Raw genomic sequence first — 71,903 nt, forward strand, 5'->3', positions numbered from 1 at the left:
AGCCACCAGCTTCCACAATTAGCAACAGCTCCCGGGACAGTCCAAAAGAAAACAAGTCACCACGTGTCAGCCAGGGAGCCTTGTAAAGGCTTCCAGGAAACTAACTTGGGCTTCCCGTCTATTCAGCCTTCCTGCTCCTTAGACACGTGGCTGGCGTGCCTTCCTCCTGCGGGTAAAGGAACATTCCACGCAGGCCGGACTGGGCCCCTTCCTCATTGCCAGCACCTGACTTCGGACTTCCAGCCTACAAAACTAGAAATGGTTAGTCTCTGCTCTTCCTCTGGGACCCAGGCGCAGGTATTGCCCCTACGGCACACAGGACAGAGATAATTCTTAATTCCCATCAGGAGGGTCGACACAGGCTGTGTGAACAGGGACTTAAGGACTCAGGTAGAGGGGTGTGGCATCTTGCTGGCGGTGTTGCTATGGGAACAAGAGGGTCTACTGAAGAGCTGTCTGTGTAAGAACCCTGTGACCCAAATGCTTCACAGGAGGCAACAGGAAACAGTCGGCCTCTAGCTGTACCATGCCAAGTCCAGCCATAGGCACCCCAAAGAGAGAAGAACCTTGGTGCTAGATTAAAGGGTCAAGGGCAAACCATCGGTAAGAGACGGAGAAGGCGCTGGGTTGTTTCCCACCAATCAACATCCCTGACCCATCTCATTCCCTAGTTTAGAAAACATGGGAACATGTAAATATCTCTCTACCTTGAGAGAAAGGAAAGACGTTATTTTGGTTTTCCATACTGGTCAAGTGGGAGAGTTTTCTGCAGTGGCTGAAGACAGGCTAGGCAGGCTTTGTACGTGCTAGGTAAGCTCCCTACCCCTGTTCTAATTCCCACTAAACGATGCGGGAGTTTAGTCAGACACACACGCAGCTGAATCTTGGCCACAGAGAGCCGGCCAAGCCTAGGCTCACTTGGCTTCTCAGTGTCCTCTGGACCATGACCTGGCTGGCAGGAGAATGGAGACCACAAAGGTGCCGGAGCTGGGAAGGGTGACCATTCTCTAGATTGTTCTCAACCTGTAGGTCATGACCTCTCTTGGTGGTCGGTCGGCCTTTTCACAAGGGCTTGGGAAACACAGATGTTTAATTAGGGAAATAGCAAAATTGCGGTGATGAAGTAGCAAGGAAAAGAATTTCCTGGTTGGGGGTGACCACAACATGAGAAACCGTATTAAAAGGTCATAGCAAGAGAACCACTGGTCTATGCAGAAAGGCAGGGGCTACTGCTCATGGCATCCCCAGGGCCTTCGCATGGAGACAAGGTCCTGGTCAGAAAGGAGATGTATGTGCAGTTGCGGAATCACACTCAGCTGACACACGGGAAAACCAGATATAACGCAAGGTCACCCTCCTAGTAGAGGCCAGAGAAAGTCAGACGAACTCGCCAACCGCATTCTGGTCCCATGAGCACCTGCCAGTGTTCTCGAACATTCAGTGAGCTTTAGCTCACGTTACCAGACGGGAAGTGTGTTTGGGTTTTGGAAAGAGTGGTCGCTTTATTAAACTTCTGCCCAGTTAAAAACTGCCAGGCTGGTGCCTCGACAAAGCAGACATGGGAGCTATATGGCTTCCAGTCGATAGTCTCAGGAACACAGAGTAAGGGGGCTTCCTTAGACTGAGATAAACAGACATCACACATCCTGATAAAGTTAAATGGCTAGCGCTCAAATCGTGCTGAGGCCGACGATCTACGGCAAGTGTAAGTCACGTGATTTTAAAATTCAGGTAGTTTTGACCAAAAACAAACCAAAAGCAAAACATGATTCCTGTACTTTAACTGTACTCTGGGAAAGTTTTTGTGTCTGCCAACTGCATTGCAGGCCACCATCTGGAGGTCTAACCTGCCAACAGTGCAGCGAGAACATAGCATCTCTGAGTGCAGGACCCCCTCACAGCTTAGAGGGGAAAGGCAGAGCGGAACCGGGGGTTAGGGGAGCCACTCTGGTCAATTAGAAATAGCTCAAAGATCCAGACACCTTATTCTGTCAATTACGAAATATATCACTAAAAATTCTCATTTAGAAAAGAGGTTATTAGTTTCCTTGGGGTTTTTGTTGTTGTTTTTGAAGTACAAGATTTCACACCGCCACCATGCCAGGAGGGGTGGACAGACTCCATAGTAAGCCACCAACAAGAAGCCCTTACCATAACTGTGTCATTGCGCCTCTTGCCACCAGAGGGCACTGCATTACCATGGGCTTAAAACTCCCCATGCTTATATCTAATAAATATCAACAAATCACATTTTCTTAGGGTCAATTCGTTGCAATGAAAAAGAACATGACTTCCAAATAAGGCACATCCACACCCACACGGGGTCCTTCCTGATGAATCCTCTCAGACTGGCCTCTTGGGCTGCCTGTACACTTGGCCGCCACAGCTCCTTCCCCAACACTGCCTTGGCAGACGTGCTGTAGTTGGGGCCGTGCAGGAAGACTCAGAGGAAGGTCACGATGGCAAAGACCTCTAATAGGTACGTCAAGGGCCCAGCAATACTTCACGGGTACTTTAGAATTCATACTGAAGAACAAGGTAGTAATGACCTAGATCTAAACTCATGTCCTCATCTGGACGTAAAAAGTCACTGCATGACTCTGACTCGCCAATTGGCATCAAAGCCCACCAGGTCCCTGGGCCTGTGCTACAGCCTCTTTTTCCGAGGCACCTGGCCATTGGTCCTTTCTTGCCCGCTGCCCTTGGCTTCCGGCTGCGCAAAGTTCCAATCCACAGGATTGAGAAGCTGCTGGGTCTTCTTGTGTGTCCAGTAAGGGTTAAGGATGGTTGTGAGCAGGGCCAGCCCAGAAAGGAACAGTGCCAAGTGGGGCAGGTGCAGGCTGCTGGTGAGGGCATCCCAGTGGCAGAAGCACACCCACCACATGTGGTAACTGAGGATCATCCGGCAGTGAAACATGTGGATCATTAGCCACTGGTTGACCTTCCAGAACAGGGAGTCTGACCAACCAGCCTGTGGACAAAACAAACCCAAGTGTCAGTATGGAAAGGCCTTCACACACCGTGAACTCAGCTCAGAGCAACAGGCTTCTTATCAGCTGTTTGCTCTCCTGGGCTTAATTCTGCAGGCAGATGAAATCCGCAGCCAGCACCTTACCAGGCAAAACTCCAATTTTTCTATCTTGAATGAACACATATCCTAAAGTGAACAGGACCTGCTTATCTAACAGTAGCTTGAGCGCACACACCCTGGAGCAATTCTGGACGAACTGTGTGGCCTGGTTCTGTTAGCACCTTCACCTCAGGGGGCCTTGGATGAGGGTGAAAATGGTCTTGGTGTAACACCATGCTGCTAGCGCACAGAAGTGAGTTTCAGCAGCTGTCACTGAAGCTGAGCAGCACTTGATGCCCCGCCATGGGCATAAAGCCAAACCTGGCCACCCCACCTAGACCGGGTGCTTCCTGACACCAGCCTTAGAGCCTCCTCAGACAGCCAACCGTAGCACAGACGGGGCAGCTGCTCCCTCCCTGGCTGAGACTCTACCCTGTGTGAGCAGAATTTGGGAACTCGGTTTCCTGGGATGTCAGGAAGCCAAGGAATGACTATTGTTCTGGAGACAAGGCCACTGGGTCTGAGAACAGGCTCACCTCTTTGTGGACCAGGAACCAACTTCTGAATTCAGTAAATGAAAGAAAACAAAGTTGCTCTCACACCACTTAAAGACACATGATAAATTCTAACAATCCCCCTACCCCAAGTCACTGACTTAAGGGGTGGCCCTTGTGAGTCTATAGAATATTACAAATAGATCTCTTCAGAATGTTTTAAGTATTGAAGTAAAACATAATAATGCTTTTATGACCTATAACACCAGTGACTTAGTCCCGAGAGCCACTAATTTTTTAACTCTAAGACTTAAATTTAAGAAGTTGAGTGTTAGGTGGTGGTAGTGTCTGCCTTTAATCCCAGCACTTGGGAGGCAGAGACAGTCGATCTCTGTGAGTTTGAGGCCAGCCCTGTCTGCAGAGCTAGTTCTTGGGTGGCCTACCAAGGATACACAAAGAAGCCCTGTCTTGAAAAACCAAATTTAACCAAGCAATCAAGCAAGTAAAGAATTGATAAGAAGCTCAGTTGGGCCAGGTGATGTCTTACTGCACAGGTCCCAAGCCAGGTCCCAGTCACATTCCAGCCAATGTAGTACTGTGGAAGGCACCCTGCTTTGCAGGCAGCCATCGGACCCCACAACCCCTCGGGACACACCCACCTTCAGGAGCATCCAGGAAATGCAGGTGAAGGGCGTGCTCATCTCTAGGAGCAAAGTGGTCATGGCTAGATAGTGGCCGGCCCTGAGATTGATCGCTGACCCAAGGAACCCAAGAAAGGCAAAGAGGTGGTGGACGACCAGAAACAAGTCGAATGTGCGGAAGAACAGGTTGGACAGGTGAACGGCCACGTTCTCAAAGAAGAAGAACCCAGTGGCTGTGGTGATGTGAAACCAGCACCAGTTCTGCTGCCCGAGAGCTTTGTCGGCGTAGAGCACGGGGTCCCCCAGCAGAGCCCACAGGCCTGCGGCTGTGCTCTGTACACCGAAGACAGCGCGCGTTGCAGCCAGGTTCCAGAAGACCTTCTCTTTGGCCGCCAGGGAGCGGTAGGTGGCATTCAGGGAGGATGAAAGCTGGTGACAGACCACAAAGACGCCCAGGTAGAAGACAAAGCCAGCTACCGCGAGAGTCGAGCGAATCTTCCAGGAAGCATAGTCCAGGTCAAAAATGCTCTCCGTCACGCCATGGTTGCTCACGGGAGTCATGATCTTAATCTGGATGCCAGGAACGTCCCGGGGCCAACACGGGGCAGCTGGGCTTGACCCCACTCCTCACTTTCAGCGAAGCTGTCTCTAGGATCTTCCGGTACCCATCCTCAATCTGAAGAAGGAAGAAAATTTACCCTGTGCTGACTCAGAAGCAGCATGAAAGCGAGGAACACCACTGCCTCCCCCCAGCCCCCACTCCCGCCCACCCCTGCCCCCACCTCCACCAGGGGACAAAGGTGTGAGGAGTGTTTCTTAAATGCTCTACCTTACTCTTACGCTTACAAAGATTCATAAACTCTGCAAGGTGCCTAACAGAGAACACGAAACAATGAAGTAAGCTGTACCCGACATGCTCAGCCAAAAAGGGAGGCGGGCACTAACCTGGGCAAGGGGGCAAGGTTCTTCCAACAGAACTCTAATCTCAGCTCTAGTCTCTGCAGCAGCCTGGTTCTAAACTACACCATCCAGAGGCTGAACGACTTTAGTTCCTCTGTTAAGACTCTAACAGAGCTTCCAGAATAAGTCTGTGGGACCTATCGGTATTTAGGTGTGACTCACTCACTTCCCTGGGCCTCGATCTCAAACTCTTCTGCACCTTGCTCCATGTTCCAGCTCTCGGGTTCTGAGTTCAAATCTCTTTGCAGATGGCCTTGTGCCCCTGGCCCCGACCAGTAGCTTAAATCCATTTGCTTCATATGCCCTCTAGTCTGTGGAGAAGCACCAGGCACTAGGACAAATGCACTCACGGTAGGCTTCATAGAAACCTGCATGCCCTCTGGAACCAACCCTGAGCTGCACTCACAGGGCTGGTGTGAGGCAGAGGGCTAGCCTATCCATCTTTATACCTCCACTGCTGGTATAATGGCTGGCACACAGTAGGCCCTCATGAAAGACTTGTGGGATGCATGCACAGATGCTAAATTGTGCATAAACAGCAAAAAGGTTACCTCAACCTTCTGTGTCTGCGAAGCCGTAAAAGGGGGAGTCTCAAGACTGAGGGACATTTTGAAACCTAATGGGCCTTTCACTTCCAGAATCAGTGTCAGCCACAGAAAGCCAGTCCCACATGTGGGGCCAAGCCTGACCCTGCTTCCTCAGGGGCAGGGTGTCTCTGCACAGCTGCTTTGTGGTACAGAAGCAGAAGGTCGCAGGGCTGTGCAGCCACCGACTGAACCATGAGGCAGCAGCAGAAACCAGAAGCATGGCATCAGCTTTCTATCTACACTGAATCCACCCTCTCTGAAGCCATAGACGATACCAGAGCCGGTGGCTTGTGCTAAGTAAGCTTGAGTGACAGGGCCCATGCCAAAGGACAAAGAACCAGTTACACTCCTAATCTGGCAGTGGACCTATAACCAAGTGCTGGTTTTCCCCTTACTGGAACACAGGCTTCAGCTGTGTGGGCACACCTCTGATTGATAGCCTCGTGTCCCCTGCAATCCTGGGAGCCCTGTGTCACTGTCCCCGGTGTGTGTTTCCAGGCACACAGAAATGCTCTCTGGAGACTGCTCTCTGTGCACTAGTTCAAGTTCACATTTCCAATGACTCCAAAGTAACTCTTACACAAAATCTGACACGTTCCCACGGGGTTGGGGTACCTGGCTCTGCTTTATTTTTTCTTTTTCCGAGAATGAAGCTCTGAATGTGTAAGCCTCTCCCCACCTAGCTGAGATCTTTACACTTTGCAACCCAGACATATTAATGTCTAGTCTAGGGCTCTGAGGGAAGGCGGATCTTCCTTTCTAGATCTGGAGAAAAGGGGTCCTCATCCTGCATTTGTCTACAAGTCATGAGACTGGGAAGCAAGTTCCCATTTCGCTGTGATTGCGCCACTGTACCAGTGGCCAAGATGTCTGCTTCTGTGCAGTCTGAGCCTTGACCCGGGCGGACCCCCAACTCTGGAAATCTATACTAACTCCACCTCCGAAATCAAGGGACTCGAGTACCGTCTCAACAAGGTTCTGGTTTAGTCGGAGCAGGAGGAAGCCCAGAGCATCAGGATCAGTGGATCAAAGATGGCCCAGCTGAATGGGTTCTCATGGCTTCACTGAGCAGTGCTGACCCCAGAAAAACAGAATACCAGAGTGTGAAGCACCCACTGCCTGAGGGGCACCCAAGCAGTCCATTTCGTCTTCAGTAGGAGAGAGAACGGCTCCAAATCTTCCAAGTACCCTCTGGAGCAAGGGCATCAGTCAGTCAGTCACTGACGCAGACACAGCCGAGCAGACCCAGGACAGGTGTGGAATAGCTACGGAACAGCTGGATTGCACACCAGAACACACCTCACACTCACTCCACCCCCTACCATCACTTCCCCATGCTGGTTCTGTGCTCAGACCTCTTCCTATGTGTGTTTTTACACGTCCACATTCACAAAGCTCTTGGGCAGCCCTTGTCTTCACAGCTAACACCACCCATCAGCATCCTTCATCTGGGGACTCAGCAGCCAAGTCAGCAGCTGTGAGAGTAACAGGCCTCACTCTGGCCTCCAGCGGCCTGTCTGGTGTTGGCATCTGGCAGGCCATCCCTCCCGGGAGCCCTGCGGAGCCTGGGTCCCTCTGCAGAGTCACAGCTGTGCCCAAGAGGCAGAAGTATCCAGGACCTGCTCAGTTCTCCTTTTGTATTTCTTTCTGCCCCTCAAACTAACCACATCCCTCTCACATGAGAAAGGCAAAAACGGGGACACCGAGGTCGCCTTCTGTATGCCTGCTTCACCACCATATCCAACATGAGGACTCCTCCAGGCCGCTTACTGTGTAGTGCATACAGTGGCCTGATGCTGCTCCCTATGACACCTCAGACCAACACTGGCCACTAGGTTCTCCCAGCATCCCTCAGTCCCTACCAGGGTCCTCCTGGCTGACACATCCTACCCTCTACTCTAAATTTCTCTAGCTCAGGGACTGGGCTTCCCTTCCCTATAGAATCCCGCTACCTTGGCGACACTGATCCTTTTGTGGCTTCCGCTCTCCCTTCTTCTCACCCACTATCCTCACAGGGCCCGACTCAGAGTCATGTTCACTCTGGACTCTCACAGACACCTCTGCCTCTGGTTGTGTTCTCCCTCATCTCTACAATAGATAAATCTCTCCTCAGCCATACCTAGGAACAAAAATACTCTCTTTTACTCCCCCCCCCCCCAATCAATCATGAGAGCACCCGGTAGCTTCATAATCTCCTGTCTGGTGTGACCTCTGGAGCACTGTAAGCGTCCTTGATTCCTCTTCCCACAGTGGAAACCACGGTCCAAAAGGTGGTGCGTTCACGACACTAACTGGTTTTGTGTCTAAGTGTAGAGAGCACGTTAATAAGAAATAAGAACAGGACTGAACTGGACGTCACAGCGAGGAACAGTTAGCTCACGTCAGCTCTGTGTACAGCCGATAAGAATGAAGTCCTGTGTAATGATGTAATCCAAGAGAGTGACCGTCCCTTGTAGCTAATAAAAGCAGAGGCTCACAGTGGGCAGGCAGACACCTTGATGCTCCGACAGTGAAGACCATTGTGCTGTCCGGCCCTCTGACCAGAGACAACTGACTGCTGCCCTGGCCGCATCAAGTTAAGACGATCCAGGAGAAGGAGCTGTCGCCGGAGACACACTGAGCGAGGGACAGATGACAAGCCTTGCCTGCGAGGTCTCTCTGCCACTGACTTCCGAATCAGGCGCCCCATGCATGTGTTGTAGACTGTCGCTTGTCACTGTAGTGCTGGCCTTGTCTGTGAGCCTCTCTGCCTGCCACCTGCTTCTGAGCCAGCTACCCCGTGCCTGTGTTGTCTGTGAATAAACCTGGAGATCAAATGGGATCGGGACTCTGTCTCTCCTTCCCAGCCACAAGTGACTCCCACACTAATGCACATCTGAGCCCAGCATGGCCGAGTCCCACACTGGTGGTCTCTCTCCCTTGACATAATCAATAGAGCATCCCGTGGGCAACAGGCATAAGGACTCTCCTAACACGCTCAGAATCACACACAGGCAGCTGGCCCAAATACGTTCCCATCGCCGAAAGAAATATGTGCTTAACAAAACTGAAAACAAAAAGGACCGCAAGCCTGGAAACAGAACTGAAACCCGTTATCCTCCAAGAGAGCTCTAAGCAATACCATCGGCTTTTCCGGCTGAGTCAGTCTTTCTCTAGAGAAAATGTTTCCTTTTTATTAACAGAAAGGAATAAACTCAGGGCAGCTGTTTACTATTCCTTCTCCTTTACCAACACATCAGCAATGCCTCTCAATAATCCTCTGCCACGTGGTTCTCAGTGGCCTGAGAGAAACATTACTGGGATGTATTTATCCAGTATCCTAGCAGGGCTCTCCAGATTCTCACTATGCTAAGATACTCTGCACCGAATATCTCAGGGAAACTGGTCATAGAGAACTTTCACGGGACCTCAAAGGGACGTCAAGGTCTGTGAGTATTGTCTCCATAACACCTAGTACCCTGAGGCCAGGGCAGGTCTAACAAGAGCCTTGAAAGGCCCGGTGGGTGTACAGGAATCTCATATTTTCACAATATCTGATGTTTCCTTAATCATGACCTTTTCCAAATGCTCACACTCTTCCTGAAAAGTTTAAACGAAAAATACAAAACATGGGAGCAAGTTCAGTGTATAGCTACAGATTTCATACATGAACACCGACAAATACTGACATGATTTCAAACAGTACTTAGGAACTGCCACCTAATCTGTCATTCGTTCGGAAAGACTCTTAGAGCCTTCTAAAAGGCCTTGGCATCTTTTTGAGGCAGTGCCCCAGCCCCAGGACCTGTTACGTCCCATGGTGTGCTGAAAGCAAGGTGTCCTTCTTATTCTCCTCTCCCCTCCCCTCCACTAAGTGCTGACACCACCCAGTCCTACCTCTATGTGATCTGGCCAACATCGCCTTTCACCCTCTGGTCCCATGATGATCCACACTCAAGTTCCCCATCCCCTAGCACTGTACTGACCTAGCCCAGCGTCTGGTCCCTCTTCCTTCTTCGCCCCAAGACTGGCCCACCCCTTTGCTGCCCCACGTTCTTTTGCGCTCCAGGTCGACCTATCCAATCGGAACTGGTCTGGCTCGTCCACCCGCGCCCCCGCTGGCCCATGACCTAGACACCAAACCCAATGGAATGCTTCCTCCTTCGGTGACCAGGCAATGGCAGCCTTGCTGCAGGCGGGTGTAGAACAGGGTACCCTCCAAGTCTCACCTGCATTCAGGTGAGCAGAAATGGGGCGCCGCCTCTTGGCCCATCAGCTGATCAGACTCGCTGTCCCAGGAGCTCCTGAGCCGAGACACACCCCGTGACAGGAGCTAGACAGGATACCGGCGGGTGGGTGGCACTGGAGACTAGGACCCCACGCATATCAGTGTCCCCGCCTCAGCTAGCGCCCGGGTTTCGGGCCATCCCGCCCCTAGCACTGGAGAAACCACGACACTGTCGCGCGCTAAGCAAACACTACCCACTGCGCATGCGCACTGCTGAAGACAACAGACATAAGCCTCGCCTCCCTAGGACACTACCAAGGCAGCCTCGGGGGGGTGAGGACCATCCCAATCCAGTGCCACGGGGGCGCCTGGAGCTGGCTACACAGTTTGCGCGCGCTACGCTAGATTTCACTATCGTGGCTCAAGCTGGTGCTGGAACCTTGAAGAATGGTACGGAGGGGTCCGTGGGAGTAATTCCTTAACACTCCAACTGACCCTCCATGATCCTCTGTGTGGACCTGCCCCCAGACCTTCCCAAGTACACCCCCTCACTCCCAGTCCCTCTCTTCTTTCCTAAGTCCCTAAGGCTTCTGACGTCAGAACGCAGAAGTGAAACGCAAGCTCACGCGTCTCCTGGTTGGTGCTGCCCAATGTGGGGCCAAGGCTTAGAGCTCTCAGCTACTGGTTGGAGCCGATATACGTGCTCAGGCGGACAAAATGGACCGGACTGTGTCCCTTGCTACGGTAGCATTGTCTTCCAGGCGGTGGCACCCAGCTCCTGTCTGCACATGGACGGTGCGGGCAAACGGTCCCTTAGGAAAAGGTGACTGAGAGGCGCGTGCAGAACTGCCCGGTGTTCCTGCTAAGAGCCGAAGCTAGTTCAGGAAGGGCAAAGACCTTCCGACCCAGTTCACCCATTCCATATACCTACCAATCACCCGGGGCAGGGAGGGTAGTGGAGAGTGGGCAGAAGCCGTCCCCTCTCTCTGAGCAGATAGTCTGCACAGCTGCACAGCGCGCAGAGAACCTGCATCCACCTAGCGTAGCCGGAAAAGCAACCTGGCTCTGGAGTCACATCGGGCCTCAGCACTCCTTGTGCGATGTCAGCTAGTCAGGTGCTTTCCGTTGCCTGGCTCTTATCTGGACAGGACAGTTGTCCACCCTACCCTGGACTGCAGACAGGCAGCCACAGAGCAGAGCCCTCCCCCTTTATCATGCCATCCTGATAACTAGCGGGATAGCTAGTTAAAAAGACTCTAGAAGGAAAAGAGTCCTGTATATACCCCCATCCTGGTTCTGATTTTGTGTCTGAACACCCAGGAATTGCAACATAGTTAGTTAACCAGGCCACCTGCAGAAGTACCTTTGAGACACATCACACAAGATAGATAAAATGGCTAATGAGCTGTGACTTCAGCCCTATGCCCCTGTTGTTAGGATTCTGTAAACTCCACCACACAGTTAACAGCAACAGCCAGGTATGTTCTGCCCCACAGTTACCTGGCACTATAAAAGAGGCTGCTTGCCCCCTTCCTCCCTCTCTCTCATTGTGATATTTCATTCTTTCTTCAAGAAGAGATCTTCTACCATGCAAGTCCTGGGTATTGATGTTCAGTGTGGCATGCCCAGAAATACACCCTAATAAAACAATGAAAAGATTTTCCTTACAAGGTATTAATTAGCAGAAGGGTGATAAGAATTCTCTTGCCAGGAATTTGAAAGAGAGCAGTGGTGGGGGTGGGGTGGTATATGTGTGAGGAAAGGGAGGGGAGAAATGATGTATTATCTCAAGAATCAAAGAAGTTGTTTCTCTTGCCTAACTCTTGCTTCTGGACTCAAACGGGACAGGGTTCTTAAAGGGGTGTATCCCTGGGTGAGAGAGGAGAGAGATTCCTAAACTTGGGCCCATGGAGTCATTTCCCAGAGATCAGTAGTGTCCATGGGAACAGGAGACATGGGCTATTATATCATTCTAACCCATATGGCATGTTAACAGCAAGCTCCTCCCCTCCTCGTCCACCCTGTATGCAATGTGCACACATTGTCTTGTAGTGCAGGATAATGCATGCTGTCTCTAGAGAGAAGCTGCCTGTCAGCCTAAACCTTACAGAAAAAATGCCCTTAAAAACGGATGGGTGAAGCAGGGCATGGTGGTGCAAGTGTTTCATCCCAGCACTTGGGAGGCAGAGGCAGGCAGATCTGAGTTCAAAGCCAGCTGGGTCTACAAAGAGAGTTCCAGGACAGCCAGAGCTACACAAAGAAACAAAACAAAAGAAAAGGGTGCATGAGGCAGAACAGGAAGGGAGGGCAGATTGTGGGGGAAATAAACGAGAGTCTGGATAAATTCACTGTAAAGATTGCCTATGCTATTCTTATGCAGCATTCCTCTTTGATAAGGATTTGGTAGGGATTTGATAAGGATTTGATAGGGATTTGATAGGGATTTGATTGGGATATGGCAAACCAGAAGGATAACACTGAAACATGCCACAGTTGGGGCCTAAGCAGGTTCATCTTCACTCTTCTCCCAGCCACAGACCTAGAGTTTTCTGAGCATTTCAGACAGGATTATGAACTTTGTTCACAGCCAAGCACACGTCTTAACTTTCTGTGACTTAGTGCAGACAAGGTTTCTTTCCCCCCCTTGCGACCTGTGTTCTTACTTGGTGGGGCTGTAATCCTGTTCACTGTTTCTCAGAAACCACAGTATGAGTTAAGTTCTTAGTCATGACTGTGTGCTGTCCTTTTTGTAAGTGCCTAACTATGAACACTGGAGCCCACACCAGCCATTTTTCTCTCAGGAAGCCTGCAACTCTGCTTTCTGCTGGCTTCTTCCTAAAGGGTTTTCTTTCTGTTGACATGCAGCACCCTCTCCTTTTTGATGAGACCAGTGTTGAGCTTTTTTCTTTAGTCTCCCTTGGTTCCGGTTCAAACGTTTGCCCGAGAGTCTGTCTTCAGTCCGTTCTTTTTGTTTTTGCCTGCATGTGTGCCTGTGCACAGCACCAATACAGTGCCTAGGGAGGCCAGAAGAAAGTGTTAGAACTGGAGTCACAAACTGTCTCGAGTTACCATGTGGGTGCTGAGAACGGGACCCAGGTCATCTGGAGTAGCAATCGATGCTCTTAACCACAGAGGCTCTATTATCTGTGTAATCGCTGGGACGAGCCTCCCGGCATCTGGTATCAGATGAACCCTTGCACTGTTAAGACTGGGATTTGCAATGCGTCAAAGGAACAGCCACAAGCTCCTCGCTGCACTGGGCGCTCGAGTGGCACCTAATCCCCAGCAAGATCAGTTATGCTCTCAGTGTCCTGACCTCAGGCCAGTTTTAGCAAGAATCCTATCAAGTAGGTTAAAAAAAAAATCCAGCCTTGCTTGCAGATGAAAGTCTGGCAAAGGGGCAGCTTTATTATCATTGGGCTTGTCTCCAGGGAGAAGCCTCTTGTGACAAGATCAATGTCCTAACCCGGCTGTTTATTTCTCCTTTGAAATGTCCTACTGTGCCCTTTCCCCTCCCTCCACATACACACCCTGTGCCCAGTGCCCTCAAATTCAAGCTGAGTCCGTCCTTGTCTTTGCTATAGACCCTCACTACAGGGTGTAACTCCTCCCACAACAGGCCGCTGGAGAAAGCATGATTGATTGACTATTGTGAAATTAACGTTTTTGTTTTGTTTTGTTTTGTTTTAAATAACGAAAGGCCATAGGAAAGCTTTCCTGTGGGTATGAACACACACCATGTCCCAAAACCACATCTTTACCTAGATGGCATATCTTCTGGAAACCTGATGAGTTGTGAGGCCCAGTGCCTGTAGCCAGGATTGGATCTCTGGGCAGGGAATTACCCTTAAGGTGACCTTGCAGTACCAGAGCCAAACCTGTGATTGTAGTGTTTGTTGTTGGTCTCATGACCCCAAACGCTTTGCACTTCTTCATGTCTGGCACGTGGCAGGGCTCACTGGGAAGTGGGAAGTTAGTGGCTATAATCATCTTAAATCTTGGTGGGCCAAAGATATTACCCTAGCCGTCAGCTGACAGTACTCCTACAGTGACATGGACACCCATCCAGCTCTCATCTGGGTGACTTAGTCTTGTGGGGACATGTGTCCACATCTAGGGGCTTTTCTTGGGAGGCAGGGTGGTGAGGAGGTTCTGGTCCCTGAAGGTAAAAGGGTACCAGAGGTTCTATAGTGACAATTATTAATTTCCACAGCAGAAATTATCAGCATGGAATGTCACCAGCAGGGGGTGGCAGGGGGGGGGGGTAAAAAGAGAAAAATGATACCCAGGAAGAAGAAACACGCCTGGATTAACACTACAAACGACAACGCCACTACATCATTTAGTTGGCACTGCTGCTCGAGTAGGAATCATGGGGGCAGGAGGTGTTGTTTCCATAGGGAAGCATTAGTGGAGGACACTGCTCTAGTAGGAACTGTTGGGAGAACACCATGCTCCAGTGTGATCCATTAGTAGGTGTATGCTATAATCTAGGCAGAAACTAGGAGGAAGGATGCTCTTCTCCAGCAGGCTTTCCACGGCTCTACAAAGGTCTGTGCTATAATTCCTGGGAAGATGCTAAACGGGCCTGGGTAACATAGAGGGGTTTTGGTTTCATTAACTGTGTGTGTGTGTGTGTGTGTGTGTGTGTGTGTGTGTGTTTTACACTCTTGTAAAGATTTATTTATTTCATGTATGTGACTATACTTGTCCTCAGACACACCAGAAGAGGGCACCAGATCCCATCACAGATGGTTATGAGCCACCATGTGTTTGCTGGGAATTGAACTCAGAACCTCTGGAAGAGCAGTCAGAGCTCTAACCACTGAGCAATCTCTCCAGCCCAGTGTCTTACACTCTTATACATAGTGTATGTGAAGGTCAGAAGACATTGAGAGTGTCACTGTTCTCCACCTTGTATTTGAAGCTGGTTCTTCTTGGCCTGGAAGGCTGCTATGTCAGTCAGGCTAGCTGGCCAGTGAGTGGATATCATCCTCCTGTCTGCTTCCAATGTCATTAGTGATGAGATTACAGGCTATGCATCATCATACCTGGCTTTTGATAAATCAAGCACTTTACTGACTGTGCCAGTTCTTCAACCAAACCGAGAAGGGTTTTCAGGCCAAGGTTTTCCTTCCTTTCCTATCTTTGGTTTTCTTCCTCTTTTCTTTACCAACCTTTTCCTTGCCCTCCCTTTCCCCCTTCTTCCATGACGCTGGGGATCTACTTAAGCCTTCCTGATGTTAGGCAAGCACTCTCAGCCACAAAACAAAAACAAAAACACATTATTTTATTTTTCCAGAGACAGGGTTTCACTATGTTGCCCAGGCTGGCTTCAAACTCCTGATCTTCATAAATCTTTCTAAATCCTTCTGCCTCTACCTCCAGAGTGGCTGTAACCTCGGGAACATTGTAAATCATATAAGACTTGGGAGAACTTCATTTTAATACCTGCACATAAACACCTTGATTTACTTTTTGTTCCAGTTACTATTTTAGAAGCAACCTAACAGACTCAAAGTTCTCCTCCTCTGCTGGCCAACACAAAATGTACTATGCCATGAATCAAATTTAAGGCCATATAAAACACTAGTAAGTTATGATTTTATAATTATACTGTTTTAAAAGTTAGATACACTGTGACCAAGTAGGCAAGTACTAGAAACTGTAACAGGGGGTTATATAGGTTCGATACAGGTAATGCTGTAACAACTTAGATGGAAATACTGTAGCTAGAATATGTACCCACTGATTAAAGGCCACCTGAGAATTCAGAACTCAAATGAACAGTGCTAGGGCGTAGGGTTGGCTTGGCTTCTCATTCTGACTGCAGTGTAGACAGAAGAGGGACCTCCTACCTAGGCCTGTTTCCCCCTCATCCTTCATCTTTTAACAGCCCATCCATATACTCATGGTATTCTAAATTCTAAAGAAAGTGGCGTCTACAACATACAACAGCCTGCCCACCCATAAAGATGGGTTTCCAAAAAGATAATACATCTAAATGGAAAAATAGAGACACCAGCCCAGGAGGCATGGATCAACTTGGCTTTCAAGGAAAAAGACAAGAGAATTCCAAACAAGAGGAAAGAAGAATTTGAAGATCAAGGCTGCATAGAACAAGCTCACTTTCCCACATAGTCTCAATAAAAACACCCAATACCAGGCTAGCCTCCTCTACTTCCCACCTAGACAGGGATTGAGATGGAGAAAAACATACTTCCTTGTCAAGATTGGACTTGAATAAACTCCCTTCCTTCCACCAAAGCATTTCCAGGTTTTCCATAAAGCAGCAAGCAGGGGGACGCCCCAGGCTTTCCTAACAGGAGCTCACCTCTTTCTTCTAGTGATAATTACCCAGACGAAAACTCACCTAAATATTTTCTTTCCAGTTTTTCATCGCAGGAACTTAGCCTTGCCTCCAGGTTTGTAACTGGGGGATCAACCTTCGAAGAGCTGAGGCAAAGCCACGGACAGGCCCTGCTGGGGAACACAATTCCCAAAGTGGTGAGTGGACAAGGCCCCAAATATCCTCTCAGCCACCAGGAATCAGAGCGCTTCCTGTCTCTTCTGGAGGCCGACAGAAACAGGCAGGCCAGGCAATTTTAATAAATGACTTCGTAGGCAGGGCTTCATCAGGAATGATGCCTAAGTCACCCTACATGAACAGGCATTCAGGATGTCTAATAGGGAGCAGTCCTGTCACCAAGGGATGTCATCACTGTACCCCCACCTGCTGTTTGCTCTCATGGCTGTGACCAACCCCAGCTGGAGCCCAGTTGTCAGACCTGTTGTGTAAGCTATTTACAGTCAAGCACATCAGGTGATGCAGCATCCGGCCAGACCTGTGTGGGCAAGCAGCCTCCCCAGGTGGGTGACCCAGTTGGTGAACACTAAGGAAGGAGGAGAGCCACAGGGCCCAGCAAGAGTGTACACAGGAACAAAACTCTTGTCCATGCATAATTTTGCTTCCCCACCTTCTGAAATGAGCAACAGGGTTTGCGTTAATAACCACCAAGGGACAGGTAGTTGTAGAAAACCAGTGTTTTCTACACTCAAGAGAGTGTTCTTCAGTGAGGAAGCCGTTCTCAGCTTTAGCCTTTACTTACTTAAAGTTTATGTGTGTAAGTATCTGTGTGTTCATTTGTTTGTTTGTCTATGGTAGTTGTTTTGTTTTGAGTCAGGCTTTCTCTGGGTAGCTTTGGCTGTTCTGGAACTCATTCTGTAGACCAGACTGATCTCAAACTCACAGAGATCACCTGTGCCTCCCTAGTACTAGGATTAAAGGTGTGAACCACCATCACCAGGCTTTTGTGTGTGTGTATGTCTTTGCAACAATTGCATCCCTGGTACCCTCAGAAGGAGGTATAGGGTCTCCTGAAACTAGAGTTACAGGCAGATGTGAGCTGTCATGTGGCTGCTAGGAATCAAACCTGGGTCCTCTGGAAGGGCAGCAACTGTCCTTAGCCACTGAGCCATCTCTCCAGCACCTGCTTTACTCTTTAATGTAAAGGACCTATTTTCCAAAGCCAGGCATGTGGAGGCTTTATGTTCCTGGGGTATTCGTACATTCGTTGAAGTCTATACTTGCTGCATTGTAGGTGACGTCAGACATCCTTGAGGCCTGGCTATACGCCCAGGTTCACAGATGCGGGAAGATAACCCAAGGCTTTCTACAGACACAGGACTAGCCCAGAGTGCACCTGCCCTGCCTATTAGGCTCTTACTACCCAGGAAATACTAGTTCCCCTACTGCCCCTGTTCTTTAGTGCCTACTGCATCCTTGGGCATTACCCCTGTTCCTTGCCCACTTCTTCCTTCCTGAGATCTCACTGCCAGGCTGAGTGGGTGCTTGGTGTGGTACATCTCCAGTTTCTAGGGATTTGGTGAGAATAGACTGTTTTTTTCCCCACAAGAGTGGTAGTAGACACTAGGCTCTGTAGACAAAAAGACCCCATGGTGGTCTACACAGGAGAGCAAGACTCGTGATCTGATGGTGGGAGATGGGGACTCTGGAGTTCTGGACTGAGCTCTGGGGGTGGGAGGAGAGGATGTTCGGGTTTCCTCTGTCATCCTTGTGTAGTTAGATGTGGGAAAGAGGAGCGTGGGGCAGCCGCCAGAGTCAGCTGCACTCCATGCAGCCAATACCCCACCTCCCATCAGCCCTGGCTTGCTCTGGGTTTGGCCTGTATGACTGGGTTCTTCTGGAAGGGTACTTTGACACTCTTCAGGGCCCCGTGAGACTGCCATCTTCCAGGAGCAATTTACCCACAAGTAAACAGAGGTAACTGAGCAGCTAGTGCATGCGCCAAGGCAACTGGGGTAGTGAGGATGTCTGTTCTGCCTTCTAGCACCAAACTTTGTAGGATGCCTGGTCTTTCCCTGCTATGTGGCTGCTGCATTCTCTGGGAAAGTAGCTTTATGGAGCACAATACATATACCTCCTGAGACGATTTCGTACCATTCAGTTTGAATGTGTTTTATCTTATGCATTTTATATATGTGTGTGTGTGGGAAACATTTGCATACTGGGTGCCCTCAGAGGTCAGAAGTGTAGGATTTCCTGGAACTGGAGTTACAGTTGTGAGCTGTCATGTGGGTGCTGGTTAATCAAACCTGCATCCAGTGGAGAAGCAGTAAGTTCTTCGAACCACTGAGTCATCTCTCCAGCCCCTGAGCTATTCTTCTAAAAAAAAAAAACCCATTCGTCAAAGCCAGGCTTGTGGCTAAGGCTTCAGTGGAGGGAAAGTCAGCAATGGATGCTGGTCCAGTCATCTTAGAATTAGACTTCAGGTTCTGCTTAGTCAGTAGTGTGATGAGCCCAGGCTACAATTACAGTGTGTTTCCCCACCAAACTCACTAAAATCCCTATTCACAAGGTGAGGTACTGACCTCACCACCACCATTATCACCACCACTATCACCACCACCACCACCACCACCACCACCACCATCACCACCACCACCATTACCATCACTACCACCATCACCACCATCACCACCACCACCACCACCACCATCACCACCACCACCATCACCACCACCACCATTACCATCACTACCACCATCACCACCATCACCACCACCACCACCATCACCACCACCACCATCACCACCATCACCACCACCACCATCACCACCACCATCACCACCACCATCACCACCACCACCACCACCACCACCACCACCACCATCACCACCATCACCACCACCACCACCACCATCACCACCACCATCACCACCACCACCATCACCATCACCACCACCATCACCACCACCACCACCATCTTGTTTTTTAAAGGCCTGGTTTCTCAGTGTAGCCCTGGCTGTTCTGGAACTTGCTTTGTAATCCAGGCTAGCCCTTGAACTCACAGAGATTCGCCTACCTCTGCCTCCTGAGTGCTGGAATTAAAGGCATTCGCCCCATGCTCAGCTGTACCGAAGGATCTATGGGAAGTTATAAGGTCAGAAATGTACAGTTCTATGTAGTAACTAGAGTCCTTATGAAGAAAACCCAGAATGATCTTTGTCTCTTCACTGTGTGAGGACACAGAGAGAGGACATGTGACTATAAACCAGGAAATAGCCGTCTACAAGGTCAGAGTCTGCCCTGCTCAGCTCTAGGCGGCCGAGTTCCAGAACTGGGAAGCAAATGCTTGCTGCATAATCTACCAGCTAATCTGGTTGACACCTGAGCCTTCACAGAGGGCCCCCTTCCCTGACTGGCCATTTTCCACCACTCAGCAGGAATGTAACAGGTCCATAGCTCCAGAAGGGCCCAGAGAGGAGGCCATGAGATCTTCCCTCTGACCTGACTCTACCCTCTCCGAGTCTTGTGTGGAGTTCTGAGGCTCACTAGCTGAACCAGTTCTTGGGACATGGTTAACCTCAGAAAGGAGCCTCCCTTTGGTTCTCAGCTATTTTACCTCATACATTGGTCTGGAAACCCTGGGAGCCTCATAGCTCATGCTTCCCCAGGATGCCGCTGCTTCTTCTTCTTCTTTCCTCTTCTTCTTCCTCCTCCTTCTAAAGATTTGTTTATTATATATAAGTACACTGTAGCTGTCTTCAGACACACCAGAAGAGGGCATCAGATCTTATTACAGATGGTTGTGAGCCACCATGTGGTTGCTGGAATTCGAACTCAGGACCTCTGGAAGACCAGACAGTGCTCTAACTCTGAGCCATCTCTCCAGCCTCCACCCTACCCAGAATTCTTCTTAAAGGTCCTCCAACGAAAGCTCTGCTGTTTTCACAGAAAACCCTACCAGGTCGCTCATATCCTGGTTTTTAGGCTATTTCTGAGGGTCAAGCTGATGTTACTAGACCATGTCAAAGTCCTCACATGGGTGCCATGGCAACCCCCCCCCAAAACACTGGGCTCAGCTAATCTCTGATGGCCTCTCTCCCAGCTCCTCCACCTCCAGGATGCAGAGAAGTTTCCAGAAAGGACACCGCATGGTCCACAGCCAAGTGCAGCCTCTCTCCCTGTCTTCCCCTAGTATTTGGGTGATTGTGGAAAAGCAGGTCTGGCTGGTACGGGAAGAGCCACCTTTTGGGAAGGTGTCTGGTTTCTGGCTTGTTATGAAGCTTGTTATGCAGTAGAATACAAGGAAATGCATGTATCCAGCTATAAGGCTTGATGCAATTTTTATTCTTCTTGTCTGTCCTGGATGGTTTTTGTGCCAACTTGACACAAGCTGGAGCTATCACAAAGGAGCCTCTCTTGAGGAAATGCCTCCATGAGATCCAGCTGTAAGGCATTTTCTCAATTAGTATTCCAGTGGGGAGGGCCCAGTCCATAGTGGGTGGTGCTGTCCCTGGGCTGGTGGTCCTGGGTTCTGTAAGAAACCAAGCTAAGCAAGCCATGGGAAGCAGTCTAGTAAGCAGCGCCCCTCCATGGCCTCTGCATCAGCTCCTACCTGAAGGTTCCTGCCCTGTGTGAGTTCCTGTCGTGACTTCCTTTGGTGATGAACAGCAATGCAGAAGTGTAAGCTGAATAAACCCTTTCCTCTCTAACTTGCTTCTTGGTTGTGGTGATTTGTGTGGGATACAAACCCTGACTGAGACACTGTCTCATTAAATAACGTGGTAGCAGCACCTTGAAAATGCACTGGTTTTCTGTTTGTGGTAGTGCTTTGACTTTGCCTAGGGGAAAATGTTTTTGCATGGGCATGTGTGTATGGTATGCACTTAGGCGTGCATGTCTGTTCTCATGTGTGTGGGGACACACGTGCACATGTGTGGGGACCATAGGTTTACGTTGGCTGACATCTGTGCTCGCTCTTTGCTTTGGCTAGTTTTGCCAGTCACCTTGCCCCAGGGATCCGGTCCCTGCCTCCCAGTGCAGGGATTACAGATAACCCCCATCTCGCCAGATACTTGCATGGGTTCTGGGAACCTGGACTCTGACCCTCTCTTATCATCATTCACACTGCAGTTCCTTTATTGCTAAGCCACCTCCCCAGCCATAGAAATTCTTTCTTCACCTTTCCCCCATTCATTTCTAAGCACTAAGGAATGTGGTTGTTATGCAGGTGAGGGCAGGCACAAGATAAGGCAAGACCTGTGATTGGACAGTGAAAAAGTAAGGCGGGACCAGTTTTTTTTTTTTTTTTTTTTTTTTTTTTTTTTTTTTCTTTCTTGTTTTGAGAAGCTGGAGAGATATGGGAGGAGGGAGAAGAAGCCAAGATGGTGGAGGAAGAAGATGATTCATCTCCATGTGGCTTTATGTAGCCACAGGTAGCCATGAATATCCTATAAGGGATGGATTATTACAGGAAAATTTTATCTAGGTGTGCAGTTTATACCAATATCAATTGGCTCTGAGTTTAGCATGTGGGCATTTTGTGGAGTGGGAATTTATTGATATACTCTGATTGATAAATAAATTACAAGTCTCTAGAGTTTTGATTTTACTGGCTTGCTGGGAATGTGAGTAGAGTCCACAGCAGGGAACCGCAGCTGCTGCTGGGACCAGAGAGTAGCAGGCAGCTGGCTGGGATGAGCACTGAGGACTCAGCAAGTCAGGTGGAGACATTTGGTTGATTGAGATGAAAATTTCCCGCAAGTGCCATGTGGCTATATGATGCTAGTGACAGCGAGGGTCGGTGCTTTTTCAAATATTTACCACTACACAGGAAGCTAGTCTTTCTCCTGAAGACATCAATAAAAGTACTAGCTCACTGGTTCTCAACGTTCCTAATGCATAAAGTTCCTCATGTTGTGGTGACCCCCCCAATCATAAAAGTATTTTCTTGCTACTTCATAACTGTAATTTTGCTACTGTTATAAATTGTAATAAAAATATCTGTTTTTTCAATGGTTTTAGGCAACCTGATCTTGAGAGACAGACTCTGGAGAGATGCTCTTGAGTCAGGCTTGGCAGGTTGGGGATTGCTATGGGACCTCGGGGAAGGCCATGGAAGTGACTGGCTGTGGAGCAAGGGACCATCCCTTAAGTGATAGTTTCATTGACCCGCGGGGTCCTACGATGATGTCTAACCCCGAAATGCAGGCGGAAAGTAAATGGGCTCTCCAGTTGCCCCCAGGACCCCTCTGCTGAGGGTGCTGCCTGCAGGATGGCACAGGCTGCCACCATGCCCACAAGCTCCTACATCACTTTGGAGAAGTCCTCTCTTGAGGCCAGTGTCCGAGAGTGGAAAATATGTGTTCAGTGGTAGGGAAATGGCAAAAGCTTTGGCTTAGAAGCCCAAGAGCTTTCCATAGAAGGATCTGGGTTCTGGGAATTCCAGCCTGAGAGTTCTCTAAAAAGATGGGCAAGTGGATGTCAGAGAAAAGCTGGAGCCCAGGGAAAACATTCCAGACACCAAGACGATCCCCTTTAAAAGGAGGGGCAAAGTTTGAAAATCACGTCCCAGTAACTCCCAATGAAATGCCAAGCTCATGTGATAAATCAGCAGGGCAAAGACCTTAAGATCTTTGGGGCCCTATAGTAAGTAAAAGTTGCCCCCTCCTGCTTTATGAAACACAAAGCTCTTTGCACCATGAACAAATGGGGCCGTGTGAATCTTCTGAGCATGCCCAGTAGGGAACCTTCAGCAGGACTTTTGAACGAATCCAACTTTTCCTATGACTTTCCATTATTGGAAATTCAGAGGTTAGGAAGCTTGGGAGGGGGCACAGTGGTTGAGAACTCAGCATGCACCTAACTCTGTGTCTGGAACCCGGCACTGTAAGAATAAACTCATAAGGTGGTGCCATGCATAGATACTAATTCAGACCTTTGAGCTTACATCTGTTTGACAATCCTATATTCTGACATGAAAGACAAGATCATACTACAGACAGGTGAGAAGACAGACAGACAGACAGACAGAGAGAGAGAGAGAGAGAGAGAGCATGTGTATGCATATGAGGGTATGTGAGGATATGTGTGTGTGTGTGTGTGTGTGTGAGAGAGAGAGAGAGAGAGAGAGAGAGAGAGAGAGAGAGAGAGAGAGAGAGAGAGAGAGAGAGAGAGAACAGAAAGAGAGCATGTGTATGCATGTGAGAATATGTGTGTGTGCATGTGTGAGTGAGTCTGGGAGGCTGAGGGGCATGTGGGCAGGTGAGGGCGTGTGAGAGAGGGTGAGTGTAGAAGTGTATGTATGAGGGAGTGTAAATGCGTGTGAGGCAACAGGTTCCACACTGTAGCATCCACTCCAGAGAGACCTCTGTGAATGCTGCTTGTTTCTGGTTCTCACTTCCTTTTGCTGTGGTTTGCATGTGGTCTAGGTGTCCCCCAGGGACCGCCGGGCTTTATTTCACTCTGCATCAGGAGGTTCTGAGAGCGTCGGTATCTAAATGTAAGCACTGCGTGTTAGAACACAGAGACAGGGCTTTCAGCAAGTAATTAGGATCAGATGAGGCCATCAAAGTGGGCTCCTGATTGACTCACGCTTGCTATGGAAAGTACAGAAGAGGGGCCACAAGAGACACTCCTATGAGGGCTTCCTGTTTCTCTTACCAAGTGGTACCCTGAGCAGCCTGGGCACGTTGCCACCTGGAAGCCATTATCTGATGCAGCTCCAGATCTGACCATAACTGTGTCATCAAATAAACTTTTCTTGGGGCTGGGCTACACACTACAGAAGAACACACTGTTCCTTTAAATTGTAGCTGACGACTGTTGAGGAACCCGGGCTCAGCACATAGTGGGTATCTAAACATCTGAAGACAGAGGATGTGATCCACGGACATGGCAGTCCTGCTGGTACCTGACACAGAACCCTGGGCACAAGTGAGGCTCAGCTGGTTCTTGCTCTGAGCATCCAAAGGGCAGCAAGACCCAGCTCACAATCTGGTCCCAGAATTCTGGCCTCTCGCACTGGAAGGGAATATTATGATGGTCCCAAGCCACGCAGTGTATGCCACTTTGCCACCAACTCAGTCAGTCCCCAAAGAAGAGGGGATTATGGAGAATACTCAGAGCTTTTGCATGGGTGGCCCACATCCCAGGTCCGTGTTCTACTTCTGACTTGAATGCAATGCAGCTGCCTGGCTTGTCTGTGCTTGCTTCCTCATTTTAGAGATGTGAAGCTAAAGGTGGTGGTGCGGGTCCGTAACCCCAGAGCCTGGAAGTTTGAGTCAAGAGGATCAGGAGTTTCAAGCCACCCTTGCCAAGTAGCAAGTTCAAGACAAGCCTGTGTCACATGAGACCCTGACTCAGCAAACAAATATGGGGGAGGGGTGTGCTGGGCAGTGGCTCAGTGGTAGAACACTTACCTGTTGTATAGAAGTCTGTGGTTAAATCTCCACCACCATCAAACCAATAAGTAAAAACTGAATATACATACACGTACAGCCTGCATGGTGGTACATGTTTGTGGTCCCAACAGAAGGAAGGCTGTTTACAAAAGGCTGAGTAAGAAAGTATTGGTTAAGAGAAGAATTTGAATCTAGCACAAACAGCATAATTTAGACCTTTCTCCCCCTGTCAGACAGACAAACAGGCAGACTGACAGACAGACACACACCTGTGATTGTAGACGTATAGGCGATATGGTCACAAATATACACACATACTGGTATGTCCATCTGTGGTCACACCGACAAGGACACCTCCTATGTCTCCTAGTCTGGCCCCAGATCCTTTGTTGCTTCCAAGCCTGTCCTAAGCCCTGACTTCATGCAGTGAGTGCTGGTCCCATGCACTCAGGAGTTCCAGGTCTTCACAAATTAAGGGACCCCCAACCTCAGGTCACCTCATTAGTACTGTGGGGGCAAACACCTGATGCCGGTGCTTTTCTGGATGCCCCCTTCCCATCTGGAAGTCCCCTGGCTTTGTACTCCCATCCACTGAATTTATATAATAGGGTTGAGTCAGCACTTTCTCATACCGCTGCAGTCACACTGTTGGACCCCCTCCCTGACCCCAATGTCCGCCTCACTGTCCTTTGCCTTCCCTGCCTCAATCCCAGTAGCTTCTTCTGTTCGCATGGCAACCATTGCTCATGCCACCGGCTAACCTCCTAGCCCTGCCTGGGTTTCCAGTCCAAAAAAAAAAAAAAAAAAAAAAAATCTCTGCTTCAGATGATGCCCACTGTGGGTTTATATATCTTTCCAAAACAACCACTAAGGAGCCTGGGCTGAGAGTTAGTTGACAGTGACTGCTTCTAGGCAGTAGCCTGCCCCAGCTATTCTACTCTAAGTACATTGCACACAGGATTTAACTTATAAGGACTTTCAAGACAGGCTGTCTAGGATCTCTGAGGAACGTTTCAGAGACAGACTCAGGACCCCGGAGACCTTGTCTATTCTTCAATTGTGTTAACTGTGAACTTCACTCAAGAATTTAATTACTTCCACATTATCCTTCTTTCTACCCTTTTAAAGAAAACCATACAGAGACTGAATGTCCAGTCTTCAGTGACTGGAAGGATGGATGTCAAACATTCAGGAAGAGCAGGTCGGGATGGTCTCATCCCCTCTGTGAGATACATTAACTCGCATTCTGAGGTTCAAGACTCAAAGTATTTCCCAGCGTAGCTTGGTTGCTGAGTCCCAGAGACTCTAGAAGTTCTTGGGAAATCAATACCTTACCAACTCATGGTCCGTGTCCAGAAGCCCCTGGTAAGAACATCTTATCTAATTAGGAATCCCCCACTACTACTAACCTTATCCCAACTGGACTCTTTCCTAACAAGGTCTCCAACATAGCTCCTCTAGGATGGACATAATTGAACCATAATAAGGTCTTCATTCATACCCAGTGTTTCTCTGAATCCACACATACCTCTTGGTCCCTAGTTCCACAGATGCAGTAGATGAGGCTAAGGGCCCACATCTTGTCTGGGATAACTGCTTGCAGCAGGGTTAACTCCACAAATCTCTGAAGTACAACCCTGCATTCCCATTTGCCACTAGGCTGTCCGGGTTTTTAATTGCTGCCTACTTCCTTGGCATACTGATGTTCTAAATGCACACTGGTCTGTATACATGCTCTGGAGCCTATGTTAATGTGGTCTCTAGTGCTAACGGTGTATGTCAGAGTTCTCCACTGACTTCCATGGTGGGTTCATCTTCCTCTCCAAATCCAGAGATCCATAGGAAAGTCTAGCCAGCATCTGTGACTTATAGGCTCACAAACTGGGTGCAGTGATGAAGTATCCGGTGTTGTTCTGCCTGGCTTCTGACTCCTCCTAATTGCTGCCCTACTGAGTCACTAAAGTTAATGGGCAAGAGTGGATTCCTGTAGGTGGGGGCAGAAGGCATGTTTTCATTTGATTTCTATTGATAAAACACTGACCAAAATTAACTTGGGGGTTATTTGGCTTAATCCCCATCATAGTCCATCACCGAGGGAAGTTAGGGTATGGACTCAAGAAGGAGCGTGGAGGCAGGAACTCAAGCAGAGACCAGGAAGAACACTGCCTCCTGGCTTGTTCCCCATGGCTGGCGCAGTCTGCTTTTTGGTTTGCTTACGGACCAATTTAATGGAGGAATTTTCTCAACTGAGGTTTGTTTCCTCCTCCCAGACAATTCTATCTTGTGTCAGCCTTTTAAAAACAAACAAACCAACCAACCAACTAAAAACTTATTTGACCCTTTGCCAACCCGACATATAAACACATCACCACTAAACCTTAACCCCTTTGCTCTTGTTTGTATCCAAGGTGCCATGTTAGTATTAGCATCACAATATAAAACATAGTATAACTTAAAAAAAATCACAACCTATAAAAAAATTCAAATACTTTAAATGGCATAAAAAATATCCATTGTTACTGGGTGTGATGGTGCACAACCTTAGTCCCAGCACTTGGGAGGCAGAGGCAGGTGGATTTCTGGGAGGTAGAGACCAGCCTGGACTACAAATCAAATTTCAGGACAACCAGGACTGTTGTTACACAGAGAAACCCTGTCTTGCAAAAATAATTCAACACAAAACAAAACAAAACAACAACAACAAATCCATGATCTCCTTAAAAGTCCAAGGTCTCTCAACCATAGGCTCCTATAAAAGAAAAATAAGTTAAGTACTTTGTATTCCAAAAAAGAACCAAGGCACCATTACAATAAAATCAAAGCAAAACTGACATCCAGCAACTGTAAATCAGATCCTGTAGCTCAACGCCCCACCTACGACTCACTCCAGACCTTCTGGGTTCCAAAGTACTTGGGTAACTGCCTCTCAGGCCTTGTTATTCACAGCACACACAACTCCTTTCATAGGTGCAAGATGGGTCCACTCCATTGCTGCCACTGACCCCAGTGGTCGTCCCAGCATCTGTGAATCCTTCAGTAGACTTGGGTCTCCATGGCAGCTCAAGTTGCACCTTCAGCAGTGACCTCCTGGCCTCTCACCATGACCCTGGAAACTGTTTAGCTTTCATGCCTTCAAACCCGGCGCCAGTACTACAAAGGAGGCTCTCACACCTTACCAAGGTTGGCTGCCAGTCTGAGGCAGAGCAATAACTGGCTATTACTGCATCACAGCTTCTGTATGTTGGCCCTGAGAATATACTTCCCAGATTTCAACTCGGTGATGTTGGTCCCTTATCCGTCATGGCAGAATCTCCAACCCCACATAACTAGTCCCCTTAATGCAAAGGATCACTTCTATTGATTTTTAAATCCAAACTACCACATGAACAGCCACAGCGGAGTCTTTGCTTCCTTCTGAAACAAATGCGCCAGGCCTTTATAAGTAGCATTTCCATTAGAACCATCTTCCAAATTCCCACAACAGCTTATTAAGCCCTTGGTGTCCAATGGCTTTTCCAGCTCAAAGTTCCAAACACTTCTTCACTCCCCAACCCCAAAATATCACGGTCAGGTCTGTTACTGCAATATCCATAATGTCACCAACTCTGGTCCTAGTTTGCTTTCTGTTGCTGAGATAAAACACTCACCAAAGAACAACATGGGAAAGTAAGGGTTTATTTCAACTTACGACTCTCAGGTTACAAAACTCCATCACCGATGGAAGGCAGGGCAGTAATTCAAGCAGGAATCTTATGTGGGAACTGAAGAAGCCGCCATGAAAAACAAAGTTGCTTTCTTACATAACTCAGACCAGCTCCTAGGGGTGGGTTGGACTTTCTCACATCAATCATTAATCAAGAGAATGACCCACAGATATGCCCACAGGTCAATCTAATGAAGGCAGTTCCTCCTTTAAGGTTTCTTCTTCTAAGGTAATCCAAGTTTGTGTCACATTGATATAAACCAACCATTGCCGTGGGCACCAATTTTAAACTTCAAACAAATTGATGAAGAACAAGATTCCATACCTGCTATGTAGTGCATTGGGGTCCAGTTAGGGTTCAGGATGCTACCTCTGTTGGACAGAGAGAGGTTTTAAGGGGGCAGAGGGGCTACAAGAGGATTGGTCATTTTGGTTTTCCTTCGGGTTTTATTAGCCCATGAGGTGGTTTGTATATGCTCGGCCCAGGGAGTGACACTATTAGGAAGTGTGGCCTTGTTGGAGTATGTGTGTCACTGTGGGTGTGGGCTTTAAGACCCTCATCCTAGCTGCCTGGAAGTCAGTCTTCTGCTAGCAGCCTTCAGATGAAGATGTAGAATTCTCAGCTCCCTCTCCTGCACCGTGTCTACCAGGATGCTACCATGTTCCTGTCTTGATGATAATAGACTGAACCTCTGAACCTGTAAGCCACCAGCCCCACTTAAATGCTGGCCTTATAAGAACAGCTTTGTTCATGGTGTCTGTTCACAGCAGTAAAACCTTAACTAAGACAGCCTAGTACTGGGCCTTGAGTTTTCTGTTATTGTTGTTGGTGGTGGTGGTAGTATTTTTTTTCCCTCTCTTGCCTCCAACAATCCAAGGAAAAGTATAAATGATTCTTATTAATTTCATATTTTGAGACCAAACACAAATGAAGTTAAGCGGGGAATCCCAGTTTTAGAAACTTTCCACTGTACGTAAGACAGCTTAGTCTCACTCCCAAACCCCCCACTTCCTTTGTCTCTGCATCTCTGCCCTTGTGTCCTCCTCTCTTTCCCTGGTGTGTAGAAAGGTACAGATAGTTGGTTCATGCTAATGAACTCAATGCAATGGTTAATGACTCAAAATGAGATCTAAATTGAACCTATGTGGGGATTCTAGGCTGTGCACAGCATCATATGTGCACCTCCAACACGTACTCCTGCCAGAGTAACTTCTCCTTCTGCAGGAGCAGAAGCAGAGTCTGCCCTTCATCAATGCCCATTGGTGAGAATTTTCCATATACAAAACAACAGGGAAGAGGTAGAGATTGATTAGTTTGTTGTTTTAAATTGTATATGTACTTACTTGTGTCTTTTGTTCCTTAAGCAAGTTTGCTTGAAGTCCACAAATCAATGTCGGTGACATTCCTTGATTACTCCTTGATTAGACATGGCAGAGGTTCTCAAGCTGTGGGGTTTGACCCCCCCCCATAGGGGTCACATATCAGATTCTCCGAATATCAGATGTTTGTATTATGATTCATAGCAGTTGCAGAATTACAGTTACAAAATATCAGTGAAGTGATTTTTATGGCTGGGTGTGGTGGTTTGAATATGCTTGACCCAGGGAGTGGCACCCTTAGGAGGTGTGGCCTTGTTGGCGGAAGTGTGTCACTTTGGGGGTGGGCAACGAAACCCTCTTCCTAACCACTTGGGAGCCAGTCTTCTCTTATCGGCCTTCAGATCAAGATGGAGAACTCTCAACTTCTTTTCCAGCACCATGTCTGCCTGCAGTCACACTACCATTGTTCCCACCATGATGATGATGGACTGAACCTCTGAACCTGTAAGCCAGCCCCAATTAAAAGTTGTCCTTTATAAGAGTTCCCTTGGTCATGGTGTCTTTCAAAAATAGAAACCCTGACTAAGACACTGGGGGCCGCCCCAACATAAAAAACAGTGTTAAAGGGTTGCAGTATCAGGAAAGCTGAGAACTACTGAGACGGGGTCTCTCAGTGAACCCAGAGCTCACTGGTTAGGTAGACTGGTAGGCCAGCAGGTTCTGGAGATCTGTCTCTGTCCCTTGTCAGCTAGCTTTAGAGTTACAGGTGTATACCACCACACCAAACTTTTACGTGGTGTGGGAGACCTGAACTCAGGTCCTCATGGACGCATGGGAACCACATTACTGACTAAGCTCTTCTTGGTCACAGCTGATCTCATGTAGCCTGGGTTGACCTTGAACGTCATAGGTAGCCAAGGGTAACCTTGAACTCCTGGTCCACCTCCCAAGTGCTGAGAGTGTAGGCTTTTGCCACAATGTTCAGATTACTGCCTAGTCTTGAGTAAGGGTTAAAATGAAGACATTTCAGTCATTCCTTACTCTGTGGATTATACGTATTTTCTTATTATTCTGTCATGAAACAGACTTCCTGTGTCAACACCATCACATCAGACAAGTTACCGGAGGTAACAAATATTTCAGATTCGGCAGGCAGCGTGACTGGCAGCTTATATAGAAACCAATCATATTTAGAAAAACAATGTGTTTTCTTAAGATGCCCGCTTGTTCAAGAACTCTGAGCAAAACCCCAAATAAAGATAAATTTGGCTTATGTAATTGAATGATTGCAGCTCTAGTTCCTGATAGTAGCAGAAGCAGAGGCACAGGAAAATCTATGGCTTGAGATGTTGGCACAGTACCCTCTTGTGAGAAGTCCTCAGTGTAGCAGAGGAGGGTTTGTTGTTTGTCTTGTTTTTGTTCATTTTTTAAACTTACACTTAAAACGAGTGGTTCTTAGCCTTCCTAATGCCAAAATCCTTTAATACAGTTCCTCATGTTGTGACCCTGACCATGAAATTCTTTTCTTTTCTTTTTCATAGCTAGTTTTACTACTGAGTGGTGTCTCCATTTCTAAGAGCAACAAAAATTCGTGTTTTCCCTGTGGTTGCAACCCATAGGTTAAGAGCTGTTGGCCTAAGTAAGTTCACTGTTCAGGGGTCAAAATTATCCTTAGACATCTGATACAGTGCTTGACTTCAGAAATAAACTTGCGGTCGGGTGGTAGTGGCACACATCTTTAATTCCAGCCCTCACATGCAGAGAAAGGTGGATCTCTGAGCTCCAGGCCAGCCTGGTGTACAGAGTGAATTCCAGGATAGCCAGGGCTACACAGAGAAAGCCTGTCTTGCACCCCTGCCCCTCCTGCCCCCCACAAAAGAAAGAAACGTGTATCTGATCTTCCTTACACAGAAGTTGTGGTGTTTGTTTCTTGATTCCAGTGAGGAATCCCTGTGTGACTTCATGATTATACAGGAAAGCACAGAAAAAGCGGGGGAAGAACGGGCCTCAAATCCAGTTCCCTGTCTCATCTCTGAAAGCTTCCTTGGATCATGCTTTAGGCAGAGATCAACTAAGGATATCACATAGGCAGTTGCTAGTGTGGCTCATGGATATAAAGCCTTTAGAAAGTTCTGGAGTGTCTGGAATATCTCATGCAATTATGTCTTCAAAAATGTATTTCTTACTTCCGAGAAAAAAGTACAGAGAAACTCCAACAGAAACCAAGTTTAAAACCCACTTCTCTGATACAGATTAAATAACTTTAATAATCTGCAATAATAACTTTTTAATCTGCAACAAAGCTTTGGAAACAATTGATATTTATTTTGGGAAGCTCAGGAGCCACTGAACCCCTGGCTTAGAGTTCCTTCTTCCTTAGGAAAGAGGGAGCAGTCCCAAGATGCCATTTGAAGCTGTGAGCAGCAGCCCTTGCCTACAATCCGATCGTTCTGGTAGTTGAGGCAGGAGGATGTCAGCCTCAGACCAGCCTGGCTCTGAGGTGAGACACTATGTAACTATAAAACTACAAACGACTAGATATTGAGTTCTCAACATTAACAAGGGGGTCTGAAGATGTCATGGGAGTGCTTCCTGTAATTTCGGTACTTGGGAGGCTGAGGCGACACCAGATGTGCTTTCCTTGCTGTGGTCCGACCAGCCTGCTCTAGCAAGGACTGCTGTTTAGGCTGTGCTGAGAAACAAGCCCATGCACTCTACGAGATAATACGAAGATACTCCTTCATGCTAACAGTAGGTAGCCAAGGCCTTGGCTGTGATACACTTTCAGAGCTCACATGCATGACATCTGCCTTGGCTTTGTCACTGCTCCCTGGCACCAGGGAAGGACACAGTGCTCTCTCACCTTCTCGGGCATCAAGAATACCCTACTTTGTCTATGGGTATCCATTGCTGAAAATGGCAAGTAGGTGACATCCTTACTAATACTAAGGGGACAGCTGCAGCTTTTCAGACTGTCCTCTGGGGTAAACTGGCCTGAGAAGCGCAATGTTAAGGCAGGCAGGCATAGGTTCTATCTGGACACTCTCTGAACAGTGGGATAGGTTTCTCCTCCTCCAACAACCACAAAACTTAGTATCTACTCAAATATCCCCCCAGTGTGTCTGGATAAAAAGACTGGAAAGGCTGATCCAGTTTGAACTGCTTTGAGATGCATACCAAGTAAGGCAAAACTATGTCCTCAAAAGAGCTTGTAGGAAGAATCCCTACTTAACATCTTATGCCTGTGTATGACTGGATGTGCATATGATTAAAGTCAGATGCATTATGGGGAAGGTGCAACGGGAAAAGGATTATATAACTTGATCTAGCAATGAAAACAGAGACCCCCACCCTCTATATATCCCCAATAACCAAACTCCCTTTTACCTTACAGGAATTCCCATAAAAAGCAACCGCCAAATAATAATCTAGACCCTTGAGTATTTTCACTCTTGTCCACTGCTGTACGACAGTATATTCTTTTCTATTGCTTTGACTTGAATACAGTTTCTGCGCACTTTTCAATCTGTGTGGGATTTAATTACTTCTTGAGTAAAATGTCAAACATCTGGCCCAACCAGCTATCTGACCTCAGTTAACACGCCCCATGCAGTGTTCATGATTTGATTTTAAACTAGAGCATTTTTTAATATAGTGCTCATGACATAAAAGTTGTTTAAAATGTTTATTGACTCAGCAGCAGATACTCAGGGGGACTAGATCTGGGCATTCTTTCTGGTCAGGATCTGCTGAGGTCTGAAGAACATTTCACATGCCCTCGGGTTTTCTGGACTTAATTAAGGTGGAGAAACAAGAGAGAGGCATAAACAGAAATTCCGCGATTGCATTTTCTAAGGCTGTTCACAGTGGATCCCAGGCCAGCTAGCCAATGCTTCCCACTTAGTGGGACGCACCATGGTCACTGTCAGGCTGAGTGTCACGAGTGTCACTTTGCATCGGGAGGTACGAAGAGAGGAGTTCACCTCTGGAAGGTGGGGATACAAGAGGAAGCCTTTGAGGGGGAACTTGTTGAACCCAGGTCGAAAAGGAGGAGTGAGGACATTTCTCTCAGAGTCAGGGCTGGATCCTGAGATAAATAGACAAGTCATTGGTGACAGGTTACAGCTAGGACCCGGAGGTAGGAGTTGCAGAAGAAGTCCTCATACTCAGACCTTCGAAATCCAAGAGGCCCGACTGCAGTATTTCAGGTTGTAGGCACTGCATGTTGACAGTGACTGGCTATGGGCCAGTTGAAAGCTTTGTGAGTTGGAGCATGGTCTCAGTAAGGATGACTGTGATCGGGGGGCCAGACAACTGAGGAGGGCACAGCAGCTGCTTGTGTGTCTGCCTGCCCCAGTGCCGAGTCTCAGTTCCCAGTTTAGGGCTTCAAGATGGATTCTGTGTGTTTTGTTTTTCCTTAGTCATAACGGACTCTGTTTGTTTTCGTATCTCCTTTTAGACTAAGAAAGCAAAAGATGCACGTGTCTGTGGACTCCCCATTGGGGAATCAAACCCTGGTCTCCTGAGCAACAGGCAGGGGTACTCACCACTATGCTAATGAGGAGAATGGGTCCTGTGTTGAGAAGGAAGGTTGGTGAGGCAGTAGAGAAATGGGCAGGTCAGACTTCCGAGGCTGGAGATACCCACGACGTAGGGGCTGTGCAGTAATGTGAGTTTATAAATGTGGTCTGCATCTTTATTTAATCTTGTCCGTGGTAACTGTGTTGATATAAGATTGAATTTCACTCTAAGTTCTGAAAGACTTCTCCAGTCTCGTGAAATCATTTGGAAATGGATTTTCATCTGTCTCAGACTCTAATTGTTTAGGCAAAATCTATGCAGTCAATTTAAAGCTCCAACGCAGGCTGTTGAGGAACAGTTCTAAGAACACACTGCAGCGCTGGGCTGCAGAGTGCAAAACCACGAGTGTGCTTGCTCTAAAATCTCCTCTTTTCCGAAGCACGTTGGTGAAGTGCTCTCCACTTAATTAAGAAGCAAGTAACCATCCTCAGAGCGTATTAAGTGACAGTAACTAGAGTGCTCACAAGGAAAAAAAAAGCTAATACAAATAAGGGCCAGAAGTCCCCGGAGTCCCTGTATTCGCAAGTCAGCTCATTCAAAATGTCAAATATCGGAAATGAGCTGAAAACTTTGAAACTGCTGCAGGTGACATTTCCTAAAGATCGCCTCTTGTGCTGCTGCTTTTATGTGATGGATCATTACCTGGCTTGTGGCTTACATGTGTAATACTAGTACCCACGAGGTTGGGGCAGAAGGATCAGGTGTTCAGTATCATCCATCTGTCCGTCTGTCCATTCATCCATCCATCTGTCCCATCTATCCATCCATCCATCTTTATATATGTATATATTTATGTGATTTATGTAAACTTCATACATATTTAATATATTATACACACACATATATGTACATATATATGAACACACACTTACACACTTTTCACTAAAATAGGTTAGTTCTACAGAAGAATTGCATGGAAAGGTCAAGGAATCTCTGTGACTTTTCTTTCTTGTTCTGGTGTCATTTCCAGTGCTCTAAGAAAATACAGTGACTAAAGGCAGCCCAGGGCACAAAAGGTTCACTCTAGCTCACAGTTCCAGGTGATGGTTCATCACTGAGAAGAAAGCTGGGTGGCAGGGCCTCAAAGTAGCTGGTCACATCACCTCCAGTCAAGAGGAATAAATGCATGCCCACCCAGCACTCCGTTCACGGTTTCTCCCTTTCACAGTTCAGGAGCCAACATGAGAATGGCAGTGTCCACACTGCTCTGGGTCTTCTCACTTCAGTGGACACAAGCAATTGAATAGAAGTGTTGGAAAAATGAACTCAACCTAGCCTACATCTGGGCAACTTGGGTCTTCAGGTAGTGGAGCCTTTCTGTCCTTTGTCACAAAGGCCTTGGTGCTATGGCATCAGTCCCCAGCGCTGGCTCACTGCACCCAGGATGTATGGGTCTTTGTGTGACCTGTGTCAGTTTCCCTGAAATTTTAAGGTATGTGGAATCTGTTAACTAAATACTGCAGTGTTGACTAGTGGATCATGCTAATCCATGACATTTCACATACATAATAAATGCATAGCACCGAGACATGTCTAGTTCTTTTTATGCATGTGTATGCATGTGATGTATATACATGACCATGTTTGCATGTGTGTTGGGGATATATATGCATGTGTGTATTCATGTGGGGGCTGGAGGATGACATCAAGTGTTTTTCTTGATCGGTGTCTACTTTATATATAGAGGAAGGATCTCTCATTTGAAGAATCTACTAGCTGGGCTGCCCAGGGTCTCCCTTGCCTCTGCTTTCTAGGTACTCAGTATTCACATGGGTGCTAGAAATATGACCTCAGGTCCCAAAGCCTTATCTACTGAACAACCTCTCTAGCCCCTAATTCATCTTAATGTATATATCCAGGATATTTAAAACAAAAAATATATAATGGAGGAGTGTCATTTTTCCTTGTATAAAACTCTTTGATTTATATTTTTTGAATTTAAAATAACAGAGAATCTACTCCAGTAAAAGTAAATCTTACTTTTCTCCAAAAATTTAATTGCAGAACTATTTACAGGAGGTGAATATTGGCAATACAGACGTCAAATGAAAGAGGTGTTATCATAGAAGATTCTGGACAATGATGTTTCCATAGTCACCTAAGAGTAAAAATTAAAAAAGAAAGAAAGAAAGAAAGAAACTCACAGAGGAAAGAAAACTTAAAAAAGCAATCTTTAAAAATGACTTAAAATAAGGACCGACGTTCTGACACATTATTAATGAAAAGGAAGAAACCGTGTTGGCAATGAGAGGTACATCAGATAGAATACTGCATGCTGGGAAGTCGAATTTATCAAAAGAACCCGAAAAGGGCATGAGTAAGAGACTTACATAAAATAGTTTAGTTCTGGTGAGTGTGACACTGTACATCTTGAATGTGTGGCACTCTGCCGATCCTTGTCCTGGGTATTGTTTTATATGTATATATATATATATATATATATTTATATACTGTTTAACCTTTAACTAAATTGCTAGTCTCCTGCTCTAGCATTCCTTGAGTCCCTGTAGGAGGCATTAAACTCAGTCTTTAGGCCACGCCTGGGTTTTGGCACACAGTATGGAGGGCGGGTAGAGGGTTGTGTCTCTACAGAGGGGTACTTGGCCAGAGGTAAGTGGCTGTGGTTGGGAGATAAACATCTTGGGTCTCGCTGCTCATTAAGGGACACCTTCCTGAATGCCGCAAACCAATTGAAAATGGAGGGAGGGTGACAATTCTTGTGGAGCCCTTTGAAGGTGACTACGTGTCTGAGATGGCTGGAGTTGGGTGGAGAACTGGGGTCATGGACAAGTGGCTTCCAAAGGTCCCACAGTCAGCCTTGGTTTCCATCCTTGAACTTGCAGATGTGCATCTGAGTCCCCCCCATGGAGACCATTGCTCAGAAGATAAACGCTTCCGGGAATCCTGCCACCCTCTCTCTATGACCTCCTCTTGTACTGCACATGGGAAGTCTGGGAGCCCAAGGCTTTCAGATTCAGAATAAGCACCAGTGATTAAGAGTCTCCTAAAATCTAAGAAAATCGGGAGGTAAACCGCTGTTACCTTGGTTTGTGTGTATACAAAATCTTTTAAAAAGTAGTAGTTTTGCAGGTAACTAATATGTCCTCTGAAAAGGAGTCATCTGTCAGATGTTGACAAGGAAACAAGGTAACTTTTCTTTTTTTTTTTCTTTTTTTTTTTTTTAAACAGTGGATCAAAAACACCAGGGTTTGGACAGCAACTCATAACACAGTGGTGTTTTTCAGTGTGGTGAGAACGGAAAGGTTTCTTCTCAGTGTCCGTGTGCTCGCCTCTGCAGTGAGCTCGGAGCAATGATGGCAGAGCAGGGGGCCGGGGATGGAGTCGAACCACTGCAGTGACTGCCGTAGGCCTCAGTCCATCTGTGTTCTTCACAAGCATCCCTCTGTTTCCCGGCAGTTCGGAACTGCTCTCAGATCACTTTACCATGATAAGATGACATCTGTCCAGTTCATCTAGGAGGGGCGGGGCTGGCAAAAACATCGCCCAGCTCTTGTGGGTGTTGTTGATGCTTGTTTATGGAGGAATGCAGAAGCTGGAGTCACAGCCAGCAGGAAAAGAAGTTCCTGGCTACTGAGTTCTGAGCCCCTCTGTATTTTTGTTTTAACCTCCTATCTAGGCAGGACAGGACCCCAAAGTGAGGAGGAGGAAGAGGAGGAGGAGGAGGAAGAGAAGGAGGAGGAGGAGAAGGAGAAGTTTCTCCTTCTTGTGCCCTGGTCTAGCTCTGTCAGCTTCCTGCATAGAGTGGGGGGGGGGGGGTCACAGCACACAGAGGAGAGCTAGGCACACATCCCAAATGACAATGCACATTCATCATAAACCTCTAAGCTCAAAGATGCCTGAAGGGGTATGTCTGCAACCCCTGCACTGCACCTGCCTTCGAGGGAGGTAGGAACAGAAACACTAATGCCATATCATGGAAGAGAAAATGGAAACCTGACTCAGGACAGCAGAGGTAAGCATCAGCTCTGGCAGCTTGGCTGAGCCTCAGGGCCTCCCGGTGCCTTCTCCTGATGTCTTCAACTGCGGGCTGCACCTAGCCTGACTGGGAAGTTCACTGCCTCCGGTTTGCTGCCTCTTGCCACTCTTCACAGGACACACACTGAGCACAAAGGCTCAGCTGACATGGAGCGTTCAACTCATGACAGGCGGGACTGGGAATAATGGCGTGCAAAGTTCACTGCTCACCAAGGTAGCCGAGGCCACTGCTGACCGGAGGCCGCCACGGTCTTGCTCTCTTAAGCCTGCTTCCTGGCTTTCGAAGCTCAGGGTTGAGCGAAACCTACTTAGAAGTATAAATGGCGAGTGGGAGGAACTAGGAACTGCTCCGAAGGGCTGGCGAACGTAGTTTGGAAACTATAAAAAATGATAGGGGTAACGATGAAGGTTTGCAGGAAGAACATGAAAAACGCCCAAGGCTGGAGGAGAAAATGGCTGGCTGATGAGTGCAGGGAAGCGGGTGACTTTGGAAAGCATGTCTGTGCCCTGGGCTTCAAGTCTGCAGCCAGTGGGCTGAGCATGGGGCTTAAGTGTCCTCTCCTGCTCATTATTGCTCCAGACAGCCAATTTCCTTCACACTCCAGCCCCCCAGGGGATTGCTGCCGCCTCTCTGAGGGAGTTCCTGCTGTCAACAGGTACAATCCTGCTGACCTGTCAGCCTGAGTCTCTCTGACATGCTGATTGTCAGTTCTCTGTGTGGACCTCCTATCCTGGAGCTGTGGTCAGAGAACCCTGACTGACTCAGATGGGTGAAAGCCACTGAAACCTGACTTTCGAGCTCCCCGGGAGGGTGACTGGCTTCCAGCGCCTCAGTAACACAGGAAGGCTGGCTCACACCCGATTCTCTCATGATCAATTGCAAACTCCACGATGCGCTACTCTTTTTTTTCCCACCCCACGCCAAAAGTTTCAGACCCGGCAGGGTGTGACGGCGCATGTCTGTAATCCCAGCACCCAGAAGAAAGAGGCAGGGTAACTGCACAATTGGGCTAGCCTGTGCTATACACAGTGAGACTCTGTCTAAAAAATGTTTGGCCCACACCAGACAGCTGTTTCTAAGGCAGGGAGTTCTATGATTGCTACAGGCACTTGGGCCATATGTCTACAATATCATCACATTTCCAGAGAAATCTCATCCTGGGGTCCTGAGGTTGGGGTGTGTAGTGAACAGGCAGAGGCAGCAGATTTAAGCGAGGGTGGTAAAAGCAGTGCTTGCTCGTTTTGCTAGCAAAAGGCAGAAATCAAGACGGGGTGACCTGGAACAGACACCCCAAGAAGCAGGATCTACCATATGCACTGTTTGCATTATTCTAATTATAAGTTGTACATTTCCATAAAGGCCATCCTGATGACTTACTTTGCAGCGTATTGGTGTGTGTGTGTGTGTGTGTGTGTGTGTGTGTGTATCGAGTCGAGGCAGTCTTAATATAATTTGTATTTTTTTCCTTCTGAGGATTTACTTCCTGTTCCATAGTTGAAGTCTTCAGGTGTGGTTTGAAGTTGAAAGTGTGGGTATTTCCTTTTCAACAAGGTGACTTCTGGGCATAGCACGAGTTGGCTCCTCTCTACACCGTTCTGGATTGGCGATAAAAACCCGGGAGCAATCAACTCTGTGACAACTGTCCTCACAATAATCACAACAATAGAGATGCCAGTGAAAGTACACTGAAGATCCTCTGGTTCCTCAGCCACATCCTTCCCCTGGTCCTGCGCCCCAGCTGTGCTTGCTTTCCCACAGTTTTCCATAAGTCAGCATGGTAGAGTCCAGACTGGCCTGAGGGCATGAGGAAGGGGTCTTGGATTGGCAACACTCAAGTCTCTCTCGTGGATGGTAGCATCCTCTAGGAACACAGGTGTGCTGTTATGGATAGCAGCGTGTTCTAGCCTGGCCTCGGGCCCAGTTTTCTATCATGCTTCCGATGAAATCACGGGGCCACAGGAGAACTCCACACCATGAACCTCTCCAAAGTGACTGAACTGAAGGAGCTGGAGGGCCCAGCGAGCACGTATGACCTATGCTGTGTGCCTTTGCTGGGCCGATGCAGGACACACATGGCTTATCTTCTCGCTCCACAACCGAGTGTCACATGCTTGAGACCTGAAGGTATTGCACTTATGAGGGGATTCGAACAGCTAACGCTCCATTAGAACTAGCAGCAGGTGTTTGGCCATTAAATAAGAATCTTTGGAACCTAGTGAACCAGATAGGGGCACATCTCTTTTTTTCACTTCAACAGAGGGGCCACCATGCAACTCAGGGAAGGAGGATTTGCTCAGCTAGGGGAAGTTTAGGCCAAGGCTTTGGGTTGTGTTGGATGAGAAATGAATATGGATGATGTAGGTAACCAAAAATCAAGTAGATACTTTAAGTTGGGTCCATAGAATTTTGGGGTCATGGCAAATGATGATTGTCTAATGTTGCAATTTGCTTCCGTGTGTGTTGTGTACTTTTGAGGAAACGAGAAGACAGACTGGCAGATGTCCTCATGGGTGTGGGCAGCAGGAATATTTGCATTCTGCATTTCCTTCAGTTTGGGGATGTACATCGGTTCTGTTTTCCTCTGCTTATGTCTAAATAGCTCCTCTAGGATACATTGCTCTTGAAGTCTGAAATACCAGTGCTTACTGTACACTTGTGTATAACTCAGCGGCCTGAGCTCAGGAGGAAGCGTCATTAGTGTACACTGTTCAGGATTTACATATTTATTTAGGTATAAAATGCTTTGAACACTCTGGGGGAAATAGGGTTTGGTGATAGAAGAATATTTTGGGAATTATTATCATTATTATTATTTTTTGCATTTTTAAAGGATATACATTCGTATGATTTTTGCTTCCAAATATATTTTAAGGCTGTTTGGTAAAATATATACCAGATACAAGGCTCGGTTTCTAGGGTTTTGCTATTACAGGGAATTCTTAACTACTCAGCTTTTTTAAAAAAGTAAAACTTTGAGGCTTGACATGCTGTAACATCAACTGTGCCCCCCATGCGAAATGGAATGGAGAGGACAGGGAAGAGGCCGGCGTAGTCCCAGTAACGCCCCAGCCACGAGGCTGCCTTGCTGGGCAGCGACACAGGCTGCAGATGGGGGCGGCACCGGGGACAGTTTAAAGTGCGAGTCACGGGGAGAACACAAAGTGCTACAGGCTGTCAAAAGCTTTCCGCCTATGGTCGAGCACATGGTGCTCCTTAAAGCCGTAAGAGGGGAGACCTGGGGTGGGGTGGGGCCCTGCCTATATGTGAAGAACAGAGAACGCTGAGGTCAGGGCTGTGGGCAATCTGATCACTCATTGTGGCATCTGAACCCCGTGCAGAAGCCACAGAATGAGATCCTCCCTGTAAACATAATTTACACAAAATCCGTCAATCAGAGCCAATCTCTTTCCTCTCTGCACCCTCAGAGTCTGACTACTGATCACCTTTCTTAAGTTCCACGGATGGAAACCACCCTGCATGATCTCTCTTTTTTTCCCTTTTAATGTCTAACACACGCAAGAATATATAATCTTCATTTCAGCCGTACTGCATAGGACAGAAGTCTGGAAAAATACAAGCATAAACTAACTTTTCTTCTTTACCATGTTTTAACGGATATACTTACCACTCACATTCATGTTTCTTATACAGTTCACAACATCACAACTGGCATCTTAAACTAGCAAACTCCTTTAAAGGTACCCTGGGAAGTCAAGTTTGATAGCAGTTTGAGGATGCGTGTAACATATATGAAAAGTCCATGAAGCTTAATCAGTGAGGTTTAAAGGAAATACCGTGTGTAATGGTTTAAGTTACCAAGGGATAAAATTACCATGACTTTTTCTTAGTTTTTTTTTTTTTTTTCCTCTTTGTATTCTCTGGGCTCCTGCCAGAACTTTCCATGGGTCCCTCTCTTAGAGGAACACCCAGCTTAGCTTTCAACAGAAACATTCTATGCTGGATCTTTTTGTTTGGGAGGGGGTGTTCAGCCTTGACATTTCCTTTTAGAGAACCACCTGGTGGGGACCTTGGAGAAACCCTTTCCTGTCATCACATGTCAACCAAGGAATGAGCGCTTCCTGTGGCGACAGGATCGGTGAGGACAGCAAGGGCATGGGGTAACTCATCTGGGGAGAGTAACTCAGGTGAGAGGGAGCAGGTTTGTCTGTCTTTCCGGCTCTTCGAGTTGTAGCACCTTCCACTTGGGTGTCTAATGCCTCTCAGGAGTGGGGAGATGCACCCGTGTATAGTGACCTCTAGTTATGACACAATTTATAAAAATATAAATAACTAAGTGAAAGCTAGGGTCCCTCTCGAGAGGCCACTTGGCGGTCCCCAGAGAACAGGGACGTAAGTCAGGGCTCACCAAGCCTGTTCCTCGGAGCTGATGTCCTTCAGAGTCAATTTTGCCATGAGCTCAGCAAACTAGGAATCGGAGTGTCCATTGTCTATGGTGCAGAGAACACGGCGAGGGAGAATCCGGTACAGGGTGAGACAGAAACTACCAGGTAGGCAATAAACTGTACAAGCATTTTGTGAGAAAGAACAAAACCAGGCGCGTGTGGCCAACTCCGGTCCTCAGAGCCGCGTCTGGGCCTCCGGGATGTAGATTTCAATACTGTCTGCCCTCTCGGTGGCAGAGTTCTGGCGGAATGAGGCGGCTCTCTTGGCTGCCATGAGCCGTCGCCGGGCTTCCTGGCGCTGTCTGTCTGGCAGGTCCAGGGACTTTTCCCTTGTGATGGGGAATTTCCCTTTGGGGGGCTTCTTTGGTATTGGAGGGGGGATCTTCCTTTCTTCCTGAAAAGCATCACAAGTCAGAGGAGGTCAGGGAAGGTCATGGGGAGGTCACAGAAGTAAGTGTTGGGACATCTGAAAATCGATCAGGGGAGGAGGTCTGGGGAAGGTCAGAGGGGAGCTCAAGGGGGAAAGCAGAGGCTGCTGGGGGAGAGGTGAGAGGTCATGGCAAGGTCAGGGGGTCATGGAGAGACATGAGAAAGTCAGAGGGAAGTGGAGGAGAGGTCATTTGAGGTCAAGGGAAAGTCACAAGGGAAGTCAATGGAGGGCCAGATATATCGAGACCTGGATCCCCGCTTCCTCCAAGTTCCCTTGGACTTCCTGCCCCTGTGGACACTGCCCGATTCACCTCCACTGATGCTCAATGGGACAGCTTTATCTTACTGCATTCACCTTTCTAAACCCTCATTTTCAGAGGAGGCTGAGGGCAGTGTCTATGGATAAGAAAATAAACTGCATCTCAGCTCAGATGTCCCCTTAGCTCTGGCATACAGTTCTCCCTCATCTCCACACCCACTGAATCACCTTCCTACCTGGATGTTAGCAAATGTCTTGAGGGAGTGTGGAAGTGGTCACCTGATTTCATGTGGCAGGGATGCATATCCACGAAAATCATCTTATATGGACAGGAACCCCGGGGGTCCCTCAGCTAAATTCTTGATCATGAGCCTAAACCCACATGGACTTTACTGTAAGCACATGTATAATTACACACACACACACACACACACACACACACACACACACACACTCATGCACACAAATATTTCCCTTAGCTTTGATTTTCAAATAATTCATACTCAAAATATATGTATCTCTAGAGAGAGAACTTGGAAAAATGAGAAACACGTACAATGCAGAGAACTTATGACTATTTTATGAAGGCCTCAAACCCTTGGAGAGCATCACTGAAGGCAAATCTGCACCTCTCCTGGACATCAGAAGACTCCCTCCTAAGTAGAGAGCTCTTATCTGAGTTTCCATGTGTTTGGTACAGGAGCCAGGGCAGTGTGTGCCCACAGTGGCCCCTGACTTCAGAAAGGTGAGAATCAGGCTCAGTATTTAAAATCTGTTCCTAAGGCTAGAAGCCATCACCCACCCTGGGCTTCCTGGCGTGGCTCTTAGACTGTTTAGAAATGCAACGTCCACATGAAGCTGTTTGTTTCATCTCTCTCCTTCCTCCTTCTGTAGCTCTGCAATATAGACCTGTGAGAAACACGCATTTCTTGTGATCTCCCTTTACGAGGGGCTTCAGAGCCAGCAGGCTGTAGTGGAAGAACAAGGGAGAGATAGGGACACTGCAGTGCTGGGCACTCTGTCCCTAGAAGCACCTAGAAGGGACAGGCTTTTCTTTAAGGTGTGAACTTGCCCCTCTGCATTGAGCAAGAACACACTTCACAGAAGACTTGGCCCCTGCGGGCTTCCTCTTGCTCTCGGTCCCTCAGGAATGTAAACTTCAGGGGCTGCAGTCTGCATGAGGGCTTCACGTTCATTATTCTATTCCTGTGCTGTCTTCTGGTAGCACGGACTTACTTCTGTGGTCCACATCCCTCCCAGTATCTGCTAGAGGCGTTTGTTCACCGTCCTCGGGGACCTGGAGGCTGGTGTTGAGCCTCGCTAGCCAGCAGCAACACTGTCTGAGGAAGCCCAGGCGGCCAGCGCCCTCACTGACTTTCATCCTAGTCAGTAGCCACCCTTTCTTGCTCATACATTAAGCAGCACCACCCCCCGGACTGTTATGAATCTGTTTGCACTGTAACTTGTTTTTTACTTCATTTTGAGACACAATCTCATGATTTATTTTTGGTCTCCAACTTAACAACCCCACTTTGGCCTTTCAAGTTTTGGGAACTCAGGTGTAGACTGCTGAAAGAACCACATTTACTTAGTGATTGGACGGATGGATGAGGTGTGTGGGTGTACGTACGCCATAGTGCATTTGTGGAGGTCGGAGAGCAATGTGGAGAAATTAGGTCTCCCACCATGTGGCCCTTGGGACTAGCCTCAGAGTGTCAGACTTGGTGGCAAACACCTTTACCCCATTGGGCCATCCCACTGGCCCCATTAGCTGTAACTCAATTTAATGGACTACAGCGGTCTAGAAAATTCAGGCCTTGATTGCTTCTCTAGGGAGCTTGTACGGTGACGCACGCAGTGCTGACTTGGACTGTCTTCCAGGGTTCTCCTGAGATGATGTCAACCATGAAGCAGGGAGCCAAATTCAGGTTTAATGTAAATTTTCAGCCTATTTCAGTCCATAGGAGGACAACACCCTCAGACTGCTCTAAAAGCTTTAAATGCAGTCTTGTCCTCAGCCCCCTACATGTACCAGCGAAATATATTTGGATAGAAGAAGATTGTCATCTTAGCCAGATCTAAGAGTTTACCTGTGGGAGATCGACTAAATACAATCCAAACAGAAGTTGGATGAAAATGAGGCAGGATTTATCCCTGGAGGGAACCAGATTATGGAGGTAGATATTTTCTGGTGTCTCTGGATGTCTGTGTACTGGAGGTATAGCAAGACACCCACTGCTATCCACACACCTAGGATTCCAGTCCTGTCCACTTGTGTATGTGCTTGTAACACCCTGTACACCTGCCATACACACCACACACACACTGGGCACACAGTGCACGCACGCACACACACACACACACACGACACATAGCACACAGGACACACAAAGCACACAACACACAGTACCCTCCACACCACACACACATACACACAACCACACACACAGCATCCTCCACACTCACATTACATACACAAACACAGCATCCCCCACACCACACACACATACACACAACCACACACACACACACACACACCACACAGCACCCACCCCACACACACCACACACAGATACACACCACACACACAACCATATACCACATACAACCACACACACACACAGCACCCAGCCCCCCATACACACCACACACAACTACACACCACACATACACAACCATACACCACACACACCACACACACATACATACCACACACAACCACACACACTACACACACACAGCATCCCCTCCACACCACACACAACCCCACACACACATGCCACACACATACAGACACATCCCCCCACCCCCCAACACACAACCTGATCCTTTATCAGTAACTAAAGTGGAGAAGTCAGCTAGCATCTGGTACTGGAACAGGCACCAGAAGCCTCTAAGCACAGTGCTTGGGACGACCACACCATGTGACTGCGTTACCTTTCTTTCCGGCGACTCTATTATCTTCCAGTCGTTGATCTTCAGCTGGTGCAGCTCATCAAACTTCATGCTGACGTCTTCCACAGACAGCTGCAGCATGTCCCAGTAGCCAGCTAGATCCTGTGATGTTGGTCTTGGCATGGCGCTGGGGTCCTGTGGACACATGGGGGAGTTAGGGAGGCTGCTCTTTCTTCTGTAAGCCACTTAAGGGATCAGACCAGGAGAAGTCCCACTTATTTGAAACAAGGCAGGAGACTCTCCAAGACCCCATATAAGTTAACCTTAGTCCAGGCCCATGCTAGCAGCTTACAAACACATATCCCTTTAATGTTTCAACTTGAAAATCCTGGGGATAGGATGTAGCTCAGTGGTAGGATACTTGCCTAGCATGGACGAATTCTCTGGGTTCCACCCTTCAAATGATTTGCAGCTCAAGAAAGCATTAGAGACATGTGACTTACTCAGAAGGGACAGACTACCTGTGATTAGGCCACAAGGATTGTGGCCATTTATTTTATTGACCTTGTTTTGATGGGTCCCAGCTCTAGTTCTAAGGATCAAGTATGACTTCAAAAGGTAATATGACTTCAGTTTCTTCCCATGGAGAGTCAAGTCAATCTCTTGAATGAACAAGACTCAAGAACACCCCCTTCCACTTAACTCAGCCTGTCCAAGGGGTGCTACTCCACCATCCACAGACAGCGCCTGGGCTTGTTCTCAGTCTAAGAGGAACCTCACTTCTGCACAGTGTATAGTCCAATTGTTCTCACTGTGATAGCCAGGCTCCAATTCTCTGCGTGTTTCCCTTGACTTAGTGTGTGGCTGGCTCATCCTGTAAACTTACACAATCGGACTTTTGTTCGGAAGTGCTTACATTGTTCAGACGTCATCAGGGGTTTAGGTTGAACATTGTTTGATTCACAGTTGATCTAGCTTGAGGCTCACGTGGAAACTATACCAGTTAGGCACCATTGCCTTCTTACAGTTCACAGGCACCCAAATAACAGCCTGTGCCACCAGGGAGGGTCACAGGACAGAAGGTGAACTCACACAACCCTGTCCCTTTCCTCCCAAGTGGGATTCCGAGCTGGCCTCGGCTGTTAGAGCCTGTTCTTACAATGCACCACTAGAGGGCAACGTCTGTCCATACTTCTGCCAAGCTAAAGGCAGTGTAAGCTTCCTTCTAAGATTTCTGTCATGTTCTGCATGAGTGTGTGGGAGTGAGAGCTTATGCTATTGCTACATCCTAAATTGCCCACACCTGCTCAACTGGAAAACACTTGGGAGGGGTCTGTCTTTCCATCGAGTCATTTCTTAGACCTAAGGATGGGCAAACTTCCTAAAATATCTACCACCAGCCGTGGCCCCGGCAACCATGAACCACAGCCTGGAGATCAAATAATAGGGTGTCTTCGGCATATGTCTGCTCACACTGCCCTCAAATGAGGGTTGCAGAGATCCCAAAGAGAACCCAAAAGAAAAGAAGACAGTCGACCAGATCTTTTTTTTTTTCTTTCATTTTTTTTTTTTTTTAACTTGAAAGGCATCAAAGATATCAGGGTGGATCATTTCAAGGCTAAATCAGCTGCATCTGGATTTAATAGGCTCAAGGGTAAGCTTTGTCCTCTGTGCAACACAATCTGGTCACCCTGACTACAACTCAGCACAGCATTCTTTACGATCAAACCATAGTTTGCATAGGCAGTGTGTGGAGTAAGGCAGAGGCACACACAACAGCCAAACATTTATCTAGTTTCATTTTCCAAGGACCCAAAACCTTCCAGATTGCCCTTTAAATGTAGACAAAGCTTCGTGCCAAAGGTGCCACGTTGTAAAGTTAAACGTCCTGATGAACTTTAATGGGCTAGCTGGAAAACGTTAGAGAAAACATTATCCTTAATGACCCCAGTGAAGGTCCTGGATCTGCAGCCTAGAGGCCGCGCCTGCATATGCAGTAGAACATGCTATAAGTGCAGTGTCTCCATGTAAGCTAACAAGCGCGGTCCGGATGCCTGCTGCTTTAGCTGTGGCAAGCCCAGCAGAGCCTTTTGCCTTTATGCAAAATGTTTGGCATTAAATGTCAGGACTGTAAAACTCCCTATAAAAAAACTACAGACATAATTCATGTTTCTCATAGAATTGTGAGTATTGTAGTTCAGAAGAAACCACACAATGTGTGTGTGTGTCCAGTAAATGGGTACATGTGTATGTTGCTATATGAAGATTAGTATGCATGAACATACATGCAGGTATATAAATATACATACATATACACACATATACATGATACACATACATACATGTATTGATAAAAATATATATATATGTGTAGACAGATATAGATACATAAACATATACATATACACAGGTGAGTTTCTCCTCTCTTTGCTAGGAAGACCCAGGATCAATGCTAGCTGCATTCACAAATCTAGCTTGAGACACATTTATTTCTGTCCTCACTATAGGATATACAAAGGCCAAACAACTTCTCAGATTTCTTCTTAATCTCTTCATGTGAATCTTTGCTCAATACCTCTCCCCCCAGTTGATTTTCTTTCCTTGTGACCCGGGCCACCACAGCAATTCATTCCTTACCTCCTCTTTTTAGTTTTTTTTTTCTTAGCAAGTAAAGGAGGTCTACAGTCAGACTCTCCTTCCTTCTGCATGCCCTACTCAACCCCAGCCCCAGCCCCAGCCCCAGCCCCAGCCCCAGCCCCAGCCCCAGCCCCAGCCCCAGCCCCAGCTTCTACCTGGAACCTGGGCTTAAGATATTAGTTGCTAGGGCCTGAATGTAGATAACCAGGGCTAGGTGTGTGAGCTGCAGGTGGGGTGCGTATCCCTAAGGATGTTGGTCCTTGGAGCTATGTGTATGGGTCTCCAGGGTAAGATGTGTGGGCTTCTGAACCTTGGGAATGTTTCCAGGGCCAAGAGTATAAATGCCCTGAGGTAGGGTGTAGGACCCTAAGGCTGAAGTAGGGGTCATCAGGGACAATGTGTGGGGCTCCAGACTTGGGATGTGGGTCTAGGGCTGGGCTATGTGCTCTCCCACCCCTGTGCAGGGGCACTCTGACCAACAAGGAGTGTAATCATCTGAATGAGAATAACCCCCAGTGGCTCCTGTGTGTGAATTCATGGTCCACATTTGGTTGGCCTGCTCAGGAGAGGATTAGGAGGTGCAGCCTTGCTGGCAGAGGTGTGTCACTGGGGTATAGCTATTACCATCCATGGGTAGCCCTTTCTCTTCCTGGGGGCCATGACTCAGTGTGTAAGCTTTTAGCTACTGCTCCAGTGCCAAGCCTGCCTGCTGCCATGCTTGGTGCCTGTGCCATGACGGTCATGGACACACTCACTCCCTGACGCTGTTCGTTCCTAATAAACTTGTTCTTTTATAAGTTGCCTCAGTCACGGCAACCGAAAAGTAGCAGAAAGATTCTGTGACCACGCGTGCTGCGAACACCTCGGCATTTATGGGCTACCACGCCACTTACCATGTTCTGCTGACAAAGCCAGTAAAACTGCTGGAACTTCTGAGACATGAGCAGCTGGGCGCTTCCCACGGCACTCCTGATCTTCCCTAGAACTGGGGGACACAGGGAAGATTAAGACCCAGGTGGTCATAACAAAGCAAGAACGTCGGGCGTCCAGCGAGCTGGGACCAGAACTTCCTTCCACCCGTGCCTTTTAAAACACTAGGGAGCTTAGTGTGGACCATGCTGAAGGCATCCATCAGCTGACATTCCTATTCCTTCCCAGCCCATGAGGATACACAAAGACAACCGAATGCTAGCTACAAGGGTCTTACCACTGGGTACTGTGGCTGAGTTAGCTCCACGAGATGATGCTCACTACAAAATCTTCTTATTTTGGGTCCTGAGTTTATTTAGCTTTGGTATTCAGGTGATTTGAGTTGGGACTCCAGAAGACGACACTGACTAATGGTAACTCCTCAGTTTTGAGAAAAATACATTGCTACCAGTCATCTCAGTGAATTCAGTTAAGTACCAGAGAGCTGAGGGTAGCTATCTCATGGCAATAGCATAACTCAGAGAGGATACATAGGAGGTAGTCACACAGGAAGGTCACAGTGTGTCTCGGAATCAGCCAAAGAGTCACGAGCCACACCATGGGCCAGACTCACCTGTTTTTTAAACCCCCCTGTGAGGTTAATGTCACCTGAGCAAGCCTTACTCAAGGTTCCTCCACAAAGTACTCCCAATCCTCAGTGGCTTTATTTGGTAAGCCAAATATTAAAATTAAAAATAGCAAAGAATATGTTTTTATCCACAGAAAGGACTTAACACACAGCGACAGCTTCTAGATTTAGACTCTGGGAAAGTGGAAGACTTTGTCTAGAAATATATAAAGAAAAAGCTCCACCTATTGCTCCAAGAAGCCCTTGAGCCTCCTCTTTGTCCCTTCTGTGCTTTCCTGTGATTGCAGCAGCATTCTGAAAACAGTTGCTTTGTGGATCCCCCTCACATATGCCTCAGAACCTCTGGGCATCACTGGGGACCTTTCTTCCTGCTGGATGCTTTATCTGTGCCTAGCTTCCCTTACCAGCTCCAGCTCACGTGTCACCCCCAGAACACCAACAGTGTGGTTATCTAGGCTCCTCCATCTTGTTGTTACTGGACTGCCAGCCTTAGTTGCCTGTGAGTTTCTCTTTCAGCCCATGTCAGGTTCTTGAAACAAATCATTGCTGGTTTGCTGGTGGGATCTATTCTCCCAGGCTTTTCTGGTTAGTACCTGTCTGCTGGGTGCTCGGTTTGAGGAAAGCAGCCAAGGACAGGGAGGGACAAGTATCCTGGAATTGTATCCCACAGAAGACAGAGGCAAGAAACCTATTGCTTTGCTTTGGAGAGCTGTGCATTTCAACTGGCTACTCCCACACTTAAGGTTTTATCCAGCAATGTCAAAGAGCTTTCTGATCAGCAGAGGACCCATAAGCAGGAAGTATGGTAGTCCATGGTGCTTTGTACCAACCCAACCCAACAACCATCCCCAGGGGATGATGCTGAGATTTAGAGAAATGCACTGCACTTGGTTCCTGTAGCTTTCCTCCTTGATGGCCAACTCCTCAAAGACCAGTCATGGCTACAGCTAGTCCCGGGGCTAGTTCTTTGAGGGCTGAGGATGCATTCAGCTGAAAAGTCCATTGTTGGCATCAAGCGAGGAATGGGTTTGAGCTCCAGGAATGCAAAGACTAAAAGAAGTGTTCTATGTGCACCAGAAGCTGGCATCACAAGTTTTGGACTGACAGGCCAGCTGCGTCTGCTTCCATGCTTTTCCTTGGCCTGACTTGAGGGAAAGAAAAAACAGAGAACTCTGACAAGTGTGATAAGACCATGGAAGACAGCACTGCAGAAAAAGTTATCTGGTAAGAAGGAAGTTTAAGATTTGGTGACTCAGAGGTCAGTCACAGGGTCACGTGTAGAATGTTTGAAGCCAGGGTAACTGTTCCCCCATTGAATATCATGGGCTCCTAAAGTGATTAAACATTCTTATTTGGGCTTACCTTCCTTTCTTCCTCCCTCCCTCCCTTCCTTTCTTGCTTTCTTTTCCTTTCTTCCTTCTTTTCTCCATCCCTCCCTCCCCTTCCCTCCCTCCCTTCCTTTCTTTTTCTTTCTTTCCTCCTTCCAATCTTTTTTCTTTCTTCCTCTCTTCTTCCTTTTTTGGAGATTTTTTTATTCTCTAAAATTTGACCATGGAAAATTACATGTTTGGGAAAGATTAGAGAGAAAAGTATGGTACAAACTCCTGTGTCCCTTAAAGTGAACACTTGAGGCTGAGAGTGACTGTACACACTCGGAAAGCATGTTTTAGCCAAGCAGTGGGCAAGTGAGACTACACTGGTTTCCTATCAGCCACAGGAGAATGGAAGGTTACAGGTCTTGATATGATGGTCTCCGTCAGATGGAGACAGGAAGAAAGGAGAAGGGCGAAGGGTCGGATGCGGAGGCCCTTGGAGGTGGGTCAGGCCCAACAGCCCTTTTTAGAAATGGTTAGGGAAGGGTGTTTGAATTGGTGGTGAATTTCAGATTGCTCTGGATTTGGGGATATTTGCTTACACATGAGGCATCGGGAGATGGGACCTAAGTTTAACCACCAGATTCCCGGATGTTTCATTGCACTCTTTACACATGGCCTGCAGCTGCTTCCTACGCCGTATGGCCACTCACACAGAGTTTTCTACTTGCCCAATACTTCCGCTGCACAAGGAATTTTGGCTTTCAGATTTGAGTTCAGGTGTGCTATGAAGGGGGTAGGGAAAGATGCAGGGACAGAGAGGTGTAGGTGCCCTGGACTTGGAACAGAGTCGCAAAGAGGAGCAAGCATCACATGATCCTTCATTCCTACCGGAAGCCCTACAGGAACATTATCAACAACAGTCTAGGTGTCTAGAAGATGAATACTCAGTTTCTGGAAGGTGGAATATTTGTTTCATTGTATCTTGTAACACAAGTGATTGATAATATTCAAAAGGGCCCATTTTAATTAAACTGTTACTATGAAATTACAGAAGCCATGAATGAATATATTTGTTTTACTTTTACTAACTTTGTTGCTTTAAATTGTAACACAAAACCCATGTGTTCTATAAAACTTGAAGTTTAAACATCTAATCTTTTTATTACTCTTAAAATGGGAATCTGCTGAAGTTTCCACAAAAGACTTCAATTTATAATCTTTAGCACAATGGTATACGACAACTCTTGGTATGGATTAATGAGGTGCAGTCATTGTCACAGGTCTAAATTAAGCAGTGCCAGGGAGATAAAGCATACCGGAGTGAGGCTAACGAGCAGCTGCTAATGGCAGGTGAACTTGGCCACTTAGTGAATGGGACTGATCCTATCTGAGACCTATATTGTAAATAGCTCCCCGTAATTGCAGGGAATTTGAAGTGAAAATTCAATTTGTTCTTTACCATTATACTTGCATAATTTTGTCACAGTTTCAACAGTGTCCTCTTAAGAGACGTAGATAAGGACGGGTACTCAGCAGAATGCAAAATTTCAAAGAACCTGATATAACCCTGGCCTTTGGTGGACAAAAGAAAAAAAATGGATTAGCTGCTTTGGCTCTGGATTTATTTTTCACATGTCTGGTCTGATTTCTAAGTCTATGAAAATTTGCTACGAAATCCCAGCAACATTCCAAAACTTGAAGTGGACTTTTATAGAATTTGCATAGTTTAAAAGGGCTGTTTGGTACTGACAGCCTCTCTTGGAATTCCATGATTATTAATTTTACAGCACCAGAGGTGGGCAAACATTTTCCTTCAGGCCCTCGGCCTGTCTATTTCCAGCTTCTTCTAGGTTGTGAGCACACAATTTAGTTGCTTGGCTCCTCACAGGCTTTTCTCATACTCTCAGTAAGACTCTGGCCAGCTCATGACATTGCCAATCTTGACCCCAAACTGGGTACACCCTCTGGCTCGGCTCCTGTCAGAAGTCCACAGGCAATGGGTAGATATCAGCTTACATGGGACCATGCAGTATGCATGTTGTATACATGCACAGTCCCTTCCATACTGAATGCTGCTGTCTGTGCACCAGAATCTGGTTTGCACAGAGGCAGGACATCATTGCTTCTACTCTTGTGCCTGTTTTCTTCTCCCTCTGCTATGGAATCCTGGCCAAATAGAGATGAGGGCAGTGTCTCTTCAGCTTTGTGCTCCGTAACTATGTGCTGTAGCTGGGCATTCCCATCCACAGGCAACTATCACCCCTCATGCAATATGAGCTGGGAGATCGCATGCCTGGCACCAGATCCCCTCTCCTATTACGTGACTTGTGACCCTGATGGTTATTTGTCCTGACTGAGAAAGGGGATCTGGGATGTCTGATCTCTGAAGGTCTCTTTGACTGCTTGAGCTCTCGGCATCCAATTGGGGAATGTTCAAGTGAGCAGATGTCTGTAGACAAGGAACCCAAAACCCATCACAAGATCTGGCTGTACATGTGCTCCTGTGTCTTGAGATACCCCAGCTCCATACGGTCATGATGGATTAGGACGTTTTTGTTTGTTTCAAATGACTTAGTAAAGTTTTGGTTTCATTTTACATCCTTACTCATATGACTTAGTTAATATGACAATTGCCAAACTATGGTTTTGCAGGAGTTTCCATTATGTCTTAAATATTTCCCTTTTTGTATTGAAAGTGAGAGGCCAGCACAGTAGGCTGTAACCCAAATTGGCTCAGGCTAGCCTTTATTAGCCACACACCACTGAATAAATCTAGATCCATTCAATCAGTTCAGTGAACTATGATTACAAAATTATAGTTGGGGCAGAATTATTTCATGCAATGGAAATTTCAATATTCAGAGTGCAGAGTTTTGGCTTAATAAGCCATTTAATTTAATCTTAATTTTAAAAGTGTGAGGACCAATGACTGTTGCTAAAATAAGACCTAGACTCAGAGGTTATCTTAGTGTTAAGCATTATTGGGAAGATTCGTGAACTTGATTAATTCTGGGCTAGGTGCATGTGCAAATCATGGCACGTGAGAGATACAGCCAGAGTCCTGTTATCTCGTCATCTCTGATCACAAGGAGATTCGAGAGTATAGCTTAGGGATGCATCCAAGCTTCTGTCCCCTGTCTCCATGCTCAAGGCTTATGGTGTTGACGTCATGTTCAGTGGGCATGAACATGTAAGTCAAGACCATTTAGCTACCGTTTCAGGTTTAGCACCCTGTGAGGTTCCCACTCCACTGTGGACACAGACCAATGCCTGGGGATCCTGGATGTCTTATAATACATGAGAAGGATGTGAATGTTGCTGTTCATTAAGATGGCCCACTTCCTGCCTTCCCTTTCTTCTTCCCAGTTGTTTGTGGAGGTCTGTGTGTGAGGTACCATGGATGCATAAAGCATTCAGAGACCCAGGAATATCGGGGACAGTGCAAAGACAACCCTTGAGAAACATCAATCCCACTGTGGCACAGAATGACCCTTCTGCCAGGCAGGTAGAAAGGGCAAGGCTTAAGTAGTTGTCTTTTCAAGAGGGGCCAGCCCATGGGCTCCTGCTTCTAAGCTCTGTGTCTCTTTCGAGTCCCAAATCTCCTTTGTTTGACCCTTTCTGGGCCATCAGGTTATGGCACAGGTTCACCTTGTCTACAACGTCACCTAGGAGTTTCCCCTCAGATCTCTGGGTTTCTGAAGCATTTTAATCTACACTTCTCTCATTATCCCAGTGTCTTGTTCTTCCTGACAAATGCTTTTCTTGGTCCAGTGTCCCTCACTTCTACCTTCTGTGTGGAAGCCTACTCCTTTCTTGTATTATTTTGGCCTACCAGGAGTGGCTTGGCCATTGAGTGCTCGGTAAACTCTCACTGGGCATAAACATCATTGAAAGAGTCCAGAAGGTGACACTCACAAGTCACAAAAAGTTAAATAGCGCATCTAAGAGACTATAACTGGGAGGTGGGGGGGGGCAGTTTACTCTGATCTCTGGTTGGCTGAGAGGGGAGCGCTTTCCCAGAGCCATTGAGGTCAAGCACAGAGATCTCACACACTTTAGTTACACGTAAGTACTTTTGTGACACAACAGGAAACTTGTAGTTTTCTTGGATTTCCCCAAAGAGAACAAAAGGATAACCCATGACTGTGCCTCAGCCTAGGCTCTGTTCAGACTTAGGTATTTATTGCTTATGTAAAAAGAATTGTCCTCCTATTGCTGCATTTCCACAGCCCTGTCACAATGACCTTGTTTGTATGCGTACTATCTGCCTAGGCATTCTCCATGGACCATAAATGGTGTCTCACAGCAGTGGTGAATCAAAACTGACATCCTGGGTTGGGGTAGGTGGGCCCATATTTTTCTGAAACAGCAGGAGAATGTGAACACAGTGAAGATGTCTCTGGAAACAGAGCACTTAGATACTGAAACTGTAAACATGCAATGCAAAAGCCAGCGTGGGAGTGGGCAGGGCTGATGGGGAACCCCAGTGTGGGAATGAGCAGGGCTGATGGGGAGCCCCAGCGTGGGAGTGGGAAGGGCTGATGGGGAGCCCCAGTGTGGGAGTGGGCGGGGCTGACAAGAAACCCCAGTGTGGGAGTGGGCGGGGCTGATGGGGAACCCCAGTGTGGGAATGAGCAGGGCTGATGGGGAGCCCCAGCGTGGGAGTGGGCAGGGCTGATGGGGAACCCCAGTGTGGGAATGAGCAGGGCTGATGGGGAGCCCCAGCGTGGGAGTGGGCAGGGCTGATGGGGAGCCCCAGTGTGGGAATGGGCAGGACTGATGGGGAACCCCAACATGGGAGTGGGCAGGGCTGATGAGGAACCCCAGTGTGGAAGTGGGCGGGGCTGATAAGAAACCCCAGTGTGGGAGTGGGAGGGGCTGATGAGGAACCCCAGTGTGGGAGTGGGCAGAGCACTTTCCATGCTCTGTCGGCAAAGTTGCCTTCCATCTTACAATGTGAGCACTAAGGCATGGATGAGACATGATAAGCATGGACCTTGCAGAAATAGGCACTGCCTTCAAAGGACGTCTGTGTAATCCATGGGGAAGTTCTAGCATAGACTAAGCATGGAAAACAAAGGAAGGTGGAATCCGTTATTTTATAAACAGAGTAACTACTGCATTATTATTTGCTTATTCAAAAGCAGATTAGAACCTTTAGAATGTTCTAGAATGGCACGAGTTCAAATGATGTCATTCCCCTGGCAGGTGACAAAGATGACTATAGACATGTATGACTCTCCTTTTGGTTGTCAGATTAACGGACTCTGAAAAAGTAAAAAAGGGAAAAAACAAATCTAGGGATCCTGTGGATTGATGTTAAGGTGATATGTAATTGGATAGTGGAGAGATAGGTGGAGAAAAGGTAGAAAAACAGAAGAGGGAGGAGATAAAGGAGAGAAATCAAGATGGTGCTTGAGGAAGGATGAGCTGGATCCAGGTGGACTTAATTGGTGTCAGGTAGATATGGATAATTTAAGGATTCTATAGGTCTTTAATCTCATATAGGAGGGCAGTTTGTATATTTGTCCATTGGATATAGTCATATTGTGTAGAGGGATTGTGGATTGAGAATTTAATGTATAAAACAACCATGAAAAGCTACCGGGCATTAGAGTCATGTTTGTGCCGGTCAATGGAGAGAGATGGGATACGCTGGGATGGTTGTGTCCACCCGGGACAAAAGTAACAGGGCTGGTGGAGTGAACCGCTTGGGAAAGGGATTCCCTGGAGAGGGCAGCTTGCAGACTGAGTGACGGAGTCCATGTGCTCGGCTCCATACTAGAGCGGCATCCGCAGAGTGAGACCATGGGTGGGGGCTGATAAAAAATTGAACCAATCAGTTTAACATTTACAGCAACAGACTCCCACGCTGGCGGAAGGGAAAGGCTGAAGGGCCAGCCAGAGAAGGACCTTGCCTAGAAGGAGGAGAGCTCACAGGGTTCTGACAGCACAAACAGGAATGCTTATCTTCTGGGTTTCTTTTTATCTTCTCTATAAATGTGGAATTGTTATGGAAGAAGCTGAGAAAAGCCAGGGGTCCTTTCTTCCTGATTTGGCCAGACTGACTGAATCTGTTTTCTTTGATCAGTTTGCTTACTAATTTTAAAAGTGGTGGGCTTACAGACAAACAGTGATTCCTGAATCCTAATCATCCATCCATCTCTTCGCCCCCCCCCCCCCACTTTCCTCAGAGGAGTTCTCTTTCCTCATTTCTTCTGTTCTTCACCTCTAGGCTCCTTCCCTCAATTCCCTTCTCCCTCCCTATCTCATTCTTTCCTCCCCTTCCTTCTCTCTATTCTTCCTGTCTCTTCCCCTCCCCCACCCAACATCCCAGCCTCTGGGAAGCACATTTCCACACTACACCACTAGAGTACTTCTACTTCTCGGTGGTGGATTTCTTCTAGTGACAGAGAGGGAGGCAGACAGCGAGTCTTATACACTCTCTGTGGAGAAACAGGGACTTTAGAGCCTGGGGGTTTGGACAGGTCAGCACTGGGCATGCTCAGCTGAGGGCCCTGTGGGTAAAGTCCTTCTGCACCCTGCAGTGGGGCATTCCTTAGCTTCAGTGTTCCTTGGGTATCCTGCAATTAAGTTATCAGAGAACTGGTTAGCAGAATAGGTGGTGAAGTGCACCATGGGAGAAAGAGCACTGTTCATCTCATATCCAACCCACAGAACGAAGCAAAGCAAATCTGCAGGACAGCGATATCCTGCAGAACATTGCTTCTCAGGATTGAGTGAGGGGACAGCAGAGAGCATTTCATTTTCATTCCCCTGAATGTGGAAGTAATGTCTCCCTACCGATAACCGTCAACGGTTCTATTGCCTCCCCGAGAAGTTGCCAGTCTAACATGCTGTGGGGAAAGTCAAGCTCTTACTTTCTTCAGAGAGGTCATTCTCCTCTGCTTCTCTCTCCATCTCTTTACACCAGCCTTCCATCCTCTTTGTCTCTGTGTGCAGCAATTTCAGGAACCACGAGCCATCCCTCCGGCATGGAGACATCCTCCCGGTCTCCACCGTGTCCAGGGCTGGCTCCAGCCAGGGATCCGTGGCTGGCAGAGCGGAAGTGTCCACCTGTGTCCTGTAGTCCTCCCTGTAACTGAAGAGGCCCTGCGTCCGCACAGTCCTTAGTGCCCCATACTGGGTTGGGGTACTGGGCTCAGAATGTCGCTGGAAGGAGGATCCGAACTGCAGGCCCTTGTCCTCCATGCTGACATGCCCAGGGAAGCCCTCCAGCTCTAAGTCAGCCTGCACAGCAGCTGTGACGCTGTTGGAACGCTTGAAACGGCCATGCCTGGAAAAGGAGGGAAGGACAGAGGAAAGATGCAGCCTTATCCTGCAGATCCTCATGTGGACACCCCCAGACCCTCATGAGGACAACCCTGAGTCTCAGCACCAACACCCCTAGACCCTCTTGGGGACACCTCTGAGCCTCGGCACTAAACTGTCACTTACAAATCCAACTCACCGTGCTTCAGTGTCACTGTGAGGAACACAGGGTATGGCAAATGAATGGACTTCAATATCAGTAACACAGATTCTAGGTGGCACCCATTCACCATTCAAGTATATCGAGTGGTTGAGAGTGCTGTTCAATGGCCACCTTTATTAGAACAGTGGATCTCAAGCTTCCTAATGCTGTGACCCTCTAATATAGGTTTTCATGTTGCGGTGACCCCCCCTAAATATTTTGTTGCTACTTTATATCTGTAATTTTTCTACTGTTACAAATTGTAATGTAAACATCCAATATCCAAGATATCTGATATATGACTCCCAAGGGAGTCATGACCCATAGGTTGAGAACCACTGCTCCAGGGACATGCCACGTTTTTGAACTATGGCCCATACATAAAGCAATGCCCTCTGTAGATAATTGGGTTGTAATGCGAATTTCTTTGCAGTCCAGATCTTTCCTGTTAGATCCAGAGTCCCTTCAGGAAGAACTGCCCCCAGCACAGTGCCTAGGACTGGGCACCTGCAGCTTTTAACACAGAGCCTGGTACTTCTTGCTGCTGTGTAGTTGGCAAATACATTTCTTAGTGCCAGGAAAACATTTTTTTTTTCTGCCCTGGTTCAAAACAATGTCACTGCCACAGATATACACTGGTGTCCTTTGCTTTTAGGTAAAACTTCTGAAATGAGACAATTCCAGGGCATAGCTTGTATCTGGGCTCTTTCCCTCCACTCCCTCTTTCTTCTCCATCTCCCTCTCCCTCCTGTCTGTGTTTCTCCTGCTTCCCCCTCATTATGTTCATCATTATAAGGTTAGAAACACATTTGCCTTGCCCTCCAGCCTACTCGCTTTTTGAGAAAGGATTCTGGATAAAGGACTTTGACCTCCCAGGGCCATGAGCTATGATGGTATTTTAATAGGTGGTAAACTACTTTGAAAAGAATTATTCCCTTCCCTCTTACAAAAACAAGGCATGACCCATGTTCATTCACATTTGAACATCGCTAACCAGGGAAGGACAAATGAATGGCCTGTCTCTGAAGGCAGGATGAATTACTGACGGGCTGTGCAAAGGAGCTGGCTTGGGAGGGCAGAGCCCCTCTGAGGTGGGGGAGTGGGGGGAGTTACCGTTTTTCGTCTTCTACTTGCACGCCAACAGAGTGGTACTCCCGTAGGCCTCTGCTCTCTGTATCGGAATCCGTGGCTGTTTCTACCTAATTCAACACAGAACATCTCACTTTAGACCCGAGGCATGGAATCTGGTCAGTGACTACTTTCTTCTCGATCATTTTCTGTAATCGATGGCGTATGTGCTTAATTAATGCAGAAATGCACTTGATCCAGTAGAATCAGATAGAGAAGGGGGAGGGGAAGGGGAGGGAGGGAGATGCACATTCATTTCTGTGTAATTATGTGGCTACCAGTGAATTTTATATAACTCCTTGAAACTCAAGGCTACACTTGAGTCCTTTTAGACATATGCAGATAAAATTGCTTAGTCAAAAAAAAATTAAAAATAAAAGAAAGGCCAGGGCTTTGCTGGACTGCACCGTTACAGGACGTGGACGTTCTTATCACACTCTGCAGTGAAGGAGGTGAGGACAGTGAGAGCCAAACACAGCTAACAATGACAGAGAAGCAATTTAAGAGGAGAAAGCACCGATGGCTGCAGCCGCACACAGAAAGACACAGGAAGGGATGAGAGCACCTTTGGAGGGGGTGAAGTGAGGAGGACAAGAAAGCCTGGGATGGCCAGGAGGCTGCTCAAGGTGACAACAGAGACAGGCATCCTGAAGAGATTCCTCAACCATGGCCCTAGCTGCTAACTTTTCCCAAACCCACCAGGCATTTTTATAATTGTCAGCTCAGGGAGCTGTTACACAAAGGTAGGACACTGTGAGGCCAAGGCTGGTAAAGCTGTGGGGATCTTTCCAGGCACCAGACAGCATCCTCTCTACTCAAAGCATCATCCGACAGAGCTACAGGACGGTTAAGCCCAAATTCAAATGCCATAATATAAGAATGCATTGTCTTAAAGATGTGACTACCAGGAAGAACCAAGCACTAGTGTACACCGTGTGTTTGGGAGGAGAAAACCACTGGCTCTGGCCAGACTGTGATCCATGGCTGAGATCTCGGGTGTCCCTAGAGAACCAAGGAAGGCGAGTTACTAGCCAAAGGTCACTCAGCATACTGTATGCAATGCCAGGATTCCAGCCCAGGAGCCTGTGACCTCAGAGCTCTGATTTCTACCCCTCATGGCTGTGAGAGTCTCAGAGCTCCTGAATTTCTAATCAAAGCGTGGACAGGATCAGTGCTGCTGGTTCTGACAGCTGGAAGAAGGAATGGGTGGAGTAAAGGAAGAAATCTGGAAAGACAACCTGGCCTTTTTGTTAGGGGTCACTATTCTGCCTCCCATTTCTAAGTGGTCATGGTCCCATTGAATTGTATGCACTTTACTGGACATGTAGATTATTGATACTTTGAACAAAAAACCTGAATATAACCTAATATATTTAAAATAATATGTCAGCACACAGAGAGCTACCATTTATTCATTTATCCATTTATTTATTTATTTTGCTAGGGTTAGAACCCAGGGGCTTACGCTATCCATCTATCTATCTATCTATCTATCTATCTATCTATCTATCTATCTATTTATCATCTCTCTCTCTGTCTCTCTGTCTCTCTGTCTCTCTCTCTCTCTGTCTCTCTCTCTCTCTCTCTATTTATCTGTAATCAGTATATAACACTCTACTATTGAACTCCACCCCAGTCCTGCCTTGAATTTTAATTATATATATTTCTGTTACAAATGTAACCTAATTTACTTACTTAGTCTTCAATGGAGGGTCAATTTAGTTATTTCTAGCTTTTCACCATACCACACTGTTCATGATGTTTCTTATATATCTACCTGGGAAAACTTTTGGAAACATTTTCATATGACCTGTGGTTGTTGGGGCATTTTTACAACTTTAGAAGATATCAGTATCTATCTGTACATGTATGTATGTATGTATGTATGTATGTATGTATGTATGTATGTATGTATCTGTCTACCTATCTATCTATCTATCTATCTATCTATCTATCTATCTATCTATCTATCTACTTACCTACCTACCAACCTAATTTTCAAACATGGTCTTACTGTGTCACCCAACCTGGTCTCAAACCTATGACTCTCCCTCAGTCTCCCTGGTTCTGGGTTCTGGGCATGCGCCTCCATGTCTGGATTTATACTGTCAAATTTGAGAGATGTATAAAGTGAGTGACATAAATTCACATGTATCCTCTCTGAGAGATTTTGAAATGGAAACAGTGCACACATCTGTCATAAAGATATCGGAAATAGTTGTCTGTTTTACTTCATTCCCTGGAATGCAGCTAAAAGAGATGGTGATGCACTCTGACCCATGTCAGGCCTATATCCTAGTATTACTTCTGAGGGGAAATTCGGGAAAACAGAGGCTGCGAAGGGCTCCTCAGTAAATCGCTATTTGGTTATGATGATGGATGTCCTACAGTTAATTAAATGATGGTTGTAATGTTAAAAATGTCAAAAATGCTTCTGATAGAATTAGACTCAAGTGCATGGATTGGTAGACATTATTAATCACAGTGTTAGGACACATACATATATTCTCATGTGCACATACACACATACATATATCCACACACATACAAACACACATACATACATACATAAATAATACATACACATTCATACACATACAGACACACAGATACACACACACACACACACACACACACACACACACACACACACACACACATCTTACATAGTGACTAAGGAATGAGATATCCCTCCACCAGTCATTTTTCTTTCTAAGTCACTTTTAGAGTGACCGAGAGAGGTGGAACTTGGGGTAGAGCTCCTGCACATTTCCAGCTGTGCTTCAAGCTAGTGGTACAACCACTAGTTCTCGTAAATCTTTGCTTCCTTGTTTAAAAATATGGAAACGGCCAACACCCTCCAGGACAAAGAGCAGTCAGAGAGATTTGCCTGTTTTCCCAGTGCCACCAAGAACCCTCAGGAGGGTTATAGAGTTAGAGACATACGTTGCATGAGTTTGGCCAATTTCATAAAAGCTGTCATAGGAAACTATTCTAAAAGACTATGAAGCTACCTGTGGTGCAAGGCAAACGCCAAAGGGCTTGACCACATGTGTCCAAAAGGCGTTCAAGATTTGCCAACATCCAAAGCCCCAGAGAAGAGAAATGCAGGACAGAGGAGAGCTACTTGAAAACAAGGCATCTCCTGAAAAAACTTGCTCACCAGTGTGAATAAATCTAAAACAGTATGCGGAATGTCCATCTATGAGATCCACTTAGGATGGAGAGCTAATCAAGAGACGGATGAATCAGCAAAGTCCTTCTGGGTAACTCTGGAGGCAGAATCTTTATAGGAGGTAGGGGCTCCCTAGTTGACAGTGAAGAACGTCACATAAGCCAGTACTGAGGTGACTGATAGGCACCTTCACACTTCTGGGTATGGGACTCTCAGTGTTTGCCGGGCTATATCCAGAGGGAAGTTGTGAGGGGGAGCCATGGGGATAGATGGGAAAGGCATCTGCAGATGTGATCTGTTTGAGAAGTCTAAGGAACTTGGTAGGGACTGTCTACATGTGCTTCTGAGTATGTGTGCAGGCCCAAGGGTGGTAGCGATAGGGGAAAAGCCTAAGGCCTTCTTTCCTGTGCCCAGTTCTCTCTCCCCAGACCAGACTTGGCACCACACTGCGGCCAAGCTGCCTCAGTCTAAGCCTGAACTGTGGGACCCTGAGGTGAAAGCCCTGGAGTGTTGAGAACGATCATTAGTACACACGAGCTCCCACCTGGAGTTGTTCAAACATGCTCCTTGGGTTCCATCTTGTAAGTTCCTTCCTCAGAGTAAGGCACATGTGTAGTTTCTGAGATAAACTCATTGTTTTCCTCAGGAGCCCATTCTAAGTCCGAGAGCTAAATAGGTTGTCTTAGTGAGGGGCTTAGAGGTCCTGAAACAGTGTGTCTGTGTGTGTGTGTTTGTGTCGGTATGTGTGTGTATCTTTGTGTCTATGCCTGTATGTGTCTGTGTGTCTGTGTGTGCCATGTGTGGAGTGCAGTGTAGGGTACACAGCAGGATCCTCAACAGGAATAGTTACAGAGGTGCTCCTCAGCGTAGCAGCTTAGGAAGCTCCTTGTGGTAACTGTCCCCAGTGGAACTGAAGACTTCCTGCCCTCTACTGAGGCAGTTTCACAAGCACACACGCCCACACAAAATAAAGACCATTGTCTAACAGACGGTCCATAAACTGATAAAACAAAACCAAGAACAAAACAAACAGAGAGGTGAAGAGGGGTGGAGCCAGGTGCCAGACAGCTCTGGGTCTGAGGCCCTGCATAGGCAACTTCAGAGAACTCAGCCTCTTCTCATCCCAGGAATGGGATGTCAGCTCCAGGATCCGGTTTAAAGTCCAGAGTGCTCAAGAGCTGGCCATATGGTCCCAAGGCTGAATCCACCATGCAGGGTCCAGCCATCCAGGAACAATGGCGCCCTAAGCTGGGTGGGAAAAAAGGGAGGGTAGGGTGCCAGTGTGGCCATGTCAACAGTGTACAGGTACCACGCTGTGAAGAGCAGTGTTTCTTCACTTTTAATTATGTGTTCACTGGGCCTTTCTGTGCATATGTGCATGTGAGTGCCGTGCATGCCTGTGAAGCCCAGAGCTGTTTGGTCTCTCAGAGGTGCTAAAGGCTGTTGCGAGTTGGCTGACATGTTCCTGTCTTCTGCAAGAACAGTACATGCTCTTAATCAGTGAGCCATCTCTGCAGGTACCTGGATCCTAGTCTTGGCTGTATAGGGTCACACGAGACTAGGAGCTGTTACTCCAGGAGCCAATGGGTCATAATGGTCAGCAGAGAAGGCAACTTTACCAATTGTGTGCTGTTTACATTCACATGGTTCTTCTTAAGGTTCCCCAGACAAAGGGGTTCTGGGTAATTGGGCAGTGGTCTGAGCCAGGCAGAAAGTAGTATCCTTTAGTGCCTGGCACCCCATTGTGAACCCTTCACTACATGCTGAGGACAGAGTAAGGCTGGCTTCTGTCTCTGGGTCAGGCAGGGTGGGTAATCCTCATAGTGCTTATGAGGAATGTTAAGGTAGACTCCCCTGGCACAGAGTGGCTTCCCAATTTAGTTTCAGCTCTCTGGGAAGCAGAGCCCTGCCAGGGCTGTGGAAAGCCACCTGCTGGGCTACATCCATTACAGTGGCATTCATAGTGGGGTAAGGCCTGTATCCTCCGTGGTCGCCTATTTCTCTTCCTTTGGTTAGGAAGAATGATACCTGGCCCACAGGGTCACTAATGAGGGTTAAGCAAAGACAAGTCTGAGAGCTAGGGACAAGGATGTGACACAAGTCTATTTACTTGTTAACGTCTGCCATCCGTCCCCACTTATCTCTAGAGCCCAGTGTCTACAAATACTGTTTAAATGGCCACTCCTGAGCTTTCATTCTTACTGGTGGAGTGGAGGTCTAGCCACACTCCTTGTTACCCTAACACTTCAGTTTCTTCCACTACATTTTCATTTCAGCTTCCCAGTTGATTCTATTTACACAGCAGTGGCTCTCTGGGCTCACGTTGTGGTGTTTTGGTTTTTTCCCTTTTCCCCACTGAAAAGGGAAGTTGAATGAGTTAACCAACTGGTATCATGATGTTCGCACATCTCTCCTCTAAGCATTCACCACCAACACAACCCATCCACTCCATACTCAACATGAGCTGAGGTCTCACTATGTGTCAGGCACTGTGCTGGGTGCTCGGGTACCAAGAGGCAGGAGGCACGAACCCGGCCCTGCATGCGACAGAACGAGGGAGGACAGCACTTGCAAACGCAGAGCTGGCCCGACGTGTGTGGTCCATCTGGGAGGAGAGTGCGAGTTCAGGCGTAGGCCCAGCAATGAGGAAGCAGCAAGAAGTGTCACCTTTTGGAGCGTGATATTCCAACTTTATGAGTTCTAGAAACTGTATCTGGCCTTTTCCGCTGCACAGAGACCGAGTCTTTGTTTTCAGTCCTATCACAGGCCGCCGATGGACAGCTCCAGCTATGAATACCGGTGGGTGTGAAGGAGCTTGAAGACCTGGTAGAGAATGTGTGCTGGTGTACATGGAGAACTCTGGGTCTTAGCTACGGGCAGAGAAATGGCGAATGTCTCATGCTTCCCCAGTTGCTAGGACTCCTCAGGTTTGCAAGTTGGGTCTTTACCTAGAATGGGGGCTAAGTTATTTCCTAGGGGTTGTCAAGGGTTCTGTGCAACAGTGTGACGCACCCAACAGAGTGCCTGGCACATAGAGCCAGGACAGAGAGGTGACGAGAGCAGTCATGTGAAGAGTCCAAAGAAGAGAGAAAAAACTTCATGCGAGCTTGGATTTGGAGATGGTTGGTACTTACATCTGACCTTGGGTAGGGTTGATGATCAGGGAATTCAGAATCCTAAAAAAACCAACGAAGCCACAGTGTGGAGACCTGGCTCAAGGACCCAGGCCAGTGGGCCGACACCCCCCTTGTTTCTGCCTGTCCCCCCCAGTCCTATATGGGGCCATCCCTTCCATCTCTGTGAGCTTCCACCTGGTAGGATGCATGTGTGAAGAATTAATCATGATTTAAAAACCAGCCACACGGGCTGAGCTGAGGTGCAAAAAGCGAGAGGCGACTTATGCTGGCAAAGCTCGGCTTGTGTGACCGTGTCCGCTAGGGCTCGGGGGCGGTCACCTGACACAGTTTGTGAGACAGGCCCCCTATTTTTGGATTACATGAGCTTCACTGCACCTAAGTCAAGCTCTCTGAGTGAGCGGAGGAGTGGGAGGGGCAGCCAGGCTTGGGGGGGTGGACTAACAGGATGGTGGAACATCCTTACTGATACCACAGGATTCTGTTGGGTGTCACAGCCTCTGGGACAGATGGCTGTGAGAATAAGGGCACAGCTGCACGCTGTCCCAGTTGGTCACAGCTTCAGCTCACCCTCAGCTTACAGCCCGGCACTTGGCTCTGTCTGCCTCTTTATTCTCAATAAATACTCCTTGAGGGCTGAAGTGCTTCGACAAGTCCCTCAACCCCTTTACAGGCATCTAAATAACCTAGCCAAATCATCTTCCTAGATGTCAGCCCCGAGGACCACACCTCTGTGTGGTAGTGTGGAGGGGGCTGGAGGGGGTAGGGGAGTACATGAGTCTCACGTCCCTGGGCTCTGTACTGGGCTCTTTCACGCTGTGGCAGGCACATGTGGCCTCTCAGCATTCACCATCCTGCTTCTGTAAGGGGCCAGACATTTGGGGCTGTGACTTGGTTTTTGACTCAACCTGTTCAGGTGTCAGGGAGGGTGGTCAAGGGAGACTACCTGGACCCCGATGGAGGAGCATCGGCTTTTGAGGAGCTCTTCAGCTTTGGATACCAGGACCGCCTTGTCGATGTTCCTTGTGGAGCTGCTCTGAGTGTCAGCCGCATGGCGCTGAGCTGCAGCTGTCTCCAGAGCCAAGTTCATGGCCTTGTTGCTGTCTAGACTGTCCATGGAGTTGTAGAGGCCACCACGGCTATCTTGGGGCCATGGGGACATCCTCTGGGCACGGCTGTCCTGGTAGGCATCCTGTGTAGATTCCGTGCTGCTCTGGGCTGTCACAGAGATCAGAGGCTTGGAGGTGGTCCGTGGAGGCACCGGGGGAGGCGTCTTCTTGTAATTTGTGTAGGAGACAGCTGCAAGAGAAGAAGGCCTAATCAGGTGAAATCCTCCATCGGCTGGTCTACAGCTCTGATATGTAGTTCTGGGCATCTGGCCTTATAAGTCAGGCCAATGGACAAGATCCTGCTATGTTTAAAGATATCTGTGTGGATATATAGGTAACAATAGGAAAATCATAAAATCACCCAGGAATCTAGCATACAAGTTGTGTGTGTGTGTGTGTGTGTGTGTACTCATGTGAGTGTGAGTATGTGTGAAAATGTGTGTGTGCGCTTGTGTGTGCCTGCATGTGTGTGTTCAAGGGTGTGCATGTGTGTTATGAGTATGTGCATGTGTGCCTGTGTGTGTAGGACAGAACACTTCTCTGCCACTGACTTCATGGAGGTTACAGAGTTGTGCTAACACCCCCTTTACCACACTAGGTGAGGGAGGCAGGCAGGGTCCCAAATCACATTGGTGTGAGAAACCAGGGGCACTTTGAAAATGCCAGTCACATTTATTGCAGAGTGAAAGTATTTGCAATTTTCTCTCCTCTGATTGTGTTTTCTACATCTCTTCATAATGAGTAGCTGTTATTTAACACTCACAAATGAAGTGAGCTCACCACCACACCAGCACATTAGTGCTGATGGGTGTAGATGCGGTTTAAGGAACGCAGTGGGAGGAGTCAGGACAGAAGCTCATAGAGAGCCGGGTGTCATAAATGAGGCTGAGTTTTTTCCACCACAGAGGAAACCCCTTGAAGCCCCTCCCCCTTTTCTTTTTCTTTAAAGGTCTTTTGTTAATGTGGATCTATCTCTTAAAGAGAGTTATTAAACAGAAAGCATTGTAGGTACTGTTTTCAGATTCAGAGACGTCCATGGTGAGATTCTTGCTCCACCCTCCGCCCTTCTGTGTCTCCAGCCTCTATGACGTTCCCACACTGACATCTTCTGCTGCTACCTTTTTACAAATACCCTGAGCCTCACACTCATCATCCTCTCCTCCCTCGGCCCTACGCTCCCAATCTTGGAAAGCACATGTTGTTTCTGGGTACCATCTGCAAAATGTGGCTCACCCTGTGGGACGGCATCCCACTTGGAGATTCTCTGGCTGTCTATTGGAATCTCAGCTGTGTGCTATCTCCTTTGCTCCTCTTTTCTCTGGTCCTAGAGTCTGAAGTCTACAGGACTAGACCCCTGTGCTGGGTAGAAGGTTCTTGAACATCTGCTCTGTCCCAGGTCTTAGCCCACCCTCCCTGCTTCAGCCTCCGCTCCACTTCCCTGCCCCTCCTCTGTACTCCACCTCCCTCCACCTCCCCCCACCTCCTCACACCTCCCTCCACCTCCCTCCTCCTCCTCACACCTCCCTCCACCTCCCTCCACCTCCCTCCACCTCCTCACACCTCCCTCCACCTCCCTCCACCTCCTCACACCTCCCTCCACCTCCCTCCACCTCCCTCCACCTCTTCACACCTCCCCCCACCTCCTCACACCTCCCTCTACCTCCCTCTACCTCCCTCCACCTCCCTCCACCTCCCTCCATCTCCCTCCCCACCAACACTCTCTTCCTTCTCTACCCCTTCTCCTTAGCATGTTTCCTTTGCTTTTTCCTGTTTCTGCTGCTGGCTCTGTCCTGTACTGCCTCCCCAGGCCTTTTCTGAATTTGTCCACCAAAGACCAGCAACCCTGTTTATCTTCTAAAGTGATGATCATCTGTTGGACTCTGGATCTCTTTAGTCTGAGAGACACCAATCTTGGTTTCCTCTACATCTCGACATTTAGCCACATTTGCCAAAGACCCAACAACCTCACAGTGCAGCCAAAGTCACAAATAGAAGACCATGGGAATCTCAGAGCTTAATATCTGAATAGGACACACAGAGAGAAAAGCCAATACCCAGAAAAGGGATCCATATATCCATATATCCATACATTTTATATATGTATATATGTGTGTGTGTGTGTGTGTGTGTGTGTGTGTGTGTGTGTATGTGTGTGTGTGATTGTTCTGCGTTTCTCAGATAATGAAGGTAAAAGGCAAGAATCTAAACATTTTTAAGCTCATTCAGAACATGTTTGGGGGGACTGGAAAGAAACACTGCAAGCTCCCTGTGAGATTCCTGGACAAAGTAAGGTTTAGCCTAGAGAGGCTAGCAGTGGCTGCAAACATCCTGCTGGTGGGCACTGCTTTTGGCTTCTTTGAGTATCCATGGGGTAATGTTTTGGGAGGGCATGGAACATATAGAAAAAGCAACATAATAGGATCCAGCTTCAGCGGTTGGTGTGAGAAGAAAGGTCACCCCCTCAAGCACACATAAGGAAAACTTTCAGTGAGCTGGGCTCACATGGATTCACCAGGCATGGCCACTGGCAGCTTCTGGGAATAGGACTCCAGCATTTGTCAGAGGCTGTGGGGAGAAACAAGAAGGGTCCATCTTCTGGTCTCCTTTACCAATGGACCACACAGTTTTTTTTTTTTTTTTCTCTTTTAACAGATATTGATGGTCTGGGTTAGAAGAAGGCAGAAATGCACATGTACTGACCCAGGAGCGACTGGTCTAACCAGCAGAACACTTAGGAATGGAGCCAGGCCCCGCCTTTCATGCATATACAAGGATACAGAACACAGCTGTCAGTTACCACTATTTCTAATTTTGCCCTTATCACTGGCTTGTGAACTTGAGTGGGATTTGGGCACAGCAGATCCATCTGAGACACATGGCCACTGCCCTGTCACCCAGCTCACTTAGAGGTACTCAAGTACTTGGTCAAGTTGCAATCAAGAAGGGTCCTATCGTCATAAATATTCCTAGGTGGCTTGCCTACCCTTCCCTGTTGGAAGGACAGAAGTACTCAGCTGTATTGATTCTGTTCTTCCTTTCCCTTGGGGGATCTTGGAAGTATCTGGTGATGTTTTTGAGAGTAGAGGTGTGGTGCCCTGGCTTATTCCAGATGGGGTCTGGTGTTACTGAACCCCCTGGATGTTTAGATACATTCACTCCTACAAAGGGACGTTATCCCAAATGTCAGTGCTAATGAGGCTAAAGACCTGAGAGTCTTTCTATATGACTCTTATGCTCTGAGATCAAGTGTGGGGACATACGTGTACAGTCAGATCATGCCACCCCCTGGCTCTCAGCTTTGGCCACATTGGTTAGCATGGGCTTTGCCAAGTTTGAGACGACTTGCTAAGTTTGAGAGCATATTCATGCATCTATGGGGCCATGGTCCATTTAGAGTCTTCTTTTCATTAAGCTCTTACCAGTTTGTAGTGTATTTATTCAGGACACAGGCACTTATCTGTGTTCCTTAACACAGTTCCTCAGGCTGTGATGACTTCCAACTATAAAATTATTTTATCACTATTTCATAACTAATTCTGCTGCTGTTATGAATCATAATGCAAGTATTTTTGGAGATGGGGCCATGACCCACAGGTTGGGAAGCACTAACTTAGAATGTCTTCAGCACATCACTGGAAACCTGGAGGCCATTCTTAGGTCACCCTTTGATACAGTTTGGGTGTAGAAGGGGGAGCTTATCCCTTCTGGATACATTTTTGACTTGGTCGACTGGCAGAAAGCCAGCAAACATGGAGCCTGACTTTGGCCTGTGCTTTGAGCAGTATACACAGAGCATGCTTCTCTGTGTCTTTGTGTGAAAATACAGATTATAGGGGAATCTCATGTCCTTGCGGTGACTCTGGTAGCAACGAAAGTGGAGTCAAGAAGCATCGGAAATTTGCATGTGGGTCTGGGGAGAGGTATCCGGAAGTTAACTACCTGCCATGAGTCCCTGGACCAAAATTTCCAGAGCCCATATAAACAAAGATCCAGGGGAACAAGCTTCTAATCATGGAATGGAGGAGGTAGGGTCTCATCAAATCAGTGAGCTCCAGATTTGATTAGAGACCCTGTCTCCTAAAAATAAGGTGGGTTGAAAAAGGCACTTAATCTCTCT

General features: G+C 47.5%; 2 protein-coding genes across 2 annotated transcripts in view; both read right to left on the reverse strand.

Moving 5' to 3' along the window:
- Positions 1-1,394: 1,394 nt before the first annotated feature.
- Positions 1,395-10,176, reverse strand: CLN8 (CLN8 transmembrane ER and ERGIC protein). The gene is made up of 3 exons (XM_080929125.1): positions 9,961-10,176; positions 4,224-4,881; positions 1,395-2,971 (listed from the first exon to the last, which is right to left on the reverse strand). The coding sequence occupies exons 2-3, from the start codon at positions 4,764-4,766 to the stop codon at positions 2,648-2,650; spliced, it is 867 nt and encodes a 288-aa protein (XP_080785251.1). The 5' UTR covers positions 4,767-4,881; positions 9,961-10,176; the 3' UTR covers positions 1,395-2,647.
- Positions 10,177-42,847: 32,671 nt separating this feature from the next.
- DLGAP2 (DLG associated protein 2) overlaps positions 42,848-71,903 on the reverse strand; it is a gene marked incomplete at its 3' end in the record, with an annotated part of 362,472 nt that continues 333,416 nt past the window's right edge. The window contains exons 8-14 of the mRNA XM_080928375.1: positions 67,624-67,976; positions 66,678-66,719; positions 60,354-60,439; positions 58,648-59,063; positions 49,786-49,877; positions 46,298-46,450; positions 42,848-43,066 (exon numbers count right to left, since the gene is read on the reverse strand). Of these exons, the coding sequence (XP_080784501.1) occupies positions 42,848-43,066; positions 46,298-46,450; positions 49,786-49,877; positions 58,648-59,063; positions 60,354-60,439; positions 66,678-66,719; positions 67,624-67,976 (1,361 nt within the window). The remainder of the gene's footprint in view (positions 43,067-46,297; positions 46,451-49,785; positions 49,878-58,647; positions 59,064-60,353; positions 60,440-66,677; positions 66,720-67,623; positions 67,977-71,903) is intronic.

This window comes from Micromys minutus (assembly GCF_963924665.1).
Source record: "Micromys minutus genome assembly, chromosome: 14".
Classification (NCBI taxonomy): domain Eukaryota; kingdom Metazoa; phylum Chordata; class Mammalia; order Rodentia; family Muridae; genus Micromys; species Micromys minutus.

Bases quoted from the DNA above. Each gene is read 5' to 3' on its own strand.
- CLN8 (XM_080929125.1), bottom strand. From the start codon at position 4,766: ATGACTCCCGTGAGCAACCATGGCGTGACGGAGAGCATTTTTGACCTG. The intron at 2,972-4,223 runs GTGGGTGTGTCC...TTTTGTCCACAG, and splicing joins TTTCCTGGATGCTCCTGAAG to GCTGGTTGGTCAGACTCCCT.